This window comes from Pan troglodytes, chromosome 4, assembly GCF_028858775.2.
Source record: "Pan troglodytes isolate AG18354 chromosome 4, NHGRI_mPanTro3-v2.0_pri, whole genome shotgun sequence".
In the NCBI taxonomy this organism is placed as follows: Eukaryota; Metazoa; Chordata; class Mammalia; order Primates; family Hominidae; genus Pan; species Pan troglodytes.
In genome coordinates, this window is record NC_072402.2 from 104111956 (window position 1) to 104184044 (window position 72089).

Consider the following 72089-nt stretch of genomic DNA (forward strand, 5'->3'; position numbering starts at 1 on the left):
TTGAGAAGACACTGTATTATACTGTTTTATTTGTATGTATGTGTGTGTATGTTCACATAAATACATATGCATACTCCACCTATGATTCCTTTCTTTACTTCAGCACAAAAGGTAATTTTAATCCAGCTTCACTAATGATGAAGCTATTATTTCCCTGGAAGAGACAGCTATTTCCCTGGAAGAGATATTGAGAAATTGAAGAAAAGAGAGACAATTTGGGACCTGGCAGTGGCCTGGCAGTATAGACCCAGAAAATAGCCTTCAAAAGCCATGACAATATAAAATAATATATTTTGTATGTAACAGTTACTACAGCTTGGACTTTTTCCTAAAGGAGTTGAGTGCCCATTAAAGTATTAAAACAAGGCTTATCCTGTTGAGATCTATATTGTAACAACATGACTTTGGGGCTATGTGTAAGGAGTGAGAGTAAACCAGAGTTATGTGTGAGACAGAATTAAGAGCTTATTGCTGTTGTTAAGAACAGGAATAATGAGGGCCTGATGGGCTCAGCTGCAGTTAGGATGCATAAGAAAAAAAGTTTTGAATGATACATAAAGTGCTAACATTGAGAAAGCATCCCAAATCACTGGTTGGGTAGGAGAGACAGAAACCGAAAAGGAGCTGACTTGAAGTGTTCTAGCCTGAATGGCCATTGGAATTAAAAGTATCCATGATTCAGAAGAGGAAGAACAGATTCTGGACAAAAGTAATAATAATAATAATAATAGTAGTAACAATAACAACCTGGGAAGTAAGTCCAAAAGCCCACCAGTTTTATTTTCTAAAAAATGGATATATGTATTTTTTAATGTATATGTATGTATATATACAATATAGTAATAATCTGATAAATGTAAAAGAAAGTAAGATGTTGAAATAAAATCTAGGCCCAAATTGGGACCTAGCTCAATCATTTATTTTGTTCACTTGTTTACTAAAATTATTAATAAACCCTCTTGATTCAGAAGCACTTAGGGTTTTGTTATCTTTCCAACAAAGAATAATTTTGCTCTAGATGGTTTCAAGCTTTATTGTGAACTAAAACATTGGAGAAGGTTATATTTCTTAGTTTGCTGTTAAGTATCCTGTATGTTCTCTACTTGTCTCCCAGCTTTGTCAAAGCATCACATCTGAATAGATGACTCTTAATTTATTGATTAACTATTTTATAAGCCGAATACGACATGACATATAGGAGAAAAAAGGCTAATCTAATGCTATGGTATTTCATTATGAAAAAAGCCTGGTTTCCTGGGTGACTAAAATACTCTTATGGCATTGTTTTGCTTTGTTTCCTTTTTCCTTGTCTTCCTGTCTTTGAAGATTTCCTGCATTCTGACAATTTATCAGCACCTTAAACTAAATACTGAATAGTAAATGCAGGGACTCACCTAAAGAGGTATTTTCCTCCCTGTTCTTCTATTACTGGCAAAATCTATGTGATGAAAGGACTTCAGATAACAACAAATCTCAAACATATTGAATCTTAGTTTGGGATTGTTGAAGACAACACTCCAATATATGGCAGAACAGAGTGAAAACAATTTTCCAGAACGCTTTCAACATGTAGGATGGACAATGATGAAGGAAAGCAGTTATGTAATGATTGTCAAAGATTGCTCTTTTTACTAACTGAATGTTTTGATTTCTTAAATATCCTACTTTTGATGAAGAATTTGACCTCTCTGTATTGACTGAGTTATTTCAACTAACAAGCTAAATTGACTAATAAGACTTAAGAAATGACTTAAGGGCTGGGCGCAGTGGCTCACACCTGTAATCCCAGCACTCTGGGAGGCTGAGGCAGGCAGAACACGAGGTCAAGAGATCCAGACCATCCTGCCAACATGGTGAAACCCCGTTTCTACTAAAAATACAAAAATCAGCTGGGCATGGTGGCACACACCTGTAGTCACAGCTACTTGGGAGGCTGAAGCAGGAGAATCACTTGAACCCAGGAGGCAGAGGTTGCAGTAAGCGGAGATGCTGCTACTGCACTCCAGCCTGGGCAACAGAGCGAGATTTTGTCTCAAAATAAATAAATAATAAATAAATAAACAAGGTATTTTTGTCTTGAATCATGTTAGAAAGAATTTCTTAAACAATTTTTGGAAAAAAATGACATTCTGCAAAATTTAATAAAAGGTATATTTTAAAAATACCAAAAAATAAAGAAGAAATGCGAAGAAAGGGGGAAGGAAAGAAGAAAGCTCCTATATAATTTCTTATATTATTATTATATTTCTTAGCTAAAATATAATTTTTAAATCATGGGTAAAATATCACTTACACTTAGAAAATTTACCTACAAAATTCTTGAAACTTTTAGAAATTATATGTGTGTGTTTATATATATTATATATAATTATGTAATACATATTATATATTATATAATATGTAATACATATAACATAATGTGTAATATGTATATATTATATATGATACATATCATATATATTATATGATAATATAATTTATATATATTATATATAATATATTATATATTGTATATAATATAATATATAATATATATTATATTATCATATAATATATGATATGTATCATATATACAGATATACATATCATATACATATCATATTATATATAATATAATATAATATATGATACGTATCATATAATATTATATATGATATGTATTATGTATAATATATATAATATGTATTATGTATAATATATAATACATATTATATATAATATTATATATTATACATATATAATATATATTATACATATTATATATAATATATATTATACATATTATATATAATATATATTATACATATTATATATAATATATATTATACATATTATATATAATATATATTATACATATATAATATATATTATACATATTATATTTATTATATATTATACATATTATATATTATATATTATACATATATATTATATATACATATTATATATTATATATTATACATATTATATATAATATATATTATACATATTATGTAATATATATTATACATATTATGTAATATATAGTATACATATTACATAATATATAATACATATTATATAATATTACATATTACATATTATATATAATACATATACGTATTATATATTATATATAATACATATACGTATTATATATTATATATAATACATATACGTATTATATATATTATATATAATACATATATAATATATATTATACGTATAATATATAATATATATTATATATTATACGTATTATATATGTGTATAATATATATTATACATACTATATATAACATTATATAATATATTATATAAATATATATAATATTATATAAATATATAATATAAATATATATATTTATATATGAACACACACTATATCATATAGTGTGTATATATAAATATATATTATATGTGCATATTGTATATATGATGTATAATATTGCATATATGTATATATGTATGTTTATATATAGTATATATGTAAACACACACTATATCAAAGAATGCATCATTAATTCCTTGTAGAACAAATGCTCTGGTTATTTCCCATGCATTGATGTGTACACACACTATATCAAAGAATGCATCATTAATTCCTTGTAGAACAAATGCTCTGGTTATTTCCTATGCATTGATGTGTGGTTAACATATACTAACTAACCATTGCATTGTCTACAATCTAGTTAATAATGAAGTTTCATGGGTTGACAAACTATGATCCCAGGCAAAATATGACCTGTTGCCTATTTTTAGAATTACAATTTTATTGGAACTTAGGTACACCAATTTGTTTACATATTGATTATGGCCATTTTTGCACTAATGAGAGAGTTGAGTAGTTCAATACTTGTATGGCTCACAAAGCTTATTATATTTACTCTCTGGCTCTTTACAGAAAAATATTTCTGACCCTTGATCTACTTAATGATCACTGACCAATGTCATCTATCTTGTTATGTAATTTCAATATACATTTGTTATATTTTATAATAAAATTATAACCTATGGTATTTAATAAATGAGATATAATTCTCTGTCTTTTTCTTACATCATGTAAGCCATATTTTTATAATTTTAACAGTTATTTTGTGTACAGAGCCATACAGTCCCACCTTTCTAATTCTAGTATGTGTTACATCTGAAAAACTTCCAGTACGATCTCAAATTGCTAGAATATTAAAACTGTTTCATGGTCAAAGACGTTTGGGAAACACTGATCTATATTTGTTTGGCTACATGCTAGATTCATTGACTAAATGGTTCAATAATCCTGACTAGAAATAAATAGTGTATCACAGGCTGAAAGGTTCCTTGAAAACAGTTTAGTATATTCTGAGAATAAGCCTCTTTTTATACAGTTTTACTCTTTGTACTTGTACTTCCTTCCAGTATTCTCTTGTTAAAATTGTGGAATAGTTATTATGCCCAATTACAACAGTCTTAGATTCCAACAAGAAAAATAAGACATATGAGTTTTTTTTAATAGACACTTTAGTTTGCATCCTGCAATAGTTTGGAAAGGGGACTCTACTAAAAAACAGTGAGGCAATACTCAATATTAAAATGAAATCCTTTCTGGCCAATTGCCTTTTTGAATGCTTTTTATATTGTTGATTATAATCTTTGCATACTCTGTGATTTAATAATAGTTATTCATTACCTGGTAACAGCACGGTATTTTCCAAATGTGGGGTTAACTACTTCTTTAGATGAAAGTATGATTGGCTTGTAATTTTTCAACTGTCACTCTCTACTTATTATAAAGGTATCAGTCTGATACTTTTCTATACACTAGAATAGGCTCTGTATGCAGCCAAACTTAAGAACAAGTTTCTATCTAGTCAGCTACGGTTACACAAACATCAATATACATTGTTCCAATTCATGAAAACTCATTAAATGTTTTAAATCTCTGAGGAAATACTATGAGCTAGGAGTACTTTAAGGTGTTGGAGATATATCAATGCATAATGTTCAATGTAAAAACAGTTCTCATTCTCAATGACCTGCCAATACAATACATGAGATAGAAAATGGACAAAAAAGTAGACGTAAAATAGTATAGTATAATAAAATATACCACTGGTATAAGATATTAAACATACTGCAAGTACATAATTTGATTAAGATTATGTAGGATTTCATCCACTCTATTAAAGAATATTTAAACACTAAACTATTGAAGAATTAGCCAAGGAACTCTTGGTTGGAAAAAAATTAACTGTGGGGTAATACATAGTACTCAACATTTGGTATTACACAGTTTACAAAATTTATTTATATATCATATATTAAATGAAGTGCCTACAATTAATAAAAAGAGATAACATTTAAATTTATTTAAAAATGAATTTGAAGTGTAGTTTTTAATTGTTTTATCTATTGAGAGCTCACCTTGTCTTAGTCGTACTATTTTGGGTATGGCACTTAACTCCTCTCACCCTGTATCAGCAGTAGGAAATGTGTTCAGCATATAGCTGAAATTCCCTAATGCTGCACAGGAGAACTATTTAATAAATAGCAGCTAATATCTCCCCTCTCTATAAAATACCTTATTACGTCTTTCCAAGCTTCAGCCAAGCATGGTTTTCCTCTGGATGATTGTGCATTAGCCAAATCTTAAGGACACATAAAAAAGAACCTACTAAACAGAACAATTGGAAAACTGAAAAGTATATCCTCTTTTCTGAGAAGCAGAGTCAGTGCTGTAAGCAAATATTACTTTTGGCACACCTATATCACTATCAGCTATTACAACAGTCTTGAGTTCCTGATATTTGTTTGGAATTTCAGTGGCCAAATGATCACTTCTCTGTACTGAGTGAGAAAAATGACATACATAGAATAGGCTCTGTATGCAGCCAAACTTAAGAACAAGTTTCTATCTAGTCAGCTACTGTTGCACAAATATCAGTATAGATTGTTCCAATTCATGAAAACTCATTAAATGTTTTAAATCTCTGAGGAAATACTGTGAGTCAGGAGTACTTCAAGGTGTTGGAGATACATCAACGCATAATGTTCAATGTAAAAACAGTTCTCATTCTCAATGACCTTCCAATACGATGCATGAGATAGAAAATGGACAAAAAAGTAGACGTAAAATAGTATAGTATAATAAAATATACCACTGGTATAAGATATTAAACATATTGCAAGTAAATAATGTAGTATAATATAATGAAAGAAAAAATAAAGAATGCAAGGGTGATCATTGCTTATAATTTATAATTGTAAGGACTGTAAAAATGTCCAAGTGTAAGGATTAACTGCACAAATTTATAGTCCTATCAAGAGCAGAGCAGAAAAAAAAAACTGCCAGGTACGGATCTCACTTCCATGCTTTCTGGAGTGCAGGGAGAAAATGGCCCTGACATAATGAAACACTATTCTGGGTGCAGGATGAACACACTGGTTACCCATCCTTGGAACAGAACTGCGAAGCTCTGCATGAAAGATGGTGTCCCTGTCCAGCTCCTGCAGAAGGAATTTAGGGGTGGGGTGGGATTTAGAGTAGAATTAATTTATAAGTACTACATAAAATTGATAAGAGAAAGAGGATAATGTGATCCCTTTTTAGAAAATATGTTTTTCCAATATTCCAATAGTAGAGAAATCAGAAATTTCCCTGGATCACAGTTCACCTAAGTTCTGTTTAAGACTTGAAAAGAAACGTATGGGTTGTCTGGATGTTTGTGCTGTGATTAGAAATTTGGACAGGTAGCCCTTTGGGAAAGGGTTGCAATTAGATAATTTGGGAGGATTTGAAAGGTTTAAGTGCGAAAATCATAAAGCCTGGGTAAGGCAAAGAAAATGAACGTAATTGAGATTTCTGCCTGTGACATGGTAGATACCTGTGCCAGCCCTAAAACGATGTTCCACAGCTAGCAAATGCCAGGAGTCATGAGACGTGGGAGGCCTGTGAACAGGGAGGAGGATGACTGTGAAAAGGTAGCAACTTAGGGCCATAATAGCAACAGGAACAGTCAACTCAGCCTGGCACGTGGCCCCCACATGAGCTGGCATTTCACCACCAGTGCAACCTTGCAGCTCACTTCTGGGGTGTCATGTCTTCATTTCCCCAGTCATTGCAAAAAATGGGACAACTATACTGTAATTCTATGCATCACATTTGAGCATCATATTGGTGCTACTTTGCCGCCAGTATTTCTCTTGGTTGTTACAGGAGGTGAACGTTCGTCATTCTTCAAAATTGTATTTGAGTCAGTAACCAGGAATTTCCAAAACAATGACTATTATGGGAATGACTAGGGAACATAAGTCGGGAAAAAGAGAATGAACAACAATGTATGTATGTAGTCATACTTGTATGTATGTATGTATGTATGTATGTATGTATGTATGTTTCTAACTGATCAGTATTTGGAGCTTATAATAACTTTGAACTTTTAATGTCTACTAGAAATTAACTGTAAAAATCAATCAATAATTATGTGGTACCACCTCCGTTAGCCCACTTAAATGTATTTTAAATGAACATGTAATCCAAGTAAAACAGCAAATATAGCTTTAAAACAAATCTCCTCTTCTTAACAATATTCTTGTCTCTATGTTCTTCCTTTAGATAAATTTGGGAGAAGCAATGAAATCAACAAAGAAACACACAGAGCCAACATAGGCAGAGTGATTTTAAGGAGACACACTGATCTGTAAGCCTTTAAGACTTGCCTAAAGCTGCATAAACATATAGAAAAATACAAAGGAAACATTGTTTAGAAGGTGAAATTCAGCTGACCATGAAAGCCACAGAATAAAAAAAGCTTCACTTTCTTCCTCTTTTACATATTGGGCTTTTATATAAGATCTTGGTTTTAAAAAGAGGCTTGTTGCTTTTTAAATAAATTTTCAAAGATGTTTCCAATCTGGTTTGTTTGAAGAGCATTTTGAATTAGATGCGCATCTCCATCATGAGCTCTAATGCCATTAGGCTTGCCCCTTATTTTCTTGGAGTCTCAGTTCCAGTCGGTGATAAACAGGTATAAAATGTTTTAAAATACTCTAGAGTTGTTTTGATGATTAAATAAAAAAGTACATAATGTATGTGTTACATTTTATTCCTCTTTCTTCCCTCTGTATTAGTTCTCTTTCTAGTGTGAAATATCCTTTCATTAATGGTTCTAAGAAAAAAGCCCTATCTCACCAAGGCTTGAAGACAATTGTGAGAACAAATTATGTTCATTTAGATGATAATTTTAGATAAGCATGGCTTATTTCACATATTCCAAGCACCTATAATAGTAATCCTAATCCATAGGTATTGTTTCTGTATTGATTTGCACTGTAAATAATCTTGACAACACATATTTACACATTTCATACAATAAATATAGAGAGAACACTTACTATGTACCGGGTAACATCTAGTCATGGAAAATACCGTGAATGAATGAGAGATACAAACTTTCTAAACTCACATATATAGCAGAATGTTAATAGAGTAATGAATAGGAAATGTCTGAGTAGCTAGTTCACATTGTGTGGTTAGTAAAGAATTATATGTAAACTTAGTAAAGGATAAGAATGGGCTACCCATAGAAAGATTGTGGGAAGGAATATTTGTCTCAACTGGAATAGCTAGGACAAACTCCCTCCTTAAGGCTGGATTGACTTGAGATGTCTGAGTAATGGACAAAAGCCCATAGGCCAGTCTTGGTGTTTTGGGAGGAAAGTGGCATGAGATTATGTTGGAGAGAGAGCAGGACTTGTACAAGGAGGAGATTTGTAACACAGTAGTGGCTAGTATATAATTGGAGGCTTACAGTATATAATCCGTTTTGCTTTGTTTTAATCACTAAAATTTTTATTAAAATTATGGTAAAATAGCATAATATAAAATATACCATTTTAACCATTTTTTTGTGAAAGTTGAATAGTGTTAAGTATATTCACATTGTTCTGCAGTCATCACCATCATCCATCTCCAGAACTTTTTCCATCTTGCACAACGGAAACTCTGTATTCATTTCTACCCAATAAACAACTCTCTTTTTCTCCTCCCACCAGCCCCTGCTAACCACATTCTACGTTCTGTCTATATGAATTTGACTACTCCAGAAACCTCATGTAAGTGGAATCACATGGTATTTGTCTTTTTGTGACTGACTTATTTCACATAATGTCCTCAAGATTCATCTGCATTACTGTGTGTCAGAATTTCTTCCTTTTAACCCTGCGTAATATTTAAGTGTTTGTACATATATTTTTTAATCTATAATTTGTTGATGGGCATTTGGGACATTCTAACCATTTATTTATTTAGAGATGGAGTCTTGCTCTGTCGCCCAGTCTGGGAGGCTGGAGTGCACGATCTCGGCTCACTGAAACCTCTGACTCCCAAGTTCAAGCAATTCTCCTGCCTCAGCCTCTCGAGTAGCTGAGACTACAGGCATGAGCAATCACACCTAGCTAATTTTTGTATATTTAGAAGAGATGAATTTTCACCATGCTGGCCAGGCTGTTCTTGAACTCCTGACCTCAAGTGATCTGCCTGTCTTGGCCTCCCAAAGTGGTGGGATTACGGGTGTGAACCACTGTGCCCTGCCATTTTAACTATTTATAAGTTTACAATTTAGTGGCATTAATTACAATCAGTGAATTTTTTTTGCATGTTTTCTTTTTAAAGAGCATTCTGCTTGCTATGTGAAAAAATGAGCATTCGGGGTTGAGTGGAATCATAGAGACCTGTTAGAAGGGCAATTCTAGCAATCCAGGGTGGAGAATGTGCCTATGGTGGCTGTAATGAAGATGGACAGCATCCGAGAATAATGCAGGTTCTTTTTTATTGTTTTACTAAGCATTCTCCCTCAAGCTCTCTCACTCTCATTCTCTCTCTCTCTGTCACACATACACACTCATGTCTTTTAAAATTTTTTTTACCACATTAATGGATCTTTCCCAAACATTATCTTTCATATATTTTAGATGAATTCTGTCATTTACTGAGAACTGATTATTTTGACAGTATAAATAATAGTCCCAGTCAATTTGACTACTTAATACTATCTCTTTTATCTGTTATTTATTTCCTATGCCATCTTTAATCAATATATGTAGAGTGAATTACTGAGTGAATGGGTGAATAAACCAGAAGATGTGATAAAAACATTTGCTTGCAGCCTTCAAAATTCTAGCTCTAAACCTCAGAGATGCATTCCTGCTCCTTCTGGCTGTATCAGTCATCTGTACACGAAGCATAAAAGACTGGTTTTATCAGTGATTTTGTTGAGTGTTTGATTACCCTTCTTAATGCTTCTTCCTACTTCTCTTGGTTTGTAGGTGCTCCTGGGACATCTGCTTTTTAATTTGTTGATTCCAACCTTCCTCCTTGCTGTTAACATATTTACTAATACACTTACTTAATAAGCTGCCTACTACTCTCCTAGGCCTACTCACATAGCTAATTAATCTTCTGCATTTTGGCATTTTCAGTCTGAGCACTTACATAGCAGTATAAACAATTGTCACAAAATTTGAGTCTTCCATCCACTCCTGTTGAGCACATGTGTCAGTTAAACATTTCCATGGTTTCAAAATTCACTTGCTTACTGATCTGTTGTTTTTTTTCCTGACCTTCTGACTAATTCGTGACTCTTTAATATATTTATTTGAGAATGAAGAGGTCTTTTGAGAACATCTAGTCGAGTAGTTCTCAAGCTTGTTTTTTAATGATGGATTCTTCTGTACAAATGAAATCTTATGCATATAAATAAGAAAATAAAGAAGAGAAAAGCTGTTCTTTTTGAAGTAACAAAAAAGGTAGAACCTTCCAGTTTGCCTCAATTTCCCTCAAAGTTCCTCCTGAGAAGAGTTGAGGAACCTCAAACTAATCCAGATTATAAAGAACTGCTTTAAAACAGCTTATTCTTTTACTGATAAAGACCCTGACCCAAAGCAGTGAAGCTATCTGGAACCACAATCTAAGGGGTTGTGGGAGCTTCTAGGTACCTCAACCATAAGGTGTTAGTATGAAAGAATGGAAAGAGACTTTTAATTCAGAAAAAACTTAGAGTTGAATACTGCCTTTTACCTCTCACCACTTGTGGGACCTTATGAAGTTTATGTATCATCTTTGATAACCCATAATTTTTAGAGATGGCAGTGATGATTGTATGCAAATTAAATGATAAAATACAATACACCCCCCATGTTCTTTTCATTATCTTTAAGCATTCTGTGGTTTATATAGATAACATTATTCCATCTCATAGAAAACAAAATTTAAGCCCAGGCTTAAAAATTTCCAGTTAATAAGTGGCTGATCTAGGGACAGAACACATGTACTGTTGACACTAAGTTCCATACTCTCCACTGACCAGAGGTCTTAAGTAAAAAGAAAAAAAAAAGCGGTGAACAACTAATCATGTTATATTTATTTGATGCTTTGTGTTGCAATTCTAAAATAATGATCTTACTTAAAGCCCACCCCAAACTATAAATTAGATTTTATTAGGCTTATTTTACAGAAAAGGAAACAGAAATTGAGGGATTAAATAACTTAAAAACGTCATAAAGCTAGGAAATTTTAAAAACTGGATTTTGTCTTTTTTTTAGGATTTAAGTAAAAAACTATTTCAAATACATAGTCATTTCTTACTCAAACATACAATGCTATTATAGCCAGATTGAATCTGTTTTGTTACTTGAAACAAGTGGAAAACACAGTCATCCCTGCTTTCTGTCTTTTCCTGTCCATTGACTTTTCTTAAATTTCAAAATTACGCTATAAAACCTTGGAAATTGTTTAAGAATACAGCAGCCTAAGTTGTTTCAGGAGTTTAGGGAAACAGAAGGACTTACTTTTCTTTTTCTCCCAAACCCCTTGGTAGTTACATAAGGTTGAAATAGCACAGTTAGTGAGATGCTCATCAAAAGTCGATATGTATCCTGTGTGTCTAATCTGTGAATCTGGCATCTAGGAACTTGCATGAGCCCAGGGAGCCTGCTGGCAATCAAGACTCATGAGGGTACTTACAGAAAAACTCTCCAGTAGGCCCCAACATAGACCCAGCACATGGAAATGACTCAGGGTAACTTCCTTCAGGCTAGTCTTTCAGCCACAAGACAATACAATATCAGTGCTCATTCAGCCCTGCTGGGAGTCCAATGACCTCTGAGTAGCTTCCAATATCCTCATTCCTAAATTATGAATCTATCTTTCAACCACAGAAGACTGTTTAGTGTGTGTATTCTGGTCGTTAAGAAATTCACACACCCACAGGGAGCTAACTACATTTTTTTATTTTCCATTTTCTTCTGTGTTTCTTATATAATTACATGTTAGGCTCAATAAGAAAATACCCTACCATTTTTCTTAAACGTATTACTATAAAACCTAATATGGAGATTGATACCCAGCCTAAATTTCTTTCACATTTATCTTTTTGAGTATAATAATAAAATTTCACTGTAAAATTTTAAAAATATGAAATAGAACAAAGAAAAATCAAAATCCTACTGGAGCACTCCTATACTAATATATTTTCCTGTGATATGGTTTCATGAACATATAAAACCTATGTGAACTGAAATGTGTGTCTGCAAATGAGCGACTATTGATCTATACTAAATAGAGTGTTCATATTTATATTGCATATTGTGTTCATATTCATTTATTCTTAATATTATGAACATGCACCCAAGTCATTAAATATTAAGTCTCAATATGATTTACCTGGTTGCATAATATTCCATCTCATGATTAGTTCAAACAAAATTTAAACATGTTCCAATCATTTTCAATTAGATTTTTTCCAAAGGTTTATAAGCACTGCTGATATTAATTTACTTGTGCAAATAACCTTTCATTATGTCTCTGACTTGTTCCTGAGGACAGATTTATGAAAGTAAATAAAGAGCTCACAGAACACTGAATGATTTTAAGTGTTTTAAAATATTTCAGCACCAATAGCTTTCTAGAAATGCTGTAGAAATTTATTACCTAACCTGACGCTTCTTTTCTGATCATTATAAAAATACCAATATCTAGAGTTTGCAGAAAGTTTAGAAAACACAGAAAAAAAATAAAGAAAAACTAAGAACTACACAAAGTTCTAACTCTGTAGGATTTACTATAAAACCATATCTTACATGTAGATATATGGATGGATAGATAGCTAAATGACGGTTATAAGTAATTAGATAACTAGAGAAAGAAAAATAAGCATAAAAATTAGATCTTACTATCTGTAGTAAGGATGAATGTCCTCATCCTTTCACTTAATACTAAAACATATTCACTTCCTTTACCGATTGTAAATATTTGATATGTGAAGAACACATATACTTTCCAAGTTAGCTTTTGATATTATATTTTCCAATTCTTATATAAACAATACTTTTAATAGTCTCCTTTATAAGTTTTTACACTGCCTTCATGGTTATAAATTCTTCATACTAGGAATAACTAAATATTTACCAATATTTTAGTTCGTTTTTAAATGTCATATTTTCATTAAGCCCTCTTTAAAACATTTTATAACTATTTATCAAGATGTAACTTGAATTTTAGTTTGGCTTATGGCTCATTTGCATTTATTCTACTATATTTATATGGAGATAGACAATCTTAGTTCATGCTGCATGTTCATAGAAACACAACTGGCTTAATGTAATTATATAAAATTGTGTATAATTTATTTATCTCCATTAAAATACTCCTGCTGATCAGAGGGAATGAGTTGGTGTAAGTTTATTTTTAAATGTCATGCTATACTTGGGTGTGAGTATTTAAGGGAATTCCCCTACCCTACATTACAATCTTATAGCACACTCTGAGCATGACTAAGCTTGAAATATTTTCCTAAAGAAGAGTAGGAAACAGGACAAAGCAAAGCAAAGTGGAAACATCATGTGAACTCCTCAGAAAGTTTAACTTCTAATCAATCCATTTTTATAGTAAGTTAAATATTCTTCCTCATTCTTTTCTGAATCCAAAAAATATGTTTTATGTATCATATAAGTTTTAACTCTTCGTCTAAATTAAAGACACTTAAAAGCAGGATCTGTGTTTTGTAGCTCTTTACATCCCCAAGGATCTGGAACAGTGCTCTGCACATAATAAACTTTCAACAAAAATTCGTATTGATTAGCATGATGAAGTGCATGGTTATTTTTCTGTCTCCCTAAGTTTATTCATAGGCAGAAGAGGAAAGGAGGAAAAGCTGCACGTTTGTCCATCCTACTGCTCATGCTTTTGAGAGTTCAGTCACAATTGCTCTCTCCCTTTGCCTGTGTAACTGTGTAACTCAAGAAACACAAAGTTATTGAGTATCTGTGTACACGGTGCTACATGACCTTTATATCTAGGCTCACTATTTCTTAGGTTTTTTCAAAAACTTAGAATATAAAACTGCAATAACCCTAGTATTGGAGAACACGAATAAGGCCTATTTTATAGGTTTGGCTGTTTATTTTAAAGGAAGAGAAATGTACTATATTATGAAAACTCTTGGCCTGAAGTATAGATAAAATTGAAATAGCCAGGAATTTTTGTACTGTATTCCAAAATGGTAAAAGGTAAGTAATGCAATGATATTGAAATAAAATACAATGACTTAAAATTAAAAGTGGATGTCAAACAAAAATACAATAATTCACGTGTTCAAAGAACCAATATATCATTTTGAGTATATTAACAGCATAGGGAAAAATATGAGCAAATAAGTTTTATATGGCAGGTCAAAGAATAAAATGCTTAGATGAGCATATGCCCTTGCTTGAAGGATCATACATGAAACATAATAAAAAAAGAATATGGGGGAAATTAGTGGAAACAACATTCAAAAATAGAAGAACATACAAAAAATGATGTTTTGGATTTAGAAAACTCTAATACCAATGAGGAAACGAAAACAACTGAGTAGTATAAAATATCTTCTTAAACAGAAGCAACTACAAGTCTCTACTTCACTTTGCAATGCAGGCAAGCATATTGATAAAATGATATAATCACTACGAGACTTTCACCAAGACCCTTTTCAGGGGTTAAAACACTTCATGGAACGCTGATAACTTGGTATTCATGAACATAACTATTTTAATAACTGAAGACCTTCATACAACCAAAATAGAAATTAGGAGTAGTGTTTGTGAGATTTATATAATTTTTTTTTTTCTTTGAGACTCAGTCTCGCTCTTGTTGCCCATGCTGGAGTGCAATGGTGCGACCTCGGCTCACTGAAAACTCCACCTCCCGGGTTCAAACGATTCTTCTGCCTCAGCCTCTCAAGTAGGTGGGATTACAGGCAACCACCATCACACCCTGCTAATTTTTTGTATTTTTAGTAGAGATGGGGTTTCACCATGTTGGCCAGCTGGCCTGGAACTCCTGACGTCAGGTGATCCACCCACCTCAGCCTCCCAAAGTGCTGGGATTACAGGCATGAGCCACCAGTCCTGGCCTGATTGTGAGATGTATTTCAAACATGTTAAACCAATTAAATTTCATCAAATTTTCCTAACAGCAAGAGCATAGTAAGTGAATTATAACTATTTTTCGCTTCATGTTTGCATTAATTAATATGAGATTAATATTGAAAAAACTGATTTGTAAACAGGGTTATTGTGTATAGAATACATAATTAATGTCATTAAAATCTATTTGGTGGAATGTTTTTGTCTGTGCAGTATGAAGATTATGATTCATGCAGATGTATGTTGAATATAAGTGGAAGTGCGGCATATATGCAATCATTGATACAGTCAGGTGAAGTAGTTAATTTTTGCATTATAGAATGGCATACAAACTTGAAAATGCATGCTATTCTAAAAGCAATGCATTGCTTTCGAATATACTACAGTCACTATTCCCTTTTACTCATTAAAAAAACAAAAACCAAAAACAAACAGAAAAAAACAACTAAAAACAACACAATGTAGAGACGAATCACCAACACCAAGGTTTTATAAGTTGTATTTGTCATTAAACAAACAAACAAAACAAAAAAACACAACACAATGTAAAGATGAATCACCAAGCACCAAGGTTTTATAAGTTGCATATGTCTGTCCAGTATTGTAAAAGAGGATGTGCTAGACACAAACTTAGTTGCTGCAAAAAATATCTCTCAAAGTGCTGCTATTGTCTACACCATAACTACTTGAGTTCTTATCATTTCTCTCCTAAACTATTCTGCTTCCCTCCTCATTATTTGGGAGGAAATTTTAGAAATGCAACCTAATTGTGCAATTATTCTGCTAAAAATCTATATGTGGATTATCACTTACTTTCTTGTAAGTGTATCTTGTAATGCAGTTATACTTCATAAATTGTGGTCCACCAAATATCCTATGTTTTCCCATATTATCGTGTCTTTTCAAATACTGCTTGTGTGCCCAAATCCCTCCATATTATCCATCAATTTAATACACTATTCTTCAAACCAAGTTCACATCATCTTCGCTACCAAGCATTTTATGGCTTCTCAATCCTCCCTTATACCCAACAAACATACCTAAAATTCACTGGGTTTTTTTCTTCTATACCTCAGTAATAATACCTGCATGCTATTAAGCTTGTTGGCTTAATTTTGGGGGGCATCAAAGACATTTGCTTACATATCTCTCAATCTTTTGACAACTTTCTAAAAATTAGGAGTCCCAGTTTCTTCATATTTTATACGGTACCAATCTCATATTGTGATTATGAAAGAAAATGAGACATGCACATTAGGTTCTCCATAAATGAGCGATCACTATTTTTTTTAACTTTTCTGTTATTACCACCTCATGAGACTTTTTAGGGAGTTCACTTTATCTGCATTTTTTTCAAGACTTGGAAGTGCCTATAGTAGAAGCTTAAAATATATATTGATGAGGTAAAGGAGAGAAAGGGATTAAATGAAGGAGGAAGAAAGAAAGACCAAAGGAGAGCTAGGAGATGAATAATAGCTTGAGGCAGAGTAGAGTAGAAATGTGTAGAGTAACTCAAGCTTTTATGTAAGGAGTACAATTTCCAGGCTTCATAATTTGTTACTGTCTCTTGTCAAGAGGGCTGTTGTCATTGATATAAAAAGGAACAAACATCCTTTCATGTTGCTGAGCATTCTAATAGCAATAGCTTTTTTTTTTCTTCTTTTAAACAGTATTTTCTCAAAAAGTCTGAGATTTTGGAGAATCATCTACTTTCCTGTGATTCAGGCATTTTACACCTCATAAAACCAAAACTGAAATATGACCTTTGAAATGATTTGTTACTTCATCTATTGTCTTGATTTAGGTTTCTATTCTTCTTTTACTTTATTACAAAGATGTTTTTCTATCTATCTTAGCCAATGTAAGACTGCTGTATAATGTTCTTTTATTTTAATGAATTTCTACTATCCAGTTCCTTCAATTCTCTTAAGAATGTTCATTTTGACCGGGTATGGTGGCTCATGCCTGTAATCCCAGCACTTTGGGAGGCCAAGACGGGTAGATCACAATGTCAGGAATCGAGACCATCCTGACCAACATGGTGAAACCCTGTCTCTACTAAAAATACAAAAATTAGCTGGGTATGGTGGCACATGCCTGTAATCTCAGCTACCCGGGAGGCTGAGGCAGGAGAATGGCTTGAACCCAGAAGGCAGAGGTTGCTGTAAGTTGAGATTGTGCCACTGCACTCTAGCCTGGCGACAGAATGACACTCCATCTCCAAAAAAAAAAAAAAAAAATTCATTTTATCAATTTTGTAATTCTTCAGAAGGATATAAGTAGAGGTTAAATCCCATTTTCGCTTTTTATATTCAATGCTTTATTCTAAAACCACAACAGAAGAAGGTATCCAACATAAATAAAAATAATAATTTCCTGAGTAACTTGTTTTCTTTAGTCCAGGGTTTTGTTTTGTTTTATTTTGTTTTGTTTATAGTACGTGCTTTGTTTTTGAGTTCTTGGTAAGATCTATCTTTAAAGGGTGTATTTGGTCTACGGCATCTTTACATGGCACAGAGAAAACAAAGTTATCCCGTAAACCTGAGCATAGGTCAACTCAACCATTGGTTCAGCTGGTTGAGTTGAACCAAGTAACTCAGGTCACTTTTCCCCAAAGTCCTTATTATGTTTCATCATGATTATTGCTCATTCCTTTAGTCTTCATTCTCTATCTTAACTGAAAGAAAGCACTAATACACAGCCTACTCATTAACCTAAACTACTAGAAGCTGAGGTTTGTCAGACAGCAGAAGCCAGAAAATTTCCACAGAAAACTTGAGTATCTTTAAATACATTTTATACATTTGTCACCTTAACACATGTCCCCTATCCAAATCATTCTAGCATGATGATTGAGCCCATGGACTTAAGATTGACCTAAATACAAGACTTGCCTCTGAGACTTTGAACAAGTCACTGACTCATTCTTTGCCTTGGTATGTTTGTTTATAAACTAGAGACAAGCCTAGTTTCTGCCTCATAGAATTATTGTATGGATTAAAGCATGATAGCATATAAAAAGTATTTTTCAGAGTCTGGGCATGCTTGTGCAACACTCCGTTCTTCCATGCCATTTTATTACCAGTTCAGTTCTGACTCATATATATTACAGTGAACACATGAGTTTTACATGTATGCTACATTATAAATATGAAAACCATAAATAGTTTCTAAATAAATGTGTTTAATGATTAGCTTCATTTGAATGAAGACTAGGGCTCCATTTGGCTGGTGTGGTAGGCAGGTATGCTGTCACAAAGCGTGTCATGTTCACATGCAGTACATTGAGTCAGCAGTAGCAGGAGATGCAGGGAGGGGTCTGTGCTGCACATCAGTTCTATCTCCTGTAATACCTGGTGATGGAAGATCTCCATGGGCTCAAAAAATCCTTGAGTTGTTGCCATGCATATTGCCACATTGCATTTTTAACAGTAACAGGTACAGCCACTGGAAAATTCCTTACTTATCATCTATAGATCTTTCATTAACAAATATATTATTCCATTACATTCATCATTATATGTACAATATAACTAAGGAAAAGAAAAATCTTGTCACAGTATTATCATTATAAGGAAGGTTTTTTTCTCCCCCTATAAGAACCCCTAATCCCTATGGGATTAGGGCCGCATGCTGTAACTTTATTTAACTGTAATTACCTTCTTAAAGCCCCTATCTCCAAGGTGGTTAGGGCTTCAATGTGTGAATTTTTTGGGGGGATACAATTTTTGGCCCATAACACCTGCACAAAGAAAGCCCTTGCTTGTAACACCCAAATATGATATTCCTTCCTCAGAACTCTAATAACACTGTGATTATAACACACAGATTCTACTACAGTTATACTGGCTTGCTTTCTTGTTTGTATGTGTACGTAGGTATACTTGAGGACTTATGAAAGGAGGTGGTAATATTTGCATCTCAGTATTTTCCAAAGTTTAGCCATGGTCAGATATTAAGTGTGTACTATCTTTTTTTCTGTCTAATTTTACTTTTAAGAAAGAGAAGATATGATCCTGAAAGAAAAATGTATCTAGAACATGAAGACTCTCCATCACTTGAAAATGCTAAACCCACTGTGAAGCTATTGATCTATCTTGTGTGCCTTGTCATCCTGCCTATTCATTTAGACTATTAATGGACATTATTGTTCCTTGTACATAGTAAAATTGGTCTCTTGATCATATTATTTCCAAGAAAGTGTGTGTATTGTTAATCACAAACAGACTTAATAGAATGATTGGACAAGAGAAATAGTTACAACTAAATATATATCCAGAAAACTTAGTGTATAAACCCAGGAGAGTGTCTGCAAATTAACAAAACATGGCAATTTACATCAGTATAAACTATGTAGATATTAACTAGTTAAATGAAATGGTAAGTAGTGTTTATGAACTTCTGAAATAGGCTGCAGAGTTGGCAATGATGGAATAACTAGTGGGTTATTATGGAAGCATTTGTGGAAAAGCAAGTCTTCAAATGGGGTATCTGATGAATTCTTATTTATTGAAATTTTATTTCGTGGAAGCCATAAGAAGCAATGGAAGCTGCTACTGTGGATTTACTTCAAGTCCACAGAAAAGAAGGACTTGGGAGTCTTACAAGAAGTAGACAACTTAGAATTAGATGACAATGGTTGAAAGAGATAACTTGAAGACCAATATTTGTACCTGAAAAGTTAGAAATATACTTCTCAATGTCATCAAAGAAGAAAATCTTTTATGAGAAATTGTGAGATAATTATATCTCAAGAAAGAAGAATGAATCTAAAAAAATGCATTGCTTAAGAGAGTCATTAATTCACTTATTTTAACTTTCCTATTTCTAAAGATGTATAAGTTTTTATTCTGAAGAGACCTTTAGAGTGAAAAACAGTATGTCTCCAAAAAGATAATACTTGAAAACACTACACGTAAAATATTAAAAAGTATCCATCACGAAGGATGAATAAAAAATAATGTTGCCAACCAAAAATAATGGTTGCAGGAAACCTAGAGTTGAAAACGAGTCAATGCTTATCCAAAATGCTAGGAGGTAATGCAGCAGATTGTCCCTAAATGGTAAGAGTAGCTAGCATAATACTGATGTTTAACAGGGTATAAAATGCCCTTCAAACTAAAGTGGGTGAAACAAATGTATATTAAAATAATTGAAGTTTTAGAAAGAACATACATAATGAGGAAATACCTACACATTTTAATGATGTGTTGTTTCAGGAAATTTTTATCTCAAGTATCAGAAGGAATTTCATATCACTTCAGAGATATGTTATAGTAAGAATGATAATTAAGAGAAGGAGGCTTTTCATAATATATCATAAAGACCTGTCTTTCACCTCATTCTTGCCAAATTTTATTATTTCTTTAAATGGATGACTTGAATGAACCGCTAGAAGCCAAGCTTTAAAAGATTAGGTTCACACTGTACTGTGCTTACCACTGCATTGCATAAGACATTTAAAAAGTACAATAATATGTCCCAGCAATAATCAACAGGGAAAATGTGAAGTGTTGCATTTGTATTTTAAAAAAAATTGCAAATAATATGTGTGTGTTAGGGGTTGGGGAGTGGGAAGGGGCAATTCTGGTTGAATAATATTTTTGAAAGAATAAAATGAAATAAACTAAAGTGTTTTGAGGTCTAATCAAGCAAGACTATTTATATAATAATTAAAAATCATGGTTTTCAATGAAATAATAGTGTTCAAAAAGACTGAAAGCAAATAACTTGCCCTAAAGTCTACATTGGAAAAACCCAATTAAGCTCTCAGGTCAGGTTTTAGGAGTGTTTTAAACAATCAGCATGCATCCAAAACATGGTGAGCAATCTACTTGAAGGTTGCTGGAGAATATGTTCAAGGTGCAAAGATAGGATTAAAGGTAAACAGAATGTTGAGATAAAGAATACAGAAAGATAGTAGCAGCTATGATAGTCTTAGAGCTACAGAGACTAGATACAGAACCAATATGAAGATATTAAAGAGATGAAGATTCTTTACCATAACAGAATATCTTAGAAAATTGATCTGTTCAGCAGATAAATGACCTGACTCAAACAGCATCGAGTTTCTAGTCACTTCTAGTATTTGAAACATATGATTGATGACCACTTATCAGAGATATTGACATTGATAATTTCTACTTTAGGTGAGTGGTTAGGCAAGTTTATGTCTTAGGTCATATCCAACTCAAAATTTCTATGATTATATCAAGTGGAGGTGAAAAATCTTTTAGATTTGATGAACTCACACTGACATGTGTAAGTGTAACTGATAATAAATGCCTGTTGGCCAGCTGGGGCCAAAAATGAACTGTTCTTTCTTTTTATTATGTATGGTGACTGTTTGAAAACTTATTTGAGGATATGAAAATACTTTATCCCTTCAAAGCAGTAATTTCTGCACTAATGTGATATTGCTGGAATGGCATATTATATATTTTATGTATATATATCTATATCTATATATATATCTCCATTCTTCTAGGAATAATGTAATAAACTACAGCATTTTTCTGTCATGAGAAATGGTGGTGCCAATAATAAGAACTTGCCCTTCTCATGCTAATATAATAGCAGATATTCCTGTTTCATTTCAAATTCATATATGAACAAAATAATAGAAGTTCACATGTACAAGTAGTTCTGAAATATGTCAAGCAATTCCATAAATCTAAGTCAGATTTTCTACATGAAAAATAACCATTATCAATCTCATGCTAAGTGGGTGTTAAAATTTTCAGAAATCAAAACAATTGAAAAATAAAATCAATCATCATAAAAATCAGAGCTATAGTTCATCAATCAGGAGATGTCAGAAGGTCCCATATTTCCATAACTCCATTCAATCTGAAATAATCACAGACAATGAAAATAAGTTATAAAATACATAAATGTCACTTTTGCTTCCCTGGTGTTTTGAACCTGGAAAAATTCAGATTCACAGAGACTCTACTCAGACATTTTATCAAAAACAGTCAGACTACCTTGCATGACTAGTTTGATTGCAAAAGAGCAGAAAAAAAATAGCTAAGGCAGACTACACAATCTGATCTGTTTTGTAAGGATCCAATCAATCCAATGACTATGTCATGCTCTGGCTTCTAGGAGCAAAATTAATACTTCTTGTTTGCAATGATTCCTACATTGCATGTGAATAAGCCTAATCTTTTTCTTCTTTTAATATATATATATATTATATTATATAATACACACACACACACACACACACACACACCTTGGGAACAAATATATAAATTTCTTCATTAAAATAATAGTTTTACAATATTTACTCCCACCTTAGACTTTCATTCTGTATACTGTGTCTCTTTCATCTACTTCTTGCCAACTCATGAATGAACAATTTTTACAGAGTTCAGGATCTCCCTGTGAAGTTCCTCTTTCTGTGGCTTACATTTCTGCTGTTGGCAATTGAGTACCAGAGACAGCTCAATCTGATGCCAACTTTGGCAGCACTGAACTGAAGCAGTTTTCCAACATATTTGACTCGGATCAACTCTTCTCCTCTGATGATTTGCATCCTGAGAGAACACAATTATAGGTAACAGCAAAAGGGGAATTTAAATTTCTCCTTTACTTGAGTCCCCGTTTACCTTTGCAACAGCAAGAATTAATTGCATCTCAAGCCATATTTCATAGCTCAATCTTTTTCCTTGGATCCCTTGTTAAAATACTACAAAGTTATTGCTAGTGCACAACGACCTTCTGCTCCGAGAGCTGGAACTGCAGGGAATGGGAATAGAACTGCTTTGGGTTGGCAGAAAATGTACTATTTGAATCATTGCCCAATAACCAGAGACAGAGGTACTAAAGCAGATGATGTGTAAGCAGGTGCTTTTCAGGCCTCAGTGACAGCATTAAGAGCTCTGGTTGGAACCAATCTTCGTTCTGCCAGTTCCCCTACAGTGCACAGCGAAGTGTATTCTTTTGCTTTCCAACACGAATGTGCTGGTGGATGCATGTTTTATATTTTATAAATTGGAATAAGTTTGAGATTCCTTACCCAGCTTTGTAGAAAATTGCTGAACATTTGTTCTGGTGCCCAGTCTATGCCCATGCAGTTTGAGGAGTTAACTGTAACAGCATATCTGTTTTGCTTCTTGGAAAATATAGCTCATAGTGGTTGTATTAGTTTTCTATTGCTGATGTAACAAATCGCTACAAATTAAGGTGCTTAAAACAAAACGAAGTTATTATTTTATAATAGTTCTGTTAGCAATCCAGCACATATCTCACCCGGCTAAAATCAAGGTGTCGGCAGGTCCGCATTCTCTTCTGAATGCTCTAGAGAAGAATCCCTTTCCTTGACTTTTCTGGCTTCAGCAGGCCACCCATTTTCCTTGCCTCTTCGCCCTCTTTCTCCATCTTCAAAGCCAACAACTTCTGGGCTAGTCCTTCTCACATCACATCACTCTAACATTCCTTTTGTCTTTTGTTCTCAAAACTCTTTCTCTGATCTTCTTCGACCTCCTATTTGCACTTTTTTTTGAGACCGAGTCTTGCTCTGTTGCCCAGGCTGGAGTGAAATGGCATGATCTCGGCTCACTGCAACCTCCACCTCTTGGGTTCAAGTGATTCTCTTGCCTCAGCTTCCCAAGTAGCTGGAGTTACAGGCGCCCTCCACCATGCCCGGCTATTTTTTGCATTTTTTAGTAGAGACGGGGTTTCACTATGTTGGTCAGGCTGGTCTCGCACTTCTGACCTCAGGTGATCCACCTGCCTCAGCCTCTCACCGTGCTGGGATTACAGGCGTGAGCCACCGCCCCTGGCCCCTATTTGCACTTTTAAGAATGCTTGTGATTGGATGTTACACCACATGGCAAAGGGAAATTAAGTTTTTGGATGAAACTATAGTTGTCAGTCACCAGAAAAAGTGATTATTCTGGATTATCTAGGCAGATCCCATGACAAGCAACCTTAATAGGGTAAGTTTTTGTAGATAAAATAACCTTAATAGGATAAGGATGCTTGTGATTGGATCTGCCTAGACAATCCAGAATAATCACTTTTTCTGGTGATTGACAACTTTAGTTTCATCCAAAAACTTAATTTCCCTTTGCCATGTAGTGTAACATACTCATAAGTTTCGTGGGGCAGGACATGAACATCTTTGGGGGCTATATTCTACCTACCACAGCCCTGGTTATCCATATGTTTCCCCTATCCTTGGAAGAATTCCTTCACCTCTGACTGTAATCCTAATTACTATTTTTTAAACTAAAAGGTAATAATAATAATGGAATATTAATTTATCATCTATTTATTTCACAGTTCTAGACAGAAATACTGTCAAGAAAATGTTCTATACTCTTCTTTCGGCTATCACAGCTTACAGGGAGCAGGAAGAGAAAAAAAAAATCAGAGTTTTTAAGACCATGGTGCCATCTCTTTCTGTAACCTGTATATTGTTGTATCTTTTAATTCCCAGTCAACCGAATGGGGCTTCTCAAATTCACACAGTTTAGTTCCCAAGAACTGTCATAGAACTGTTGGTGAGAGTGAAGATCCTTGGAAAACAAAATCCTAGTGATTTTTAAAATAGTATTAAAGTAAGAAACACTAAATACGTGTAAACTATTTGGAAATTATGCTTGGTCTAGTTTGTTCTTTTATGTCTTATTTATTTGTTTTTTATCTACAAAAACTTACTTCTATGTAGCAAATTATACAGAAGTAAGTTTTTGTAGATAAAAAACAAACTCCTGTCTCTTTCTCTACATATATATAATGTACAGACACACACATATATATAGCAACTATTTTATCATGCTTAACATTAATACTCAAGGACCAAATTTTAAAATTACAAATTAAATTGCATTTTTCCAATAGGAAGAAATCTGAAGTTTTATTCTAAAAATAAAGTATGCAAATGTTATTAGAGAAAAAATGACTTTTTAAATGAGACTCATTGCCATGAAGATGAGACTGAAAATTTCTTTAATTTTAGCACCAGCAGTTGAAGGGACAGTGTGCTATTTGCTTTGAACATTTAAGGCTAAAATTGTGTTTTCTTCACTCACAACCAGTTAGATGAATATGAATTTTTAAAAGAAGCATTAAAAAAATACAGCTCCATAGTTTCAAAAAGTTTTAGCATCAATAACAATGCTAGAATATAAAGTTCATTTTTCTTTTCAATCTATAATCATAATGCTAATATACCTGTTCTTAAATCATATAGTATAAATAAAGGGCTGAGGGACTGGGAATATACCAGTCTATCTATCTATAGATATGTAGATATATATTTATGCAATCTATATCTCTCTATATATAGATCGTTATATCTGGTACAGTTAATTGACTGTCTCCTATTGACAGTAGTACTAAAATATGCAATATCCTTTTAAATCTTTTATGTTTTGCCACACTTGGGGAAAATGTTCCACTATATGTTCCATCTATGTAATTTGATTATATGGAAATATTTATTGAAATAAAACACTTAAATATCATATACATAAAAGTTAACAATTTATAAGCGCACATCTTAATGACTTCCAGGAATTGAACAGAGTTGTGTAAACAGCACACAGATCCAGAAACAAAGTCTTAACAGTACTCTGCATTCTTCTGAGTCACCATAGACCACTCTGCATCCCTCAATTATAGCTTTAACTTACATTCCTGATATTTTCTGGTTGCACATTTGTCTTTATCACTTAACTAAAGAGGAATATGGAAGCAAAGTGATTGTCACTCTGACTTCAAATCGCTAAGTTCAAACCCTGGATCTGACATTTATAATTTGTTGACCTAGGACATGTTATCAGCCTCAGTTTTTCCATCTGTAAAAATGGGAAATTTTAGCTCTTATCTCATAGGTCTATTGTGACTATTAAGTAGATTAATGCAACTAAAGCCCTTATAATCGTGTCTTAAGTAAGCTCAATAAATATTAGTTCTTTATTATCTTTGTTATGTTGTAGAGCTCTGTCCAGGATAGAATGTGTTACCTTTATGTCACACCATTATATGTGAACCAAACCTTATTTTATTCTACTATAAGACTGCTGTGAATTTTTTCTTTCAGTTTTTCTTTTTCTAATAATCAAGGGCTTTATTTCCTATTTATATCCTATTACCTTCCAGCTCAAATTCCAGAATCCTAAAAAGTATTTTGTCCTTTTCTCTCTATTTATATTTCCAAGTACATAGAGAACATTAGCTCATTTCTGTTGACTCTTTTTTTTGTTTTTTAAATGTGGTCTTTGGGAATCTCCTATGCCATTGAGAATGATGCGCTTCAAAGAGTTGTCTTCTATGCTTTCTGTTGTCAAAGTAATTGTTTTTGTTCATCAATCTGCTTCTCCAGTCAGGGGCTGATAACCTTGTTTGAACACTGAATGCATAGTTTATCAGTTATAAAGGAGAAATTTGCCTTAAAAGAGTATAAGTCTTGATAGGGCAGGAGACAATGTGTAATTGAAATTTTAAGCAAGACTCATCAGCTAGATTGCTGAGAGTGATGCCTGTGTCAGGAAGTCAAGAAAAGATGAATGTCAGGATAATCAGTATGAAATATGTCTAAAACCTGGAGTGAGAAACATGAATTTGATTTAGAAATTTGGACATGGAAATAATTTTCTTTAACAAATGTTATGTATGCCAACATCATTTATATACATCTTTCATTCAGAAAATATAGAAGACTTTAGGTTTTGAGTTAAAGATTTGAGTGTCTTATATCTGTTTTCCGGAAAATTCTCACTGTTTAGTAGAATACATAGAGCTAGTTTAACCCCATCAAACCAATGAGAAAATATGAATTTAATACCAAAGAACTTAAGTGTTTATGATTGTATCATAAAGGTCTTAGAGTAGACAATGACCAGGCAGACATTTAAAATAATCCTGTAGGAGGGCTTTTTCAATTTCAATTTTTATTTCTTTATTATTTACATGCATAAAATATAGATCCCTTGTCAATGACAATTTTATAGATAATTCATTTATTTGCTTGAAAGCTATTCATTTGTTTCCTCTGACAAGACTAATAATAAACCTCATTATTTTTAAAATAAAAGAATTGATTAAATGTAATACAGTTGTTGATTTTAAAAGTCCATTTGTGCAGAAGCATTTAGCTGAAAATAAAATCATATATTCTGTCATATTTCAATGATCATAGGGACATAAAACTAGACTGAGTTGCCCTCTCATTTAAAAAGAAAATGATTAGATATTCTTTCCCATAAGGAATTCTATAATATTAATTAAATGTGTGGTATAAAGAGCTGGTATATATTTTTTTAGAATTATTTGATTTTATTTTTCCCTAGAACTCTTAAACTTCAGCTTCACCAAGTAACAGGCTGACTTTTGGAATAACAACTCTTTCCCAGGTTGTAACCCTTTCCAGAAGACAGAATTTATTAAATAACATGGTTCCAGGATGTTTCCACCCCAGAATTCTAAACCAGTCACAGAATCATTTCTTCTAAGGTCTTGATTACAATCAAACAATCTACAGACACATGTAACAGAATAAAAATAGTATATAATGTTTCTTTCCTTCTCTTGCTCAATACACTTCCCTCTTTTCCCCCAAAGAGTTTGTTACTCAAAGTTGTATGAGTACAGTCAGCCCTCCATATCCATAAGTTCTACATCCATGTAGAACTGCCAATAAAAAAATTCAGAAAAAACATTCCACAAAGTTCCAAAAAAGCAAAACTTAAATTTGCTGAACACCAAGCACTATATTGAATCCATGCAAATGAAGTGATGTGTGTGTATTTTATTAGGTATAAGTAATCTTCAGATGATTTAAAGTACACAGGAGGATGTATGTAGGTTATATGCAAATACCATATAACCCATTTTATATAATGGGACTTGAGCACCCAAGGATTTTGATATCCAGTGGGGTTCCTGGAACCAATCCCCCAAGGATACCAAGGGATGACTGTATTGCCCTTTCCAAGAAAGCATCTATCAGCTCTGATTCATGACACAGAATAAGGAATTCCTTATTCATAAAACAATATAATAAGTATTCTGAGCTAACTGTTCTCAGCCATCAACAAATTAAACTTGGCCATATGTGGTGGCTCATGCCTGTAATCCCAGCACTTTGGAAGCCAAGGCAGGAGGGCTGCTTGAGCCCAGGAGGTTGAGACCAGCCTGAGCAACCAATGAGACCCCATCGCAAAATAAATAAATAAATAAATAAATAAATAAATAAATAAATAAATAAATAAAAAGAAGCCATTCCCAGCTACTTGGAAAGCTGAGGTAGGAGGATTGCTTGAGGCCCGGGAGGTCAGGGGTTCAGAACGTGAGCTGTGATTGCACCACTGCACTCCAGCTTGGGAAATAAAGCAAGATCCTGTCTCAAGAAAACAAATTAAACTTGTTTGACTCTATATTTGACTTTGCTTTAATCAAAATCTTCTATTTGCAAAAGCCAAACCCTATTTTTAAAACTCCTTACAATTTCCATTACGACTTGGAGAGGATGGAGGGAATGGGGAAGAGTTGGTTTGTTTTGTGGAAGGAGATTCTGAAAAGGGCAGTTATTTATTTTGAAGTCATTAAGTAGAAAAACAAATGTTCTTTGTTTTGATAATGAAAACTCTTGTAGATAAAGACCAAAAGATTCTGGTCCTGAAATTATATTATAATATTGTTTTCAATACATTCAGAATTTATATTACTCTTGAATTTCTTTTCCCTGAGATTGGATTCAAAGTTTGGTAGAGATACTTTAAAGAGATAGTTAGTAGGGGTGAAGAGGAAACAATGTTTATGTCTAACAGCACCTGGGCAAATGTGTAACATCTGTCATTTTGATCTCAGCATCTATCTCTCTCCCTTGAATCTGCAAATGTTATAGAAGGAGATGATTGTTTTCCTTTTTATTCTTATTTGCTTGGACTCTCTCTCCCATTACATCCACCCCAACATTATTATCACTAATCATAAAAATGAATTGCCTTTCCAAAGATATGCTATAAAGCAAACCTTCAATGTCAGGTTGTTTAGATTTAGAAGAGAAGGGCTCAAGTGAGTTCGCTTTTATTCATACAATTATTAGGGAAAACAAGCAAAATTTCCAGTAACCCCAAACACTGCCTTTTCTCCCTGGATCTAGTTAATTCCTATCAACTCTTTAGTTCACTCTAGGGACTGGCTCTAGGAGATCCTGACACCTAAAATACAGGTACAGATTAGCTTGCATAAACTCTTCGGTCCAGGTCTTGGCCTCCAGTCTTATGATGGGCTGGTGGAATATTGCTTCATCAGATGCTTGTGACAGGGGCTGCAAACTCGCTCAGGCTTCATAGTTGAAGGAAGAGGCAGTTCATTTGTTGAACAGGCATCACAGAAGGTTCCTCTGCAGTTCTTACACACATTCTTTGTTAGGCTGACATCTTCCCGGCGTAGCTGACATACCTGTGGTTTCTCAGAGAGCAGCAGCTGATCCTGTTCATCCATAGGGTGGGGTTGCAGTCTGTGGCTTTCTTCCAGAGGCATTTTTAGTTTAACATTTTCCTCTTGCATTTTATGCTTCCCATCCATCTTGGATTCTGGCTTCTGGGAACCCTTTCCTGGGATACTCCTGTTGTTTTGTAATTTTCTTTCTTTTTCCTGTTTTAGTTCTAACTCAAGCTGGTTCTGCTGCCTGGTGAGCTCCTCGACTTTTAGCTGCAGACAGTTGATCTTGTCTTCAAAGTCCTGTTTGAAGAGCCAGTTGTCCAACTCAGCAGACCGACAGCTTTGCTCAGCCTGGTGCAATCTTTGTTCAAGTTGTTTAATGATAACAGCCATCTGATTAGTCTTCTCTTCCAAGCTACTATTTAGTTCACTTTTCTGTTTTACTCCTAAGTCTGAACTCTGCAGCTTAAAGGCAAGTTCATGCTTGAGGGGCCTGAGATCATCCACCTGCTGCTGAAGACATACCAGGGCATCCTGCTTCTCACAGACATCCTTCTCCAGCATCTTCATATCTCCTGCCTCATGCTGATCTGCATCTCCAGTTCTTTTTCTACATCCAGTGGTAATTGTGTCTCTTCTTTTAAATGCTTTCTTGCTTCGTTTAGTGCTTGCCCTTTTGCAGTTCTGTCTTGCTTGGGACCCTTTCAACTGGATTCCAGTATGTAGGAACTTTCCTCTCTAACTCGTTACATTTCTTCTTGTAAGGTAATAATCCTGTTGTTTGCAACCGCAAGCTCCTCTGTCAGTTTAGTGTTGGATTTTTCTAATGCATCTACTTTTGCCTTAAGGTTGTTTACAGTAGCATTCAAATGTCTGTTGGGTTCTTCTACAAAGTTCTTCTGGTCCAGAATCGCAGTAATCTGACTGTCTCCTTCACTAACTTTACTGCTGTTCCCGTCCTTGAGATACATTGAAAAATCTGTAACTCCAGCCTAAGAGTCCAAGTCTTCTCCTTTCACACAGAAATTGGCATCAGTTACATTCAGACCCACCAACAGGCCAGCAATTATGGCTCCTTCTTCTTCCATCATAAGGGCACTGGGTTCGTAGAATTCACTGAGAAGTTCTTTCTTATTGATCAAAGCTTTCATATATTTGAAAGTTTCTTTTGCATTAATGCCAAGCGAAGGCAGGCTCTTCCTTTACCTACTGGCGTCTTAAGTCCTGGAAGATCTTTAACACTTGCTGTTATCTCTGCGGCTCCTGGAACAGGCTTTTCTACCAGTTCTAGAGCCCCCCAGAAGGATTTATTTTGTCCAAGATTTTTTTTTTTTTTTTTTTTTTTTTTTTTTTAGAGCTTTCAAGCCATGTTTCAGACAGTGCTCCATCACCACAAAGAATTGCTGAAGAGGTGCATAGTCAGAGTCAAGAGTCCTCTCCAGGTTCAGAGCTGATTCAGTCAAGCCCTTGATAGTCAGCTTGGCCGTGTTCATGAGGTTCATGTGTTCCTTAGCCATGAGATAATTAGGATGGTGCTTGCCGCTGCCGCTGCAGCGCTGCTGCTCAGGTAGCTCAGCAGCAGGAAGGGTAGCGGGGAGCAGGCGACAGCGGGGTCCTCCAGGAGCGCTGCTGCTCAGCGGCGGGCGCACTCCGAAGCCGGCTCCTCCATCGCCTGGGTACAGCAGGAAGAAGGGGGCGGCCACTGGCAAGGCAGTCTCCGACTGCCCGGCGGGGGAGGCCGGCGGCGGCCCCTTCTCGCCCTCTCCTATAAGCAGTTTTATAAGCTTTCTGAGACTAGAAAAAGAAAAGAAAAGAAAAGAAAAATCAGTCTCTATTTTATATGCGTATAATTTTTTTTTTAAACCGAAAACTCATTATGGACAAAACGAACTACCATCCCACTCCAAATTATCTCTGCATCATGCTCACAACCTCAGCACAAAGTTCAATAGAGGTTTATTGGATATGTTGGCTTCAATCATTGAGTGCCGTAATGATGAAATTTCGTCAGTTTTTGTAAACATTCTCTGAGGCCAGCTAAAACTCAGGCTGTTCTGAGGGTTACACTAATTTTGAGAAAGGCTTGCAATGAGGATCCCTTTTTTTGTCTACCTCAGAAAAAATATATAGGCTTAAAACCAGAGTTCTTCGTTAATGTCACACATCTAAAACCTAGATACACAGGATAATTACTTTATCGCTATGGTAATTAATATATACATATTTTAGAATATTAGGAAAATTTAGAAAGTTTTGCTAGTGCTGTTTGCCTTCATTAGGAAATGCTTAAACAATAAATTGATAAAAGCAGATTGTTAAAAAATTAATCTGTGACATTAAATTTTATTTTCAAACGTGTTTTATGGGAACTGTATTCTACTTTTTGTATTTTTACCACAGTCTTTTATTATACTACGTATAAACCTGTATTTAATATCATATATGTTTATGTCTTTGACATTTGAGAGATCCCTATTTTTATGAAATAATCAGCTTTGTAAATATTTCTTATTCTATTTTAAATACTTGGTTCTAAATTACATGAAATGCCAGTTTTAAGTATGGTTTTGTGGACAATTAGACACACCAAAAAGTCACCACCACAGAATTATCGTTTAGTGAGAGGCCTTAAGCATGGAAATTGTTAAAGTAAACTTCTCTAACCACAATGGTTGAATGACTTATTCACAGTGGTAATGGAACTATTTGGGTTACTTTCAGAAAAAAAAATTATATAGTTATGTTACTGCAATTGCAATACATCACTGTATTATTTAAAATGGAAATTATATTTTTACTATTTTTTTGCCTCTCTTCGCCCACCCCCACAAAACAAGGTCCTACCAATTTAGCAAGAAAGTTGACAAGTTACATTTTAATCTGATGCAAGAAAATTTAGACTATTCAGGTATTATTTTTAATTCAAAACAAAGAGTATGTGTGTCTTCCTCACTTTGTGAGATTGAGATAGCATTGAAAATCATCAAATAATTTTTATGTAAAGTTGCAAATTTTAAAAAATGTTTTGAAATGCTTTCAAAGCAATATTTTAAACATGTTTTGGATGTGTTGCCATACACTGTGATTTACATAAGCAAATCTCACCAAAAACAGTGATTAATGTACTTATCATTTTCATTTTAGTGATGAAGAAATTTTGGATTCTTCCACATGGCCTCTAAGAGTGCCATCCAATTCAAAAGGGAATTTTTAATAATTAACCATTCAAAATCTTTAAATGCTTGATGCATTGTAAACACTTATGCTTACAGAACTTCAAAAGAGGAAGGGAACCTATAAGTTAGTAGAAAAGAAGGTTAAGTTTCACGGTTACTAAGAATATTTGAGAGAGATGGATTAATATGCAGTATACATTTCCTGACAGAATTAATTAAAAACAATTTTTAAAGATATTAAATATGAAGGTGTTAAACAGTGGGAAAAGGAGTAGCTTTTCCAAGAAAAAAAAATGATGCTTATGTTGGACACGGTGGGCAGGGAGAAATTCGGATTCTTTTGAAATGTAAGTACAATATAAAAAGCACATACAGAAAATTTAGTTTGGATTTGTTTTCTTTTCTAGTTTTAGCAACTGAAGTCCAATGTTGTTTCAGTGACTGGGCATGATTGTACTTATCCACATCTTTCCCAAAAATGTATGCATAAATTTTCTGTCTTCACTTATATTTTATATCTATGTTATCATATTTGGCAGAAAATTATTCTCTACTTAGGCATTGTAGCATTTTACATAATTCTAATTAGGCATATATCATGACATATATGGTATAGCACATCCTGGTACTATTGCTAACAAAGTAAAATTTTGCTGAGAAAGTAAGATGAGAATCTTAGAAGCTTTGATTATCAGATGCTGAGGACAGCTGTGGTATTAACAGCTAATAGTTTGAAAACAATAATCTACTGAAAAAATGATGGTACAGAATGACCATATGCATTATGCTATGTAAAAAGAAAGCATATAGACACACACACACACAGACACACACACACACTAGCTATAGAAAGAGACATATTTATGTGATAACACCTCAGTTTTTCTTTAACATGGTTGGTTTTTCCTTTTTTCCCCCATTACTTCTGACAAGTTCAGTACATTGTATAGTTTTTAACCTTCAAAGTTCTTGCTAAGATTAAGTTTTGCTAAGATTAAGAAAAGTGCTTTTGTGCTAATATTGTTTACACTAGAAAAAGCATGAAGGTGTTTTGAGAGATTGTCAAACTCAGCCACCCCTCAATAAACATAAAATTTAATCAAAATCAGTGTACTTCCTAGAAAAACCCAGCTTTAAAGTGAGCTGCCTACTCTGCTTTTGCAAAAATCAGAAACACACAAACACACCCACACACCCCTATCCATTCCCACCACGCAAATACTCCAGGACAAAAGTCTTTCGCTAAGCTTTACCTATACAGAGGTTCTAGATGCAACCATGATATAAGGAAAATTGAATCTGAATTTCAAATTTAATTTTCCCTGAATGTGTACATGGAGTGTGTATGTGTATATGAAATAATTATATGTTGCTGGTCTCAACTGATTATAATGCTATTACATAATCAATTTTACATTGTGAACATTAATATTTTTTAATTGATGGACAAAATATCTGTTCACTGTGTATAACATGATATTTTGGAGTATAAATATACATTGTGGAATGATTAAATCTATATAATTAACATATGTGTTACCTCACATAGTTACCTAACCATAGTTACTGTGTTGTACAATAGATGTCCTGAACTTTTTTCTCTTCTCTAATTGGAATTTTGTATCCATTGACCAACGTTTCCCCAACACCTACCCCTACCAACCCAGTACCTGGTATCACTCTCCTGTTCTCTACTTCTGTGAGATTAACTTTTTTTAGATTCCACATATGAATTAGATAAAGCAGTATTTGTCTTTCTGTGTCTGACTTATTTCACTCAGCATAATGTCCTTTAGGTTTATCCAGACTGTCCTTCTTTTGATAGCTGAATAGTATTCCAGTGTTTACATATAAATATTTTATTTTTTCATTAATCTGTTGATAGACACTTAGGTTATATCTTGGTTATTGTGAATAATACTAAAACAAACATAGCAGTGCAAATATTGCTTCAACAGACTGATTTCATTTCCTTTGGATGTATACCCAGTAGTGGGAATGCTGGATCATGTGGTGGTCTTATTTTTAATTTTTTGAGAAAGCTCTATATTGTTTCCATAATGGCTGTACTAATATACATTCCCACCAACAATGGGCAAATGTTTCCTTTCCTTTACTTCCTTGCTAACACTTAGCTCTTGTCTTTTGATCATAGCCATTCTAACAGGTGCTTGGTCATATCTTGGTCATATCTCACTGTGGTTTGGATTTGCATTTTCCTGATAATCAATGACGTTGAACATTATTTTTTATGTACCTGATTGCTATTTGAATGTTGTCTTTTGAAAAATGCCTATTCAAGTCCATTGTACAGTTTTTGAGTTATTGCTTCTTTTGCTATTGAGTTGTTTGAGTTCCTTCTATATTATGTGTATTAACCCCTTATTAAATACATAGTTTGCTAATATTTTTCCTATTCAGTAGATTGTCTCTTTATTCTGTTGATTGTTTCCTTTGTTGCGAAGAACCTTTTTAGTTTGATGTAATCCCATTTGTCTATTTTTGCTAGCGTTGCCTGTGCTTTTGGGGCCATATTCAAAGTTATTGCCCAGAACAGTGTAATGGAGATTTTTCTCTATTTTTTTCTAGTAGTTTCACAGTTTTGGGTCTTACATGTAAGTCTTTAATTATTTTTGAGTTTATTTTGGTATACGGTGTGAGATAGGGTCTAATGTTTTTCTTCTGCATGTGTATATCTAGTTTTCCCAATATCATTTATTAGAGAGCCTGTCCATGCATCATTGTATGTTCTTGATGCCTTTGGTGAATATCAGTTGACTGTAAATATGTGGATTTACTTCTGGGTTCTCTATTCTGTTCCAATGTTCTACTTGTCTGTTTTTATTACAGAAATATGCTATATTATTTACTACAGTTTTGTAGGGTATTTTGATTCAGGTAGCGTGATGTCTCCAAACTTTCTTCTTTTTGCTCAAAATTGCTTTGGGTATTTAGGATCTTTGTGGTTCCATAATAATTTTAAGGTATTTTTCCTATTTCTGTGAAGAAAGTCATTGGCATTTTGATAGGGATTGTGTTGAATTTGTAGATTGCTTTGGATAGTAAGATCATTTTATCAATATTAATTCTTCAGATCTATGAACACAAGAAATCTTCCCATGTATTTGTGTCTTCTTCAATATCAATGTTTTATAGTTTTTAATGGAGAGATTTTTCACCTTCTTAATTTTTTTTGTAACTATTATAAATGGGTTAGTTATACATTTTCTTTTTCAGATAATTTGCTGTTAGTATATAAAACCACATTTCCCTCATTCAGATGCTGGTGCCTGCAGTGGAAGTTGCTTGTGGAATGTCTGGTCCAGCCACAGCTTCAAACAGATTTTTGCATGGTGACTTTTTATTCTGCAACTTGACTGAATTCTTTTATTAATCCTAGTAGTTGTTTGGTGGCATCTTTAGGGTTTTCTATATTATAACATCATATTTGCAAAGACAGACAATTTAACTTATTCATGTACGATTTGGATATCTTTTATTTCTTCCTCTTGCCTAATTGCCCTGGTTAAAACCTGAAGTTCTATATTAAATAGAAGGAGCAAGAGTGGGCATTCTTGTCTTATTCCAGATCTGTGAGAAAAAGCTTTCAAATTTTCACTGTTGAATATTATGTTAGCTATTGCTTTGTCTTATATAGTCTTTCTTGTGTTTAGGTACATTCTATACCTGATTTGTTCAGTGTTTTTAACAGTAAAATAAAGTTAAATTGTATTCAATGCATTTTCTGTATCTATTATAATGAGTGTATGAATTTTGTTCCTTATTCTATTAAAGTGATGTCTCACATTTGTTAATTTAGACATTGGTGGCGAGAGGCAGACAGTTTCCTAGGCAGGAAGGGGTGGGTCCCTAGTGAAACACCACCTTCAAGCCAGGGATGGCCTGAACCTATGGGGTTGGGCTTCCAGTTCCAGGTGAAGTCCTCCACCAGGAGTGAGAACTTTCTTGGTGCCTTTTGGTCAATCAAGTGATGCTTTATCCAGCCAGATTAGACAGTCCTTGGGACCACCTTACTGCTGATAGGAGATACCCACTTTGTGTCTCCTCTCTGCGGACAGCCTTTTGGTCACCCAGTAAAGCTCTTGTCCACCTTGCTCACCCTCTAGTTGTCCATGTAACCTCATTCTTCCTGGACATGGGACAAGAACTCGGGACTGCCAAACAGCAGGCATGAAAGGGGCTTTACCACATTCCTGGCTGGCTCACCAGGCTGTGGGTGATGACATGCTTCCAGTTCATGGGAGTGAAAAGTGATGACCCTTCTGGGGGCCCAGACCTCAGGACTCCCTGAACCAGAGCTGTAACAGTATAGCTCTCTCACCCTCTGCTGGTGCTGGGTGGCTGACCCACACAACACGAAGCAGTGGTGAGGCTGGACCAGCCCAGGAGCCACTGGTCAGAGCAGGGCAGTAAGACTGAAATAGCTGTAACACAAATGGGCCTGCAACAAACCTACCCCCTTACTTACCATGCTGCAGTTGACAAAAAGAAGAAGGAGAAAAGAGCTGCAGCCCTTCTGGGAGTTCAGACCTCAGGGCTTCCTGAGCCAGGGCTGTGACATGCCCTAACACACTCTTTGGGACTCTGCAGTTCCTGGCATCTCTGAGCTTTCAGGCACCACCACATTTCCCTCATTCAGATGCTGGTGCCTGCAGCGGAAGTTGCCTGTGTTATGTCTGGTCCAGCCACAGCTTCACACAGAGCCAACGCCTGTGCCAGTGCCTCAAGCTGCCTGCCCCACTGCAGCAGCTGACATGCATGACTGTGCACAGTGGCCAGACTCCACATTCAGTCACTCACACATGGCTTGCTGCTGTGCGCCTGGCTTGCCCTTGGCAGGTGTGGGATCCAGGTCAGTAGTGTGAACCAGATGCAGCCTGCTGGGCTGAGTGGGTGGAACAAGCCCAGCAGGCATGATCAAAGCTCAAGCAGAGGCCCCACCAACCACAGAGGTTTCTGTCTAGTGAAGCGACACCCAAAGGATCCTGTGACAGTATGTTGAACCATTCCTGCAGCCCTGGATTTAGTACCATTTGGTCATGTTAATGATCTTTTTTCTGTCCTGTTAAATTCAGTTTGGCAGAAATTTGCTGAGGATTTTTGCATCTATACCCATCAAGGGGTCTCAGCCTGCAGTTTTCTTTTTTTGTGATATGTTTGGTTTTGCATCAGGCTTAGCTGGCCTCATAAAATAATTTTGTAAGTATTTCTTCCTCTTTATTTTTTTTGAAAGAGTTTGAGGAGAATTAGTATTAGTTATTTAAATGACTGATAGAATTCAGCAGTGAAGTGATCAGGTTTTTGGCTTTTCTTTGATTTGAGGCATTTTATTACTAATTCAACATCCTTACTTGTTACTGGTCTCTTGCGAGTTTCTATTTTCTTCATAACTCACTCCTGGTAGGTTGTATGCATCAAAGAATGTATCAATTTCTTCTATATTATCCAATTTGTTGACATATAGTTGTTCATAATAGTCTCATGATACTTTGTATTTCTTTGTATCAGCTATAATGTCTCCTTTTTCTTTCTCATTTTATCTATTTGAGTCTTTTTTGTTTTTCTTAGTCTAGCTAAAGGTTTCTTAATTTATCTTTTCAGATAAACAACTCATAAACTTGTTGATCTTTTATATTGTTTTTCTAGTCCCTACTTCATTTATTTCTACTCTAATTTTTATTATTTTCTTTCTTCTACAAAGTTTGTGCTTAGTTTATTCTTGTTTTTCTGGTTCCCTGAGATGCAACATTAAGTGTTTTATTTGAGATTTTTTTTTCTTTTTTGGTGTAGCTATATGTCACTATAAACTTCTGTCTTTGAACTGATTTTGCTGTATCCCATAGGTTTTGATATGTGTGGGTTTTTTTGTCTCAATAAATTTTAAATTTTTCTTTTAGTTTCTGCATTGACCTATTGGTTGTTGAAGAGCGTGTTGTTTAATTTCTACATATTTGTGAATTTCCTGAAGCTTCTCCTATTATTGATTTCTTGTTTTATACCATTGTGGTCAGAAAAAATACTCAATATGAATTTTAAAATCTTATATTATTCAAGAATTGTTTTGTGGCCTAATGTGTGATCTATCCTAGAGATTGTCTCATGTGCAGTTGAGAAGAATGTACATTCTTCAGCTGTTGGATGGAATGTTTTGTATATGTCTGTTAGGTTCATTTGATCTAGAATGTAGATTAACTAGGATGTTTATTTATTTTCTGTCTAGATGACAGAAAAATTCTGGTGTTTAAATTCCCTACTAGTATTGTATTGTTGTCTAGCTCTCCTTTCAGAAATATTTACATTTGCTTTATATATTTAGGTGCTCCAATATTCAGTATATATTTATAAATATAGTATCATCTAAATGAATTTACCCCTTTATTATTAAATAATGCCCTTCTTTGTCTCTTTTTACACTTTTGAAAGTCTGGTTTAGTTGCTATGGATATAACCATTCTTGTACTCATTTAATTTTCATTTATATGAAATACCTTTTTTTCTATCCCTTTTATTCTCTGTGTGTCCTTAAAGGTGAAGTAAGTCTCTTGTAGGCAGCATATAGTTGGTTCTTTTGGGTAATACATTTAGCCACTCGGTCCTTCATTTGCAGAATATAATTCATTTAATTTGAAGTAATTACTATCTGGTAAGAACTTATTACTGCCATTTTATTAATTGTTGTTTAGTTGTTTTGTAGATTTTTCATTCTTTTCTTCTTCTCTTGCTGTCTTTTGATGCTAAGTAATTTCTATAGTGGTATGCTTTAATTTCTTGCCTTTTTATGTATTTTCTATTGCTTTTGTTTGGTTGTTATTATGAGGGTGGCAAAAAGTTCTTATAGTTATAAAAGGCTATATTTAGCTGAAAACAATTTAACTTTAATTGCAAAAAGAAAAAAAAACTGTACACCTCTACTCTACTCCACACTACATTTTGAATTTTTGATGTCACCATTTATACATTTTTATAAATTTCCTAGTCTGTAAAAAATTACTGTGGCTATTATTAGTTTTAGTTGTTTTGTCTTTTAGCCTTCATACTAAAAACATAATAGATTTACAGATCACTGTTATAGTATTAGAGTATTCTGAGTTTGACTGTATGCTTACTTTTCTAGTTTCATATTTTCACGTTTTCATGTTACTCATTTGTATAGTGTTCTTTCAGCTTGAAGAACTCCTTTTATTATTTCTTGTAAGACAGTTCTGATGTTAATAAACTCCTTCAGCTTTTGTTGTCTGAGAACGTCTTTATTTATTCTTCTTTCTGAAACATAGCTTTGCTGGATACTGCCTTCTTGATTGAAAGGTTGTTTTTGGTTTTACTTTCTTTCAGCATTTTGGATATATCACCCAATTATGTCCTGCCCTGTAAGGTTTCTGCAGAGAGTTTTCCACTGCAAAGTTTTACTCTGTGATCTTGCTCTGCTCCTCTCCCCAATTTTAGTTTTTATTTGGAAAAATCACAAACAATTTTCTATGTGCCTATTGTTTGCAAACTGTCCGTTCTTATTTTCAACAAAAAATTTAAATGAATTTGTCATTACTGTAAATATCCTTTATTATGGACTGAAATGTGTCCTTTCAAAACGGCATGTTGAATCCCTTATCCCCAAGGTGAGGACACTTGAAAACAGGACCTTTAAGTAGACAATTAAGCTTAAGTGAGGTCATATAGGAGGGACCCTAATCCAATAGGAATGGTGTCCTTATTTGATTAAAGAGAAAGAGAGAGAAAAAGAAATACCAGGAGTATGCAGAGACAGAGAAAAGGTGATGTGAAAACATAGTGAGAAGGGAGCTGTCTGCAAATCAGAAAGAGAGCCCTGATCAGAAATCAACCAACCCTGAAAGCAATTTGATCTTGGGGCTTTTAGCCTCCAGAACTATTAGAAAAAAAAAATTCTGTTGTTTAAGTCACCTCATCTGTGGTACTTTTCTTAAGGCATTTCTAGCGGATAAATATACCTTTTATTGCTTTTATATATGGCATTCTCATTTAATCTGATAAGGTATTTGTGAATATTCAGAGGGCACAGAAATAATTCAAGTTTGAATGTTATTTAGGTGTTTTTAAAATTTACCCTTCTTGTATCTTTCCAAAAATAATACAAAATATAGAAAGAAATGTTAAAACTTAAAAGCTCTAAAAACTGATTGAGTATATTACAATTTTTCAGTCTAAAAATTATTTTTGTGTAAAATCAAGGTTTTAGAAGGCACATTCTTTTAACACTTTAGTTATTTTAAACATTTTATAATCCTGTTTTTTTAAAAAAATATTATTGACAGTTACTTTAAATGGAAATCATTTCACTGTTAAGCAGGTAATTGGTGTCCTTTGCTTTGCAGAAGTAATCCATTTTAAATGCAAAAGAAATTACTAGATAGGTAGCCTGAGAATATTCTGTATCAATTAAAAATTATCTAGAAGTGGAAAATACTGGTCAGGAAAACCTTGACGATTAAAAGTTCATCAAGGCCAACAGTTACTATGAAGTAATATCTAGTTCCAGTCAGTAAATTATGAATCCGTAACTCAGAATTTATCATAAAATAGAATCAAGACTCATACTCTTAGGCACAACATATTTCCTATTAACTTTATGGTCTAATTTTATATATGAATTGTAAATACATTGTGCATAAAATATGTTAAGGATATAATATGATCTATAAATTTAAGCTTTCAATATTGTGTCAGTATATGAATTATTAAAAGCTTGCCTCCCACACAGGTGGCTGAGGCAGGAGAATCACTTGAACCTGGGAGGCAGAGGTTGCAGTGAGCTGAGATCGTGCCGCTGCACTCCAGCCTGGTGACAGAGTGAGACTCAGTCTCAAAACAAAAACAAAACAAAAACAAAAACAAAACAAAAGAAAGCTTGCCTCCCTTAGTAATATAAAAAATTAATATGCAAAAAATTATGGTCTTTAAATTCTTGAACAATAATTCACACCAATAATCCCAGGATTAAACTAAGAATTGCTAGGGTTGGTTCCTGTACATATAGCCTTTTACTACTAGAAGTCTTTTAAAAGAGTGTATATTGCCACAAAGAATAGAAATTAATCAAATATAGCTTTAAGTACTGACAATATTCCATTTCAGATCAAGTCATTTATTCCATAACTAATTTGTAAGAAAGTAATACATACTAATCACTCTTTGAGCTCTTACACAGTTTATAATCTAATTTAAGAATAAACACATATGCACATATACAAACAACAAGATTTTATTTTATTTTTATTTATTTATTTTTGAGATGGAGTCTTGCTCTTTCACCCAGGCTGGATGGAGTGCAGTAGCATGATCTTGGCTCACTGCAACCTCTGCCTCCTGGGTTCAAGCAATTCTCCAGACTCAGACTCCTGAGTGGCTGGGACTGCAGGTGCATGCCACCCACACCTGGCTAATTTTTGTAGTTTTAGTAGAGACAGGGTTTCACCATGTTGCCCAGGCTGGTCTCAAATTCCTGACCTTATGTGATCCACCCACCTCGCCTTCCCAAAGTGCTGGGATTACAGGTGTGAGCCATCCCATCGTGCCCAGCCCAAACAACAGGATTTTAAATAATAACATGGGGAGATTTTAGTTAGAGCTGAGTAGTCATCGAAAGCCTTTTTGTGAAAGTGACATTTAAGCTAAGAACAGAATAGTAAATAGAATTTATAAAGAGAAAGGAAGAGATTTATCAATAGGAAAAACATTTAAGAGTATTTTAAAAATTTGAAGAAAATAACAACAGATTAAAGACAATAAGAAAAGAGAGTGGGAAAATAGGTTAATAAATACAGATGTAAGGGTTAGGTAATCATGTTCTTACAGTCATGTCAAGTAATTTGGATTTATTTTCTAAAACCAAGAGGAAACAGTGAAATATTTTAGGAATGATGAAATGTATTTTAGCAACTCTATACATTTTGCAGTTGGTATAAGTTACTGAGATAGAAGAGAAATGTTTTAAATGTCATTTTTTGTTTTTATTTAAATTTGGGATCAAGGGTTCAATTACAGGCATGTTAATATTGGGATGACTCTAATAAATCAGTATTGAAAGCTTATTTTTAAAGTGATCTATCAGAAATGTCTGGAGAATTTTTTAAATTACATTTTGTTAGTATTAAATTAAATTATATTTGGCCTAAAGCTGCCCTTGTACTTTAAATTAATACATAGCAAACTGCAATATAACTTAGTATGTAAATAAATTGCAAGCTAACCTAAGAATGTATTCTTCTAACAAATAGCTGAATCTCAGCCAATCGCAGTAACTGAGCTTCAGCCATTTATGGGATGCCAATTGATCTATGTCCAACAAGGCAAATGCCAAGCTGTAACCAATCAAACTGTTTCTGTTGTCATTTCCTTCTTCTTTCTGTAAAGACAGCCTGCCCAGGTTGGTAGGTGGAGCTCTTGGAATCTTTCCTCGTTCTGAAAAATGCTGCCCAGTTCATGAATTGTTCTTTGCTCAATTAAACTCTGCTTAATGTAATTTGTCTGAAGTTCTTTATTTTAACACTGGTAAGCAGAAGAGGAAGAAATTAGCTGAATAAATAGTTTAGATATAAGAAAGAGGCCTTAAAAGATCTGCCAAAGAAAGCTGAAAATAAAATGGTTATCATGGTAAAAGGAAAACCAAGAATGTGCAGTGTAATGAAAGAAAAGGAAAGAGAACTCTGTGAAGGCAGGTACAGCTCTCTCAATATTGCTGATAGGTCAAGCAAGATGAGAACTAAAATGATATTCTTGATTTTAGTCACTGATAGTAACCGTGGAAAAGGAGTATCAGCAAAAAATTAGGAAATACCTATATCAAAATAGAGTCAATGAGTGTCTAAAAATTATATATAGATTAATTTATAAAATTGAATTGAGAGACATTTATAAAAACCTAAATAAATGGTTCAAAATATGATATTTTAATGATGGTTTACTTTAAAATATCTATAGTTTCAAATGACTTTGGTAAAATTTCACAGATTTTGTCAACTTTTTCAATTAGAATTTTGAAACTTAAAAAAAAAAGTAAAGGCATAGACCAAAAAATCTGAAGGGAAGGATGTGTAACTAGGGGGAACTTGACTTACCTGATAATCCCATTAATTATAAAGCTATAATAAATGAAAGATCATTAAAATTATATAATGATAAATGTATAAGACAACTGAGCAGAAAAGATAAACCTTTTAAAAAGTATACATGGATACTGGATATATTACACAGGTAGAACCACATATTGGTGGAAAATAAACAGAGTTCTTCAAAAAATTATTGTGGTACAATACAGTATCCATATAGAAAAAAGATGACTGCTCTTATAAAGTAAACAAAAATAAATCCTGGATGACTGAAAGACTTAAAGCCACCACTGTAAAATATTTACAAAATAATAAAGCGTAGTATCTTCATGTTTTTTGAATAGGTTGAGACTTCCAAAACAAAGAGAAAAAGTGTTCATCATAAAGAAAATATTTAATTTGAGGCTGCCTTAAACAGACTATCTTGCTTCAAAATAAATTATAGAAAGAGTTAAAATTTTAGCCAAATTGTGGAAAGTGATATTTTTCACAAGTTTAACCTAATATCTTAGTATCCAGAACATATAAAGAACTTCTAAGGATCAATAAGAAAAAAACTAAACCTATTAACAAAATGGGCAAACAACTTGAACATGCTCTTTACAAAAGAGGAAATACAGATGGCAAATAAATGAAAGCCCAATGCTTAACTTCATTATTAATACAATAATTCAAATTAAAACCACAGAGAAATACTGCAATACACTCAAAAAATTGAAAGGAAAACAAAGTTCATCAATCCAAAAGGTTGATGAGACAATTGAAGAATAATGCCTCATGGCATTAAAATTGGTTGAAAGACTTTCGAGATAGGTAGATAGTATTAGAAATTTTAAGACATGTTTAGTCTGTGATGAGCAATTCCATTCAAATTAATTCCCAAGGAAAATCCATACATATGTGAACCAGGAGACATGGACAAGAGTGTTCATGGCAGCTTTGCATAAACAAATGCTAAAAAACATCTCAATGATTCCTCAGTACTAAAATCAGTAAATGAATTGTGATATGCATGTTGCAGCGACACAAATGAAAAAATTATGGTTATTCACAACATGCATTAAAACATTATTTTAGAAGAGGAAGATATATGAATATATATGGTTCAATTATATTAATAAATTATATTAACTGACAAAATAATTTTTTAGCGATTTACAAATCAGTAAATAGAAGCAAAAGCAAAGGAAGTAAATATTTATCATTAAAGTTAGGAGAATAGTTCTTCACAATGTTAGTGAAGCTGGTAGATGTATTCATGTAGGGCATTGAGAATCCTGTTATATTTTCTAACCAGGTTGGTGTTTGCTCAAGTGTTCATTTCATAAAATTTTTTAAACTGTGCATTTATTCATGTATATGAATACATGAATATATACATCTGTATACATTTTAATGCACTAATTTGTGTGTTAATGGTAATAATAACATGTACACAAAGCAGAATTACTGAAATGGTAATTACTCTTTGTAAAAGCTTGGATATTAATAGGAGCAGAACCATGGAGTATTCTGTCACAGGAAATAGAGTTGAGATTGACTCTGTTAACCTAGGTGATGTTCAAGCACTTTATTGATGAAAAATGCCAGCCTTAAAATATTTTCAATTTTCACAAATTTGCTTGTTAACACATTTCTTTACTTAATTATTGGGTAACATATAATCTTTAATCTTTACTCTTTTTAAGCATTTTTAAAATTTCATTTTACTTTTAATTTTTGTGGGTAATAGTACATAGTAGGTATATATATTTATGGGGCATATGGGATAATTTGACCAGGCTTACAATATGTAATAATTGCATCAGGGTAAATGAGAACTCTATCACCTCAAGCATTAATCCTTCTTGTTCCAAAAAAATCAAATTATATCCTTTTAGTTATTTTTAAATATATAAGTATATTATTATTAAATATAGTCACCTTGCTGTTCTATTAAATACTAGATCTTATTTATCTGCATACTTTTAGAGATAATAGTTTGCATTTTAAAAGTTACTGTCTTCTAAATTTACATCGTATTTTAAAATATTCTTGATGATAAGTGAGCACTTATTGAAGCAGAAAGATGTTGCTTTCAGAATTTAGAGCAAAAATAATTACCAGTTAAATATATATAATATTTATATAATTGTATTTCAGTTTTAAATGCAATAGGAAGGGAATAATAATACTATATAAGAGATTTTGCAGATGATGCACACATTCAACAATAATAACTAAATAAAAGTGTTATTTCTTGCTGGAATTCATTTATGTCAATAAGTATTATTTGACAAAGACTAGTTACTAGTTAAGGAAAGAACAAATATATTATTAATAACCAACCACTTTGTGTCCTAACATCAACTGTCATAAAGCCTTCCTTCAAACCACTTTGGATTACCAGTTATTTTATATCCTTATGAAGAGAAGAGAATTGGATAAGATTTATGATACAAGTTAGATGGATGATGCAACCATAGAAAGAAAACAGAAATATATGCTTTATTCCTGTGTGTTTATTTCAGATACGTTAAATTTTAGGTGTATTGAGTCTATTGTTGTTGATCTTTGTGAATTGCTTTATTATCCAAAACAAAAAACACTTTGTGACTTCGATAACTAAATCTATAAACAAAGAAGATATATGTCAGTATATGTGTGTATGTTTATATGTATGGGTATGTATTATTGGACACTCGTATAATAGAAAAACACTATTACCAGATTCCAGCATCTTGTGACAGAATCAGGTCTCTTTGCTTTCCTTAATTTCTGTTCCATGGCTATGGCATTTTTATCTTGTGATTATTTTGTCTTTTGTATTTCTCTCTTCTTCCATGGATAGGAGAAATTCTCATGGGAAGGGATAAAATGTGTCAGGTCAATATCTTTACTCTGTGCTCACACTCTACTGCTAAATCACTGCTGATCCTGCCAAAATAAGAAACTAGTTCATTGATTTACAATATGAATGGCCTCTGTCTATTGGTATAAACACACAAAGTGGAGAATCTTGCAGGACTTCATAATAAAAAGTCTTTGATGTAAGATGAATGACCTACAAAATATGAGGAAATCTACTCCTTTCTCCACTTCAGTGATGTCTGTTTTGTGAGTAGATAGATGATTTCTTCCCAAGAAATACAAAACTACCCATTTTCAGTTCCACCAAATTTTTTTAACAGTATCAGGAGCTCCAGATGAATTACATTTTGGTGAATATGCCCAATGAGAGCACATTTCTTTACAAATGCCCAAAGTTTAATAAAGGGGTGTTTATGTGTGTATGTGTACACAAACACACGGTACCTAGTTAAAATGTTTTCTTTCCCTATGACTTTTTCTTAAGTAAATTCTATCTTGTCACTTACAACTGTATAGGAAAGATCATAAAAGTCTTTCTGATTTTCATTTCTAAATATTATTAGAGTTATTTCAATAGTGAGCTTTGATCTCTAACATTTACTCTTCTTCTACCTTTCAATATTACAACCTAATTTAGCCTAAACTGTCCTTTAACTTACTAAACATTTAAAAAAGAATTTCTGATCTGCATTTATCTGACAAGGTGATGCATCCTTTTGAAGTTTTGTCTTCCATCACATTATGATGGTCTGTCACTCATGTGACAAGGGGTTTAAGATGAATGGAGTTAAGGAGAAAGGTCAAATAAAATGCACTGCCAGACTCTGGCATGACACAATCCATCAGATAAAAGAGCAAAACCCCTTTAGCCTGTAAGCATTCGATTACAAATTGTCAAATGTTCATGATAATCTAAACTTCTGAGATGAACTTAAAGTGAATATTGGCTTCAAATTGAAAAATGGCAATAAGTTAGTTAAAATTAAATTGAACTACAAACCTGTCACTTTCAAGCATTTTTCTCTTTTTAGATGGACACCATGCTAAATTCCATCTTGGGAATTTGGTTTTATTTCAGTACTGGATTTTTACTTAGATTTATAATTGAATGCTTCTATGTTAGAAAAATACTTTAAGTGTGCTTAAAAGGCAGCATCAAATCCAACTCATTGATTTAGCAGATATGCAATGAACTCACACACCCAGCTATTAACATGTGGAGTTTTATATTTTGCTATGTTAGAGTTGGAGAGTTGGTGAAAAGTTCAGAGAAAACAGAAATTTATATATTCTCACGGGAGAAGCAATTGTATTCTAGTGGGGAAAAAATGGTATGAATGGCCAAAGGGGCAACTGTAATTGTAAATGATTAGGTTGATTTATTACCAAAGTTGAGGTTGCTAAATTATATGTCAAAATTCCTTTTAAGTTTTGTGTTATTCATTTGTTTTTTACCTCTTAACTACACAATTTGAAATTAAGTCATACAGACCTCACAAGAAATAGCTATTATCATCAGAACTCTAAGGTATTTAGTTTCTGTATGCAGCTAAAACCCAATTCTGGGGACTGGGGTAGTATCTTTTATATGAAACACAATATTTGGGAAGTCATGTGAAGGCTGTAAAATAATATATAAATAATATAGATATATAGGTTTCTCATTTTATGTTTATATAAATATGTCTAAGTGGGAAATTTAATATAGCACAAGGAAAGTGATTGAAAATATGTATTAAATCATGTTTATCATGAATTATTTTATAGTATGAATAATCACTCTTTAAAAACTAGCCTTGTTTATGGAGTCAATTAACTAATTTAAATTAAAATATAAAAATATTTTAATAGGAAGTACTATTAAGCCCAGTATGAATGAATTGAAATGAAAGTGTAAATTCTGTATTTGAGAAAAGCGAAATTGTAAATTCAGACATGAGAAATAAATTTTATTAAGCAGAATATAATGTTAAAATTCTATTGATTTTTTTAACTTGTAAAGAATAAGTTAATTAGGGAATTTGAATGAATTTCTTTGGAATCACTGAGACAACACCTCCCCCAAGGGAAAAAAAAAAAAAGTAGGAAGTTTTCCATGTACAATGGATCCTTTTTTTCCAAAGGATTACTTGTTTTTTGCTGATTGACCTTTTTCCATGAGGGTTGTTATTGGGATTGATAAATTTTAAAAAATTATAAACATATTACCCCAGGCCCCATGATTAGGTTTTAGTTGCATATAGTGATTTTTACATTTTTTTCAGGTAAACTCATTTTGACTTTCTTTACATCTCAGAGTAAAATTCTAGATAAGGCTTTAAGAAATGTAAAAACAATATTACTCTGAATTTTGTAATGAAATTATATCATACCCAAGAATTGAGATATTTTGATAAACTTTTACTGTCTCAACTTTTACGGCATGATCATTTTTTGAGAGGAGAGCAATTATTTAAGGAATGAAGTGGGAGCCTGCTACTAGTGAAGCAGACAGACTTTCTAAATAAAAAACGTCAAAGAATTATTTCAAACTTGTGTATTGTGTGTTTTTATTTTCAAATATACAGGACTTCTCAGGTGACATTTTATCATTTTGGGGTATAGTTTAGAAAAGATAGTTTTAAGATACCAAATAATGAGATCGCAAGTGAAATTTCCAATAACATTACATTATTGATGATGTGATACCACAGCACAAAAAAACTTTATAAGATAAAATTTGAAGAAAATTGGATAAATTTTTTTTCTCTTTTTGCGTTTCAACCTCACTGCCCTCATGCATTATTGCAAAGCTTTTACTTGTAAAATCTAACCAACAGAGAAATTTTCAAGCATCGTATGGTTATTAATGAACTGATCAGAAAGTGTTTGACAAACATTCAATATGCAAAGGACTACTCATTCTTATGAAACCATTTCTGCAGCTCATTTGGGTATGCTGGCATCTTTGAGTGACGAGAAATAAACTGCTCAAGTGCATGGTAGCAACAATGAGCTGCTCTACTTGTAACTGAAATCACGCTGCACTGGAGTCGATAAACCAGGTAACTAATATCTCTCTAAAGTGATTGTCATTTAAGGATTTTATATTTCAAACGCTCAACCAACATATATGAGAGATGATGAACCAACAAGCACCTCAGTGCCATTTAATAAACTCATATGGAACATGGGAAAGCAGGGTAACCCATGTATCACATTACAACAAATCTGAAAATATTGGCCAAGGAAGAAGGCCTCAAGCCCAAAGAATAAAAAAATAAAAATAAGAAGCACATATGATGATGATTCAAAGTACTCTATTCCAAGACTGGGCTGTTTACATTGTACCAAAAGTTTGTATGAAATACATATATGATTTTTTGAAATAAAACTATACAGCAGATTGTACAAGGTTAACTTTGTAGGGACAACAGACTGTTAAACCATAGCTAACCATTTTGCTCTAAGACGAAACACCTTGTTGTGAGACAATCAGTATTTCCAGTGTATAAAACAATCTGAAAGTATACAGAAATATACAGTAAGTCATGTTTTTATGAATAAAATTCTTAATAAATAATTCATTACCCCAATTAAAATTATAGAAAACCAATAGATTGATCAAAAGCATACATTATAAAATATCTTGTCTTTGAAAATACTCGTGTTATGAAAATTTTCAAATGTTACTTATTTTATAAGTGATACATGGGTCTCTTGCAACATATAGTCAGCAGACTAGAATGTTGTTTTGAAAGAAGATTATTTACCATTTTCTAAGATGATATTGACAATTATGATATTAATATATAGACCATGGATAGAGATACATAAGCAAATGGTGATTGTAACATGTCTAGAAAAAATATTGAGGTGCTATTTTCTGCAAAGAAAAAAATTAAGTTTTAGTGTAGAATGTAATTAAAACTTTAATTAGAAATCCACATTTAAACATAATATTAAGTGTTAGAAACTAAAAGCCATACACAAAAACACATCCTGATAATAAGTTATTTAGAATCATTACTGATATTTATCGTAAAATGCAGTTTTTATTGCTCAGGCTCCTAACTATTCATTCTCCTATTAGGAACCAAAGAGATCTTTATTACTGGGAGAGAAAATAGCTTTAAACATGGATAAAAAGTTTACCAGAACATGAATAATAATTAAACCATGTCCTATGATATTGAGTTTGAGGCTTAAAATGGTTATATATGTCCCTTTGTAAAAGTAGGAGACTACTTACTATTGAGCAGAGTATATAATCATCATTTTAATTTATAAAAATATCTTCAAGTTCAGTAATAGTTGATGTTAACCCCAGACATGAAATCCAAATGTGCTAATCCTAACAGTCAGTGATCAATGACTATATCAAAGGTCAACAATTGATTTGTATGGGCATATCTATCAGTAGCCATTTTTCAAAAGTTCTTTTTATGGACAATGACAGAGCTGATAATTTGTATGATGTAGTTTATAAATATTACGCAGCTTTGTGCAAGGAACAGTCTTTTGTTGTTGTTGTTGTCTGGACAGACCTGGGTCTTCTAGAAGTCAGCAAGAGAGACTTAGAGCTAAATTTCCTGTCAATTGTGACAAATAACCATAATTTTTTTGATAAATTTAGTGACCTATGACAAATCCTATGAGATTATGACAAAACATGCATATTCATCCGGTTATCAAATTTAAGGGTAAATCTTCTAAGCATAGCCAAGTAGCTGAAATGTGGCACTTTCAGAACATTCAAGGCAAAATTGAAAAGTATAGAAATTGGCTTGGAAAATGTTAAGAATGAAATATTAGGCAGACAACATTCTATTTCAGCCAATGCAATAAAATACTTTCACTGTGAAGGAAGCTGAAATGCCCTTTGAGTCCATCTGGAAAAGAACACTTTGCTGAAGTCAGCTCATTTAAGATAAATCCTCTACTACCATGTTGGCATTCTAGATACATTATCCAAACACATGAAAGAAACTGATGTCTTAAGCTTTAGGTGAAACCACAGGTGAAGTTAAAAGCAAATAATGGATATGGCCTCACCAGTGGGTATGATAACTGTTAGCTAACTCATTCGGTATGACTTGGTGCTCTTGTGTGTCATGTCTTCTATTAGTGACTTGTGAGAACTTACCCCTTGGAGGTTTCATAAGAAGGCAAAATGATGTTATGATCTCATAATGAAGATATTATGTTTAATTCCTAAATGCCACAAGCAAGAGGAAAGTATGTATAGAACAATACTTCTAAAGAGCTACATGAAGCTGACTGGAGACTAGAGGAAAATATTCATGATTACAATATGTTTACCATACAATGGATTTCTGAAAAAATATCCTGTACCCAGCATAGAGTGAATGATTTTGCATTCTGAGATGTCTTACTTTTAATTTAATAGATTTAAGAGTCTAATCAAATGTTTGGGGAAGTTTCATTATTATCCTAACAGGCACAAAATATTTGAGACTGTTTATTAGTAAAGATAAAAGTGGCTATTAGTTGAAGTTCTATATAATATTTAAAATAATGTCATCATTGTATTTTTCAACTGTTTCTCACTTGTTGAAACAGGACGTTTTCAATAGACATCTAAGCAAATAAGGCCAACATCTGAGAGCTGTTGAAAAATTTTGCAATTCGAAATTCAACTAAATTAAAAATAGGCAAAGAAACTACTTAAGTGTTAACAAATTTGTTTCTGTGAAGCTAAAATGAAATATTTTTATATAGGAAAAGGAGAAAGAATTTATCACTAGTATACCTACCTGCACTATAAAAAATGGTCAAGCATGGAAACTTGAATATAGAAGAAGAAATATAGAACCAGTAAAAGCAAATATGTAAGAAATACGAAGATTATTTGTCTCTTAATTTCCTTAAAATAAAACTATTTAAAGTAAATGATATTTAGGATTTACTTAATATAAAATACATGACAATGGTAGGAAAATAGGGAGAATGGAGATTTGAGCATCATGAACCACTTTTACAAAATTGACATTAACAGAATATTGTACCCCACACCTGCGGAACACGCAGATGAGAGCAGATGGGATTTTTACAATGATAGGCCTTATGCTACACCATAAATCTCAATAAATTTCAATATAATTAAAGATTGCAGAGCATATTTCTGACTACACTATATATAAGTTAGGTATTAGTAATCAGAAAATATTTTAAAATGCCTAATACTTGGAAATTAAGTAATATATTTCTTTAAAAATTCAATGAGTTGAAGAAAAATACTCAGAAGATAATTACAAAAAAAATTTCAAATTGAATTAACAACAAAAAACTAACACTTTGTGGACTGCATAAGAAGCTAGGTTTGAAGCAATTGTGGATCTTAAATGTTTATATTAGAAGAAAGATTAAAAATTAATAAGCAAATAGACTTCCTTAAGAAGCTGGATAAAAATAAACTTAATGAAAATAGAAAGAAGGAAATAAAGATAAGTACCAAAATGAATGACATAGAAAACAGACAAATAATATAGAAAATTAACAAAGCCAAAGTTGATTCTTTGATGAGATTAATGAAATTGATAAACTCTTAGAAAGGCTAAATGAGGAAACACAAAGAGAGAAAATAAAAAAATTACTGATACCAAAAAAGAACACATTATTACCAATTCTACTAACAACAAAAATATATTAATGCAATATTAAAATAACTTTATGCCAATTAATACAACTTAGAATAAATAGACAAATTATTGAAGAAAACAATTACAAAAACTTAAATGAACAGAAATAGATAATTTGCACAGAAACAGAAATCTAAAGCATCGGGTTAGAATTCAAAATTTTCTCCAAAAGTAAATTTAGGCACAATTGTTTCATTGTGTGAATTCTATTAACCATTTATAGAAGGAATAATACTGCTGTTATACAAATTCCTTCAGAAAGTTGAAGAGGAGAGAACTCCCCAAATCTGTTTTATGAGACAGTCTAAATCTTTAAACCAGAACTTGACAAATGCATTACAAGAGAAAAAATGATGATTATTATTCCTCGTGAACACAGACCCAAAAATTCTTAAGAAAATATGATCAAATTGTGTCCAGCAATGTATAAAAAACCATTATAAACATATGACCAAGTGGAGCTTATTCAAATAATGCAGTCAGATTAACAATTATTCATCAACTTATGTAAATCATTCTATTGGCAGGATAAAGGAAAAAGAGGCAACATGTTAAATTCAACAGATGTTTAAATAGCAATTTATCAAAATCAATGCTCATTCATGACTAAATAAAACCCCTCAAATATCTCAAAATAGCATAGAATTTTCTCAATCTATCAAAGTTCATTATGGAAAACCTACAGCTGATCTACTTAGTGGTAAAATATTGAACACTTTGCCTCTAAAATCACAAAATGGAAGGCATTCTCACTCTTACTATTTTTACTCAATATTTTTGAGAATTCTATTTGATATAATAAAGCAAAATAAATAAACAAGTAAATTATCAGACAGGAAAGAGTATAGCTGCCATTATAGTCAGATGTTACTGTGTACCTGAAAAATCCTATGAAATATGGAAAATTTAAAAAAAAAAAGAACCAAAAGTGAATTTAGCACGATTCAGGACAAAAGGTAAGGTCGGGAAAATTTTTTTAAAAATCAATTGATTTTAGTAAAAATCTAGAAAAAATACATTTCAAAATTCTGTTAAACTAGCCTTAAAAAAATAAATACAATGAAAGCAGAATTTCTACACTGAAAACAAAAAGTCTTGTTCAGAGAGACTAAAGGAGTTTAATCAGAGGCATGAAATTTCATACCCAAAGAGACTCAATACTGTAGTTTATCGATAGTCCACAAGTAGGTGTCTAGATTTATCTCAATCTTAATAAAAGTTCTAGCAGCTATTTTTTTTAGACGGAATTTCGCTCTTGTTGCCCAAACCTGATTTCGGCTTACTGCAACCTCCACCTCCCAGGTTCAAGCGATTCTCCTGCCTCAGTCTCCCGAGTAGCTGGGATTACAGGTGCCTGTGCCACCACACCTGGCTAATTTTGTATTTTTACTAGAGACTGGGTTTCTCCATGTTGGTCAGGCTGGTCTTGAACTCCCGACCTCAGGAGATCCACCCGCCTTGGCCTCCCAAAGTGCTGGGATTACAGGCATGAGCCACCATGCCTGGCCTCTAGCAGGTATTTTTCTTTTGATAGAAATTTTCAAGTTGATTCTAAAATTTATATGGAAATGTCATATGTGAATAAACTAAGAAATTTTGAAAATGGGGAGAAAGTTGTGATTTGGGGGTAGGTAAACCTTTATCTCATATAGAACACAAACAATAGTAACCATAAAGCAACTGATAAATTAAATTTCAAGAAAAACTTTTGCTCCTCAGAAATAGCATTAAATGAATAAGTAGACAAGCCATACTGGAATAAAGTATTATCAGTAATGTGTCTGGTAAAGAATTTGTATCTAAAATGTAGAAATAATTTTCAAAATTTCACATGGAAAATTGGAAATAAAATACCACAAATGGTATTCAATAGTAAAATAATGGAGAAAACACGTGAACAGGCACTTGACATGAAAATATGTTCAAAATCATTCATCAGCTTAATGAAAATTGAACTTACAAGGTATTTCAATGAGGTATAAGCATGAGGTATATGAATACCTCATCATTCCCATTAGAATATCTAATACCACAAAGATTGATAACAGAGAGTATAGATCAGAAGGTGGAATAGTTGGAATTTTCATCAATTGCTGATGATAATATAAAATACTCAACCACCTTTGGAAAAGTGTTTGGCATTTTTTTTTTATATAGTTAAACATGTACCTACTCGATGACCCAGCAATTCTACTCTTTGTTATTTACCCGGGAGAGATGAAAACATATGTATACAAAACAAATGTGTATAAGAATAGAAGTTTTATTTATAATAGCCAATCACTTGAAAGAACCAAAAGGACTTTCAACAGGGAATGGAGTAACTCATTCACACAATGGAATATTATTCAGCAACAAAAAGAGTAAACCAGTGATTTACACAACAGCATGGATGAGTCTCTAAAAAGTTTGTACACACACACAAAAAAAAATAAGGAAAAAGGCAAACCCCAAAAATGAAGTAATATATAATTCCATTTACATAAACATCAAAACCACAGAAAACTAATTTGTGGTGTTCAGGGTCAAAACAGTGGCTTCCTGTTGGGGTAGGTGTTGACAGGAAGTTGGTATGAGGGAGCTTTTTGTATTAATGAAAGATCTACGACTTGATTGAAGTGTTAGTTACACAGGTATACTAATTTGTCAAAATTCATTGTATATGTATTAAGATTAAACATTTAATACTTTTCGCCTCAACAAAAAAAATGAAACCCTGGAAATACAACTTTAAACATTAAATACTGAAAGAACATAAGCAGAGACTAGTTAAATCCAAGGTCTACAAACCTAACAGTAATGTTTGCAAACCTTTAAAAGTTATGGAACTTATTTATTTTCTTTGAGTATTTCTGACTGCTGTGTTTTGAATGTGTCCCCTCCAAAATTCATGTTTTGAAACTTAATAACCAATGTGATGGTATTAAAAAGAGCAGCTTTTAAAAGGTGATTAGATCATGAAGGATTCTCCCCTAATGAATGGAATTAAGGCCTACATAAACAGGGCTTCAACTAGCCTTTCATTCTTGCCCTTCTGCCTTCCACCATGTGAGGACATACCATTTCTCTCCCCTTCTGAGGACGCAGCTCTTACCAGACAACCCAGCCTACCAGCGTCTTTTTCTTGGATTTCTGAGCCTCCATCATTACAAGAAAACATATTTCTGTTTCTCATAAATTATCCAGTCTATAATATTCTGTTACAGGAGCACAAAACATACTAAAAAGACACTGACTTTCCAATCCTATGACTGAAAAAGTAAAAGTTTCCAATCCTATGACTGAAAGAATAAATAAAAGGAATTATAACAGCTTCAATCATCAGAAATGAAGAAATGACTTATGGGTAATATTATTACTTTTTCCTGAATGAATTATGGGAAAAATTATAAGAATCCCATTTTCCTCAAAATGTATAAGAAAAAATTTAACCTAAAGTGAGAAGATTTACATAAGACCAAAAATATTTTCTTGTATTTGTGAAACTTAAGCAATTTTCCAAAATAACTTGGAGATTCTCTTTTTCTGGAAATAGAAGAAAGAAAAGACTATTTCATATATTTAAGGTGTCATTCTCCATATCAATTCTGCAATTTCTTGATATCCCTTACAGTTCTGTGAATGTGGCTGCCTAGGGATAAATAAATGTAGAAACAGAAAGCATTACAGCACTTTGCGACTCCACAGGCTCCTAAGCATAATTCATGCAGTAGGAAAAAAAGACAACTGAATTTTATGCCTGTGAAAAGGTAGGTTATGTGTCCCTTAAGCCCAAAGTGACACAGTATAAATGAATTGCCCCATTTTTGGAAATATATCAACTAAAACACTGCTAGGGGTTACAATATGGAAAGGAATAGTCTTCCTAAATGTCAAAATATATAAATATTCATAGCACAGACATTGTGGCCTACATTTTAACTCACTGCCTACTTATGCCATTGAAGTGAGAAACATGAAAATAGCCTTGCATGTGACCATGATGTTCACAAAGTAATGGGGAGAAAAGTTTTTAAAATAAAAATGGGCATAAACATAAACACTTCTAGGGAAGGCCTATACTTTCAAGTGGTTTGTGTGTGTGTGCTTAAAGTTCATGAAACTTGCTTGTTTGACATTTTTTAAAGTATATTATCTCATAAAATGAAAAAAATCCATATAGGTTGCATTTATTGCCTTGGAAAATGCTATTGTATAGAAAAAGGACGTATATTTGGTGAAAAGAGAAATAAAAATATCCTATTACTAAAAGAATGAATGGCATTTGGTAGAAATAAGTTTTCTGAAAATTGAAGATTAGGTAGTGCTGGTACAGTAGAATTTACTGCAATTGTTCAAAATCATTTCTAATACATCCATGTGTTCACAACACTACCAAAAGCAACATGGGAGTGTGTGCACGCAGCAGGCCCACACACAACAAATGCCCTCCCAAGCGTCAATCTTTACATCATTACTAAAAATATATACATCCTTAAAATAATAAAATAGCCTAATATTAATAAAACAAGTATCAATATATCTGATATTAACACACATCCATCATTGGGAATATGAAAGATAAATGTAAAACTGAAGAGAAATTTTGGAGAGAACATAAAGAGATATTATCTGTGAAAATATTTTAGCCTGATTTTTTAAAAAAGTCCCTGAGTTTTATGTTAAGTAATCTGTTGAGGTAACAAAAAGTTAAGTATTAGCATATGCAACACATGTTTTCTCTAATTATCTATTAAAATGTTATCATTTTACATTTAATTTCTTAAAATTCTATGATTAATGATATTTCAGTTAAATGTCTATAGGGGGAATAGCCCCATATTATTGTTGTCCCATATATTCTAAGTTAACAACTATATGGGGCTATTTTCAAAAATGAATATCATTGGATTTTTAGGTAGCGCCTTACCAATAAAATAGATACTGAATGTTCCTGCTAGATTCATAAAATCAAAAAGGAGTTTGGTCTATGCACAGACATACACTACTAGGGCATATACTAATCTTTCCCTGATCTATGCATTCTCTCTCAACAGTCAAGTGTTCCACAGCTTCCCCTTGCATATATCCAGTCACTGAACAAGGAATGCTAGTTTTCTTAAACTTTTTCATTGAAAACTTTATTTTAAAAACACAGGCTCTACTACCAAAATAGATATCTGCCAAAGATATAACATTATACTTGAGTTTTAGCTTCAATTTTATGTTTTATTGAGGCTAAAAATACCATCATTTGGGAAAGAGGCATTGAGTTAATATGTAAGTACATTACCAAATATACACATTTTATTGTCTTTGGATTTTCACCTTTTTCTTTGTTTTTTTGACAGGGTCTTGTTGTTTTGCCAGCTGAGCTGAAGTGAGTGGCATGATCATGGCTCACTGTAGCCTCCCCAGTCTCAACAGTCCTCCACCTTAGCCTCCCAAGTGGCTGAGACTACAGGCGCATGCCACTACAACCAGCTAATTTTTTATTTTTATTTTTATTATTTATTTATTTATTTATTTTTTTGTGGACATGGGGTTTTGCCATGTTGCCCAGGCTGGTTTTGAACTCCTGGGCTCAAGCAATCTAGCCACCTCAGCCTCCCAAATACTGTGATTACAGGTGTGAGCCAGCATGTCCAGCCCTGTTTTTCATACTATTAAATTACTTTTGTCATTTATAAACTTTTAACTTTATGCACCCAAATTCACAGCCACCGTAAGCTAAAAAGCTTTATTTTTTGTGTTAATATTTGTGTCATATATAATAAACATAATTTTTTTTTTTCTTGAGACAGAGTTTCTCTCTTCTTGCTCAGGCTGGAGTGCAATGGCACAATCTCGGCTCACTGTGAAATCCACCTCCTGGGTTCAAGCGATTCTCCTGCCTCAGCCTCCCGAGTAGCTAGCATTACAGGTGCCCGCCACCACATCCGGCTGATTTTTTGTGTTTTTAGTAGACACGGGGTTTCACCATGTTGGCCAGGCTGGTTTCAAACTCCTGACCTCAGGTGATCCATCTGCCTCGGCCTCTGAAAGTGCTTGGATTACAGGCATGAGCCATCGCACCTGGCTGATAAACATAATTTAAAAAAATTTCAAAATTATTTTCCCCTGCAAATCAATACTGTGTAAGTAATCTTAATAAAGTCACATTTATTTCATCCTGCTTAAGATGAACATTTGATATGGAACTATCATGATAGTCCAATATGGAACTATCATGATATTGAACATTTTATTTTGTTAAAAACATGTTTGATTTCAAAATGTCATGCAACAATAAAAATGACATTTCCACAAATTACACTGCATAAGAGATGGCCTTGAATTCAATACACTAAACCTTGTTGAAAGACCATTCTACATGGGTTCATCCTGCTGCTGTACGTCTTTTGTAAACAGAAGCAATGACTGCCCCTCGATCTGTACTATCTTTATGAGGATATTTGTACAGTAAACAGCCTTGGAAGACAGAGATAGTGTCTCCCTCTGGAGCAAAGGGCAGACATGCTTACTCCTCATTATGAAAGATTGAGAATCCCTAAGCTATGGTTTCTTTCTTGCAATGCAAACCACTGATCACGCCGGCATCAGTGTGAACACATTCCCATGACCCCACGGGGAAAATGCACTAATGCTCATTGTGCTTGCTGTGATGTGAGTAATAAAGTTCTTTGTCTCTGCCTAGCAGCCTCTGTCAGCATCCCTGCAACTGTGGCAGGCTAACTTGTTAGCTTGCAGGTGGCGTGTGATCTCAGCGCTTTCACAGTCCTGGACCGTTTGGCAATGAGACTGTGATGTTGACAGAGATGTCCTTCTAAAAGAGGAAGGATGAGGGCCTCTTGGGCTAGGATAGGAAATACAAGATGACTCCCTAGGATCTGATATTGAATGCTTTTGCCTTAGTAAAGGGAAAACAGAAGAGAATATGTTCCCTGTCCTGCCTGTTAATGAACAGAAAAAAGAGTTTATGCTTAGAGGCTGAACAGAGAAATATAGCTTTAAAGCAAGCTGGCCAAATGGTACCTTGATTGTTGTTCACATTTCTCTAAGGAGTAAAAGAGTGTCGAGGCAGGGGAATTATTATGGCGATGGGACAGAAAGCTCCATGGCCCTAGCTAAAAAGCCATGGGGCCATGGCAGCTAAACCAAGATATCCCAAAGCAGAAACAAATGTTGTCTGCAGTGAGAACCTTACAATTAGATTTACAGTTTTGGGAGGACAGAAAATATGAGAATTTTTTTCATTGAGCTATGAAAAATGGTGGATTGAAAATGAAAGCAAATGAAAATTAAGGATGAAGTTGCTTCATAACTCAGAATCACTCCTTCCTTCTGTACCCTCTGTTTATTTCTACCCCCGCTACTCTGACTCGTGTTGAAGATTAAACTGGCAGATTAAAGCACATCTATTTGGGGCCACAAATTTTACAGATAAATTATGGCTTCTCATTGAAATATCTGTGTCACTGTAGTGTGTTGAATAGTGAAAGATAGGGCCCAAGTATTAACCCCTGATATCTGTGGATGTGATTTTATTTGGAAATATGTGCTTTGCAGATGTAATTAAGTTAAAGATGAGATGAGATCATTCTGGATTTAGGGTAGGCCCTAAATTTAACAACTTATAACAACTTATGTCCCTATAAGAAAAAGGAGAGTACGATTTGAAACTTAACTACACAGCAGAGACCCAAAGGTCATGTGAAGACCCAGGCAGAAATTGAAGTGATGTATCTCATGCCAAGAGATACCAAGGACTGCCTGCAGCCAAGAGAACCTGGGATTGAGGTATGGAACAGATTTTCCCTCAGAGTCTCCAGAAGGAACCAATCCTGTTGACGTTTTAACATCAGACTTCTAGCTTCTAGATCTGTGATAGAACACATTTCTGTTTATTTAAGCCATCGATTTGTGGTAATTTGTTATGGAAACCCCCAAAAACTAAACAGTTGCTATTTGTCATCCACAATAAGGATCTGTTCTCTGATGAGACTGACAGAAATCAAACTGCTGATTGAGCCTGCACTAACAAGATTGGACTAGCCATTGCTGCTTGGATCACCATCATTACAAAGGTAGCAATATGTCCCTCAAGCTTAGATTGGAACTCTGTCTACAATTTTCCAGGTTACAGTTTTACAGTTCTAATCCAATCGTCTGATGCTATCCACATCACTATAAACTTTAAAATTAATCTCCATATATAATTTTTACTTTCCAGATTATTTTCTGACAATAGTGCACAATTTATTGAAAAAGCCATTCAACCCTGAGTCCTTTGACAGGCCGTCCATGATTGCTAAAATACACTGGCATCTGGCATTGTTGAATATTGGAATGGTCTCCTTAATATCACTCAAAAAATATTTCTGACTCTACATCCATTATCTCTTATTGGTCTAAACATCTTAGTAATATGATTTTGTCAGTGGATGTCACTGTACCTGGAAAGGGTTCATCTCTTCTCTTTCCTGGTGATGATCAGACATCAATTAAAGTGGTAGTGGGTTAAGTATATTGCTTGCTGGGTATCCCACGATGATCCATCTATGGCACATAATAGGTCTTTGTTAGTTTTATGGAAGTTTCTTTGTCTCTCTTGCTTCTGGCCCTTCTGGATGAAAGGTCTGTGTATAAGGACAGTATGGCTAGAGAAAAAAAAAATGTTGTGGTTACAGTTTCAGAAGTAGGAAACTACAACTGTGTGGCAACAAAGGAAAATCAACCACCCCACCACCCTTACAGGGGATAAGTTTGGCCCTTGAAGGTATGGGACAGAACAGCATAAATAAACTTTCGGTTTTCAGAGTCGCTGCTAGAGCCCTCCTCCCCAAAGAAAATACACTGGTGCAGTTCCCCAAACTAATGCAAATACCTTAAATTTAACTTGCTGCTGGATTTGCTATACCCTACCAGATAGCTCTAACTACAATTTGTTCACCATTTCCCTTAACCTTACTGAGAAGGCTATCTAATGTAGCAGGAGATGGTTATCAGCTCTTAAAACTTCACCACAGAAAACCTGCCATCGCTTCTGAGTTTTTTTCTTACCCTCATTCCAGCAGCCCCCTTTAACAGGCAGAATTTTAAATTGGCCACCATCAACTCTCAACAATTGATGTTATTGTAGACTTCCTCTCTCCCTGAATGGGATGAGATCTGTGACTAGCTTCTAAACAATAGGAAGTGGCAAAGCGATGGGCTGCTTCTCCCTTGATTAGGTTACATCACTTGGCAGTGTTGGTGGCCTATCACTCCTGTGATTATGTTAAAACATAGGGAAAGGTTAATGCACTGTTTTGCTAGAATGGATAATCCCTTTGAAAATCCCTCTGCTAAGAACTAAGCTGCTATGGTGTGAAAGCTCAGAGAGAGGGCGCTGTGGCAAGGAACATCAGGGACAGCAAACAGCCATCAAGAAAACAAGGACCTCTGTTGTACAGCCTCAAGGAAATGTATTCTGCCAACAAAAAATGAGCTTGAATGTGGATATTTCCCTGGTCAAGCATCTAATGTGACCCCAGACCTGGACAGCAACTAAATTACAACTGATCAAGACCCTGAAGCAGAGAACCCAGATAAAGCTGTGTGCCCAGACTTCTGACAAACAGAAACTATGAGATAATAAATGTGTGTTGTTTTAAGAGGCTAAGTTTGTGGTGATTTGTTATGCTGCAATATAAAACTAATTCACCATGGCTTAGTCATCACATTGGATGTCAACTCATTCTATCACAAATACTACCTGGCTATTGGAATGAACAAAGGATAGTCATCAAGAATGAAGACAGACTCAATTACTCATACTAAACCAGGAACTCTAAGACATACCTGCAGAGAGGAACACAGTATTGGAGGCTTTGTTAATCTGTGACCTCCACCTAACATAGGTCTCATTTGGAGGACTCTAACAATGACAAATAACACTTTTATTCAGGGGTCATTGGTTACATCGCTAGGTCTGGGTCATAGCAGATCTGCAATTGCTTAAGAAAACACTACCTCTGAATTATGTAGCTCTTAGACAATGGAGGAGGTCTCCTAAATTAGGCCACTGTTGGTTACTTAGGGAAGTTTCTCTGGGTAGGGGTAGAGGAATGACTTGTTATCTCTGCATATCTTGCAGGTCATTGTCTCTACAATGAGAGTCATACAAGTAGAAAAGTTGCTATAAAATATGTACTTAATTTTAGATGAAGAGATCAGTGACATCATCTGAACTTTGACAGGCATTCATCTCAGACTCAGCTCACTAACTAGGGCATACTAACTTGTTACCTTGAAAATGAGGTAAAATCTTAAGCCTTTCGATGTTCTTAACATATTTCCAAGGAATTTGCCACAACAATTATGAAAGCATATTCAGGGAAGAATTTTTATATCTAATTTAAAAAATCAATTAACTTCACTAAAGCAGGAGAAAAAGTAACATTGTTTGCCTTTGTATTACATTATAATTAAAATCACATGTTCTAGCTATGTACTTATTTACTCTCATTTAAGATTCTTTTATTCCCAGGTGATACAATTTATTCAACTGTGTAGTGTCATCAACAAGCAATTAACTGCCCATTAATTTCTCTGATTTTTCATTGAAAAATAAATTGAAAATATCAACAGAAAAAAAGAAATAAAAATAGGTTATAGTATATCAATCAAACAGTAAAATATCTTTTTGATCCTATAGTTTCAGAGGTGATTAGGATTATTAATTTGTGCCAAGTGCAGTGGCTTATGCCTGTAATCCCAGCACTTTGGGAGGTGGAGGCATGCGGATCACTTGAGGCCAAGAGTTCACGACTAGCCTGGCAAACATGGTGAAACCCTTTCTCTACTAAAAAAAAAAAAAAAGTGGGGTGTGGTGGCACATGCCTGTAGTCCCAGCTACTTGGGAGGCTGAGGCAGAAAATTGCTTAAACCTGGGAGGTGGAGGTTGCAGTGAGATGAAATCATGCCACTGCATTCCCACCTGGGCAACAGAATGAGATTTTTGTCTCAAAAAAATTAATAACTTGTTGGCTAGGTACAGACATATACCTGTAGCTTTTATGAAATCATAGAATCCATAGCATTTTGAAACTTTCATTTTCCCTACAATATGATCTCTCAGTACATTCACATATATATCACTCATTTAATCAACTACATAATGTTTTGTTGTATAGCTCTATTGCAATATATTTAATCATTCTTTTCTGTTGAGTAATTAGGTAGCCTCCAAGCATTTATATTTTACTACTATAAGTCATAATAAAATTAAAATTGGAAAAGTAAGATTAACAGATTTTAATTTATTTGGCTCTAAGAATCCTTTTGTGTTCACATGTTTTGCATCTAAATAATTCACATCTTTAGAAATGAATAATATAGTTATAACTGTTTATTATATATAATAATTGATCATGTTATATGATATAGAATTTATTATAATATAATTCTAATTAGGCATACTAACATATGTCTGTCATGAAGAAGTAAACTGAGCCATGCAAATACACCAAAACTTGTAGAAATGCACCAAAATTTGTAGAAATGGACCAAAACTTGAACTCAAGTAGTGAAGTTTATCTTTAGAATTAGAACAATAAGTTAATTTCAATGAAGTGAACAAAATAAAGCGATATACCATAATCATGGGTGAGATGACATAATCTATTCTTCCCCAAATTCATCTATAAATGTAATGGAATCCCAATCAAGAGAAACTTTCTCCCAAATCAAAGCAAAATTGTCTAATTCACAAAGTCTCATTTGATAAAGTGTATCAAATAGGCTAAGAAAGTAATATGGGAGAACACACCAAGTTACTGCTGTCCCCATAATCTTATTGTAAAATAATACTATTATAATAAAACAATCTTACAAAATATTTTTATGTCATTTTATACAAAAGAAATTTATGATTCACAATAGCAGTTGACATAGCTCTGTTCTACTTTGTCTCCTAAACTTAAAAGGTAAAGAAACCAGTTTGTACTGAAAATCTACACTGGACCATGCCCTTTGTTGGAAGCTATATAAATGTTAATATAGAACCATCGGTTAGATCAAATGAATCTCCAGAGCTAACTACATCTAAGGTTCTAGTTACTCTTTATTACAAGTCTGCAAAGAGTCAAAAAGCATAAGGAATTACGCTTTGTTCTTTCTTTCTTTTTTTTTTTTGATGTATGAAATATTTATTTACAGAATTTAGAGCTGAAGGACTTTTTATTTTATTTTATTTTATTTTGAAAATACAGGACCTCTATTGGGGAGTTTTTTTTTTTTTTAATTATACTTTAAGTTCTGGGATACATGTACAGAGCATGCAGGTTTGTTACATAGGTATACACGTGTCATGGTGGTTTGCTGCACCCATCAAACTGTCATCTCCATTGGGTATTTCTCCTAATGCTACCCCTCCTCTAGCTCTGCACCCTCCGGCAGGCCCCCGTGTGTGATGTTCCTCTCCCTGTATCCATGTATTCTCATTGTTCAACTCCCACTTATGAGTGAGAACATGCGGAGTTTGGTTTTCTGTTCTTGCATTAGTTTGCTGAGAATGACGGTTTCCAGTTTCATCCATGCCCCTGCAAAGGACACGAACTCGTCTTTTTATGGATGCATCATATTCCACAGTGTATATGTGCCACATTTTCTTTATCCAGTCTATCATCGATGGGCATTTGGGTTGGTTCCACGTATTTTCTAGTGTGAACAGTCCTGCAATAAACATACATCTGCATGTATATTTATAGTAGAATGATGTATAATCCTTTGGGTATATACCCAGTAATGGGATTGCTGGGTCAAATGGTATTTCTAGTTCTAGATCCTTGAGGAATCACCACACTGTCTTCCACAACAGTTGAACTAATTTACACTCCCACCAACAGTGTAAAAGCGTTCCTATTTCTCCACATCCTTTCCAGCATTGATTGTTTCCTGACACTTTATTCTTTAAAATACCTTCTGTTTTTTTCTGAAAACTTCATCTTACATCAATTCCTTTTCTGATGCCAAATGTTGATTTAATGTCTGAGTCACTATTCATTCTGGAAATACCAATTTAATACTTTAACTACTGGTTATTTTACAGAACCAGTTACTATCTTTTTTATAGGATACTTATTTAATATATTCTTTATTTTTTTAAATTTTAAACCCAAAGAGAAGTTTCAAGAATAGTACAATGAATACTTACATACCTTTCACCAATCATTAACATCTTACCTCTCATGTATATGTAATTTTGATTTATTTACTCTCTGAATTTTTTGAGAGTAAGACAAAAACATCATATCGGTTTATCCTAAACATGGCAGCATTTTCCTTTTTTTTTTTTTTCAATGTTCTAGTATCTATACTTATTCTGTCAGCCAGGTGTGCATGTCTCATGCCACCTTATTTAGCTATGTCCCAGTTCAAGAGATAAATTAATAAATTTGGTATACTCCCAAGTAAGGTAATGTTTGTTTAATGAGTCAATAATATAAAAATAGGTGGATTCAGTGGTCTGATGAGATTTACATTAGGCCAAATAATTTCCAGTAATCTAAAATTTTCCCAAAATGATTCCACAGGTACACTGATGCATAAGCCATTAAGTATAACCTATGCAAATGCTAAATTCTGAGTGTTAGAGAAATCTTTATTTATTTATTTATTTATTTATTTATTTATTTATTTATTGAGCCGGAGTCTTGCTCTGTCGCCCAGGCTGGAGTGCAGTGGCGCAATCTTGGCTCACTGCAACCTCCACCTCCCGGGTTCATGCCATTCTCCTGCCTCAGCCTCACAAGTAGCTGGGACTACAGGCGCCCGCCACCATGCCCCGCTAATTTCTTTTTGTATTTTCAGTAGTGATGGGGTTTCACTGTGTTAGCCAGGATGGTCTCTATCTCCTGACCTTGTGATCCGCCCGCCTCAGCCTCCCAAAGTGCTGGGATTACAGGCGTGAGCCACGGCGCCCAGCCATGTTAGAGAAATCTTATACTGACATAGTGATTAATTAGGTGATTTGCATAAAATTTTAGATAAAAATAATTTTTGAAATACTATATTTTATGTATTTTTAAGTTACAGCTAATAAGGAAATTCATTGACATATGTGACTATATCTCTTCTAGTTGATAAACAAAATGTGAAATGAAAGCTGCTTCCTTTGAAAGTAACTTGTATAGATTTTCATTTCACATCTAGCATTTATAAAACTTGGTATCTAATTGCCTTCTGTCACATTTCATTAGCTATGTCAGTCCATCTCAACACCATGCATCACATGTCACAAGGATGTAATGCATCAGTAAAAAGAGAAAAGAGGATCCTATTTATATTGGCATCATATATCGACTTTGAGTTGAGATACTCTCAGGTCAAGATCCAAGAAAAACATGCAGAGGAAAATGGAGAAGTTCTCCGTCAATATTTTCTTTTGAAATTATTCAAAAAATGTGCTAATACTTAAAATGAGTAGGTTTTAGTCACATTAAAACACCAATATTTCTGGCACCTCCTTCTCCACAGCAATCCTCATCCTCATCTGCAAATACATTCAAATTGTATTAGACAGATTTCCTCTTTCTTGACCAAATTTTGTTTCTTAATTAAGTTACAGACTATCTAGGTATATACAAATAGGAGAAATGAAATTAAAATAAACTTCCATTTTATTTATCATCAGTATCTTAAAGATTCAGATCAGCTCATCTTATGTCAAATGAAGCATATTCGAGATACAAGGTTATTTTTTAAAGAATAAAATAAAGATTAATGATAGTTTGAATATGAAAATACCATAAAATTCTACAAGGTTAGAGCAATGAAAATGCTATTGGCACGTCCAAGCACTGTGTAATAGTTATGTTTGGTCAAAAACAATTAAAAATTAAGTTATCTAAGTGATGTGCTCCCAAATTATCCTTTGTATAAAACTTATTTATTTGATATAACATATGTTTTAGATAATTTTTTTCTTTTGTTTGTTTTTGATTTTCTATTCAGGCAGGATCATAGCTTCTTTCAGGAGATGAGGAAACTGTGTCACAGTGTAACAAGAAGTTTAGGGAACAAAAATGGATTTTTTATCAGTACTCTACATAAGTTCATAACTTTTGCTCCCTTCCATATTATCTTTGGAAACAGAAGATAAAAAATTGTCTTCAATTAAATTGATGCTTCAAATAAAAACTTTTGATATTTTAATAAACATTTCAAAAGATACTAGAAAATCTCCCTTTGGATCTGTTCTGAGAAATGGCTAAGGACAGTGTTGAAAATATAATATTTGAATATCTTGCATAAATTCCAAAATGTGCCGACTGTCCTACCGAAATATCACTTGTTGTGGAAGTGATGCCCTTTTTATATAAGTGACTGCAAGACAATACCACAATCAGAAATGCATTATAAAATGAAAATATTCAGAGACCAGCCTGGCCAATATGGAGAAACCCCACCTCTACTAAAAATACAAAAATTAGCCTGGTGTGGTGGAACACGCCCGTAGTCCCAGCTACTCAGGAGGCTGAGGCAGGAGAATCAGTTACATCCCGGAGGTGGAGGTTGCACTGAGCCGAGATCATGCCACTGCACTCCAGACTGGGCAACAGAGTGAGACTCTGTCAAAGAAAAAAGAATGAGAGAGAGAGAGAGAGAGAAAGAAAGAGAGAGAGAGACAGAGAGAGGAGGAAGGAAGGAAGGAAGGAAGGCAGGCAGGCAGGAAGGGAGGGAGGGAGGGAGGGAAAGAGAGAGAAAGAGAGAGAAAGAAAGAAAAAGAAAGAGAAAGAAAGAAAGTCAAATAGAACATTTAGATACAGAAGATTTGAAATATAAGAGATAATATTCTTTCCAAATTGAATATTTCTTAACTATCAAGCCGAATTAGCTGCCTTTTCATAAAAAAAAGTAAGTTTTGTTTTATTTTTAATTATAGGAAATAAGTACAATAATCTATTCTGGGAAATTTTGTAATAGTTGAGTAGCAGAATTTTAGATTTGTTTTGCAATTTTTTACAATAAATTTAGTTTTGATTTTTCTGGGTACATAGTAGGTATAAGGTTGGTGGAAAACTAATTACTTTTAATGGCAAAACCCACAATTACTTTGGCGCCAAACTAATACATATATTTTTGAGGTACATAAGATATTTTGAGACAAGCATATAATGCATAATAATCACATCATGAAAAATGGGGTATCCATCCTCTCAAGCATTTATCTTTTGAGTTACAATTGAATTATACTCTTTTAGTTGTTTTTAAATATACAATTAAATTATTTTGACTATAGTCACCCTTTTATGCTATCAAATCCTAGGTATTATTCATTGTTTCTATCTTTTCTGTTTTTCAATTGTCTTTTAATTTTCCTGTTTTTATTCATTTAAAATTTTTATAAGCCTCTGAATTTTTATTATTTAGTGGAAAAATAGTTATTCTTTTAAAAAATGATACTGTTAAATGATTTTCCCATTTTTATAATCATATTTTAGTATCATTTACATAATACAGAATTTAACTGACATCATTTTTAAGGTTATTAAATACTAACATTAATCTAGACATTGACATTTAAGTCAGTTCTTTGTAATTATTTGGAATTTGAGAGTTAACCTGTTATCACGTTTAGAGTTTTTTTTTTTTTTTTTTAATTTATTTATTTTTGAGACTGAGTCTCGCTCCGTCGCCCAGGCTGGAGTGCAGTGGCGGGATCTCAGCTCACTGCAAGCTCCGCCTCCCGGGTTCATGCCATTCTCCTGCCTCAGCCTCCGGAGTAGCTGGGACTAAAGGCACGTGCCCTTTAATATTGAATTTAAGTGATTTGAGGTCATGACAAGGATAACTTTAAGAGAACTGTAGATGATGTTAGGAAAGCTGCCTTTTAAAAATCCATACGATGTATAATCCTGACCCAGTATGTCCTGTTTTTATGCATCCTAAGGTTTGGTACAAATATACAAAAATACTAGAAAAGCAATTCTGGAAAATGCATATAAAACATATGATGCAATTTATTGATTAAAATATATCCTAAGCTTTTGAGATGGTGACAGAAATGTTTAATCATCTGTTTGTATCAAAATTGAAGTTCCTTAATATATGTGGTTCTAGAATATAAATATTTCCTTTTAAATTTGAAAAATAATTGACATGGATATTGAAAGACAGAAAAAATGATACATATGCTTAAAAAATAGGGATAGGAGTCACTTTGTACAATATGGAATGTCTATGCAATTAATAAATGTATACAGAGATACAATATATGAGAGAGACAATAGAGAATATGCTAGAAAGAAAAAATCATAATGAGAAAGCAAAATCATTGTAAAAAATCTGAAGGAATATAGAGAGATAAGTTCATATCATGGAAATATTTAGAGAAGATTCTTAGCTTTATAATTATCTTCTCTAATGTATACATGGAGCTATATTGATAAGACACCAAAATAAACAATTAGATACCCAATATATTCTTTCATAATCATTTGGTTGATGTAAGCTAAATACATCTTATCATCTAGTTATCAGTAGAGATTAAAATGGAATAAACAAACTATATGCACTGCCTATCTTTAAGTAGGGAGAATCAACAAACATAACCATTGAAAAATTGCACAAAGAATCACGAAGAGGAACATTTAAGAGGTTAAAGTTTCGTATAGAACATGGCAAAATAACCACTGGGTCACATCTGTGGATTTGAACAAGAGCTGGTATACAATCCAATCTAAAAGCCTTCGAGAAGATAGATTTTGTACTCTCAACTTAGAGGAAGTAACATTACCTGGATTGTTAAAATTCTCACGTACCATGAGCACACCCTGATAACATCCACATTATAACCTAGGGAAAGTGGCTTTTCACAAATCCTATCATTTACAAAATTTGACTACATTAAGCCTGCTACACAGGCCATTGCAAAAAAAGAAGATCATCTGCTCATGTGATTTGTTTCACAAAGATTTGCATTTAGCATATGTGACCAATAAAAGATACCACATTCCTCCCAAAGTTAAAATTTGAAGCAAAGAAAAATACTTAATTCTATTGTCATGAGTTGTGTCAGTCATTTAGTTTTTTCACTTCTTAATTCTGGTTTCTAAGCAGATATTTAGCTAAAATATTTCAGTAATGTAGGGTTATTGTTGAGAAATTTATAAAGCTAATGTCAAAATAAAATATAAATCTTTGTGTATTGATATAAATCTATCTCCGAGTTTTTAAAGGAAATTGAATCATGGGATCAAATTATTTCTCTAGAAGGGACAAACCTACTATGACTGAGCTAATTTGTTTTCCCTTTGATTATTCCAGCCATATTTTTCTCTTACTGACAGGCTGTATCACATTGTTTATACTGTGGATATAGGTTAATAACTATAATATAATGTTTGTGCAATCTCATTATGAATAAATTTTATCCTCTGAAAGTGTAATTAATTGATCAGGAAAAAACCCACAATATAATATTTATAAACTGATATATGTCAAATTTGCTATTTATTAATATAAGAAACCCT

General features: G+C 33.4%; 1 pseudogene; it reads right to left on the reverse strand.

Annotated features, from left to right (window-relative positions):
- Positions 1 to 29642: 29642 nt before the first annotated feature.
- Positions 29643 to 31355, reverse strand: LOC471593 (protein RUFY3-like; annotated as a pseudogene).
- Positions 31356 to 72089: the final 40734 nt, after the last annotated feature.